Source organism: Pocillopora damicornis, chromosome 13 (assembly GCF_964200805.1).
Source record: "Pocillopora damicornis chromosome 13, jaPocDami1.2, whole genome shotgun sequence".
NCBI lineage: Eukaryota > Metazoa > Cnidaria > Anthozoa > Scleractinia > Pocilloporidae > Pocillopora > Pocillopora damicornis.
This window is the reverse complement of record NC_142682.1, coordinates 6,159,937-6,231,071: the sequence shown is the minus strand read 5'-3', so window position 1 is coordinate 6,231,071 and position 71,135 is coordinate 6,159,937. Positions and strand designations below refer to the sequence as shown.

The following is a 71,135-nucleotide window of genomic DNA, read 5'->3' as shown; positions in this document are numbered from 1 at the left end:
AATGAAATAACTCTCAACTGGTAAAAAATTTAAAACGATTAACTTTTATGTAAAAAGTAAAAGTAAAGTCTTTATACAGGCCCAAGTGGTCCATGGGGCCGGCGCTTAATTCCGGTTTCCCTCAGCATGAAGCGGCTAGGAGTATTGCTACTCCTCCCTGGATGGAATGCTAGTCCATTGCAGGGTTACCCCCAGCATATTTGCTGGTACCCATTTGTACACCTGGGTGAAGAGAAGCACTGTGAGAGTAAAGTGTCTTGTCTAAGAACACAACACAATCCCCCCAGCCAGGTCTCGAACCCGGACCACTAGATCCAGAGTCAAGCGCACGAACCATGAGGCCAGCGCGCCTTCTTGTTTTCTAATATGATTCTACCTTACCTCTGAAACCCCTAAGAGTGACCGGCTTTTAAATTCTCCTTACAGTATCACCATTGAATCAAATGTAAAAGTCATGAGAATAAGATAAATGATCACTAATGTAACAAGCTCCTGATGATCAAAACAAATTCTCCTTGGCATTATTTAGGGAAATATAGTGTGGACAATATAAATGCTCATGTAAGGGCGCCAACGGTTAACTTTTCTATAGAGTACAGAATGTGTCCTAAGTGCAGCATCAAGAAGCCATTTCAACAGTCGGTTATAATCCAACAGAGACTGTTTTTAACTCGTTTGATTTCTTTTTCAGGGAAGTTTTTAAGCATGTACCGAGGCGCCACAATTTCAAACTACAGGATACAGATTGTTTTCATCAATACCGAGGATTTTTGTGAGTTCATTTTGATGATGTTTGTTGTTCTTTAGATTCGATGGTGTAAATATTGGAGACGTTCTAATGAGTGGGAGAGACGGAGCCTATTACTGAGAGGGGAATATGAGAGAAAGAGGCTTATCAGGGTGGGGCACTTTCTAAGGAGGTGAGATAATTAGAGAAAGGGAGCTTGTTAGAGAGGGGGAGCTTGTGAGAAGGAGGGGCTTATAGCCAGAGAGGGTACCTACTGAGGAGGGAGATATTTAGAGAGGGAGAGCTTATTAAAGAGGGAAAGCTTGTAAGGAGAGAAGCTTATAGAGATGGGTGCTTACTTAAGAGAGGACTTTATTGGAGAGGGGGAGAAAAGAGACTTGTTAGAGAGGGGATATGATAGGGAGGAGCTATATTAGAGAGGGGCTGTTTAGATGTGAGGCTTATCAGAAGGGGAGGGTTATTAGAGAAAGAGGCTATTAGGAAAGGGGCTCACTAGACAGGGAGGTTTGCGGAGACGTATATGTTTGAAAAAAAATTTAGCAGAAGAACTTAAAATTTCTCAAACACCCCTTCCAGAAAAATAATGGTTCGACCCATGGCTTGTTTCGCTTGCTGCATCTCAAATCGAGATGGATCGCGGCGACACGTAGCAATAAAGTTGTTTAAAGATTGCAGTTGGTTAACATGCGTGGATTGAAAGTTGTAACCTAAGCGCCATAAAATTACATCGAAATGTGGAAGTAAAATTGCCGATGTCAGCTCAACGGGATTTCGTTTTAATTAAAACCGCGTTCTGGAACTAGCGTACGTGAGAAGTTCGTTCTTTCCACGTGCGCCCCGGGCTTTCTTGTACATAAAATCCTTGTTGTGAAACGAGCGCACGTGGAAAGTTCGTTCATTTCATGTGCGCCCCACAGGACGTTGAAAAGACCAGCCAAGTGGAACTACAAATATAAAACGTAACTCTGGGACTCGGACTGAATGTACTAATATTCCAGTTGTGCATGTTTTCTTTCTTTAGGTCACAACAACCACATTCGCTGCATCACACACTTCCCCACAGGAGCAGTGTTTGTCTCGTGTACCGACGACTTTGGAGCGAGGTTTTGGTACTGGGAGGGAGTACAGAGAATTCCTCCACCGACTGCATTGGAAGTTTAGAATTCGTGTCTTTTACGCCGATCTTTAACAAATATAAAGTTACAGTTACAACCTCAATTTCTCCCTAAATCGTCTCAGAGTTTCAGCCTTTTAGGTGCTTTATCTGTCATTCTATATTGGTTAAACTCGTTTGGCTCTATTTAATCTGTGAGACAAAAAATATAATCTAACGCCTTTTCTCTTTTATTGTTTTATTAATGATTACTCTTAGAGCAATTTTCAATTAAGTGCCGAATGTAATCCGGGATTGTTTTGTTTTCGCATTATTTCACTTTGTGATTGGTCCAGGTCTCCTAACCTCTCAACCAATCAGATGCAAAACTAAAGCCAATTACGACTTGGTCGCTCGTGTTTTCCCGCGCTTTTTGTAAAACCTTTTAAGGAGAAAAGATATCGATCACAAGAACATTTTCTCTTCTTCCGACTGTTCGTTGTTATTAAATTGGTTTTGGTTTTATGACTCTCGATTGAAAAGCGCTCTACGGCTCTTACCATTATTATTGTTAGTATTATATTACTGTTTAGGTTCAATAAATGAACAAATACGTTCATCTTTCGTCCTTTAACGCCTTGATAAGATTTACATATGAATTCTCCATACAAAACTATCTACACGATATCTATCTGATAACAAATCAGAGTACAAAAACTCATCAATCTGGGAGCGATTTCTTTTTTTTATGTTTCCTGACATAATACCGAACTGATTCTCTTTATCAATTTAGAGAGAAAATTATGGAAGCTGGTAACGAGAATTAAGAATCAAATCATAGGAAAATAAAAAGGTCAATCACTTTTTGTGACCTCAAGTGAAAAGAAACAATTCCATAATTTTCGCAACGTGAAAAATTCACCTGATATTTCCTGTTTTCAATTTTTGAATCGTGTGATCATCTTTGTTCCTTCTTGGTAAACATAATACAACTTTTGGGCGAATTGCATCATCTGCTAAGCAGCTGGGCCGTGTTAAAAAAAAGCATGCAAAATAGCGGTGCAGATTTAAAAGTTTTTGCCTAAGGTACCACCAGTTTTCTTCGAGTGGGAGGAAGAGTGTTTGTCCAGGATCAGTTGCCACTCTGTCCCTTGTCTCCTTTATTCTCGTCCTCCGTCGGCTCTTTCTTGCCTAAAACAAACATATTGAGTAGTGATCATAAGTGAGATATGTCCAAAAATGCATGCAGTAACGAAAATGGCGAATATTCGTCAAAATCGTCAAATCCGCCGAGCTGATTTCCGCTTTGACGAAATTGACTAAAATTGGCCAAAATCGTCAAATCCCTGAAAGTTCACTCGCTTTGATGAAATTTCGTTGAGTCTGCCATTTTCGTTATTGCGGGCATTTCTGGACATAAGAGGAAACTTTTTAGGAGAGAGGAAATCAAGTTTCCATCATCAGGTGGCTGTTGTTTTTTGACTTAGCTTGTCCACGGTATTCATACATTTATCAATAAATCGATTAATCTATTTATCTATCAATTAATTTTTCTCAGATAGCAGTTGTTGCACGCATTGACCAATGGCTTAAATGTTAAATTTCTTACAGACTGAAATAATCCTACTGAACCATGATCAGAATGTGCTCTTTGTGCATAAGATTAAATCTTATAGTCACACGATTTTTTCTTCACAAGCAAAGGTGGATAATGTTACTTCTACAAAATCAGTCATCAGAAACAAGCTTACCTTAATTTCTGTAAGTCAAATGTCACGTTGTCTCCCATAAGTACAAATGGAGCCCATTGGCGAGGTTCAGTGAAGCCGTTGCTTCTCAACCATTTGATGGCCTGATGAAGGGACTCACTGGCACTTTCTCCAGCAGCCAGGTGTTCGTAGAAATGATTCATGAGCTGCTCTGTTGCTTCGTCTTGTATGGCCCAAGATGCCACCAACACTGAACGTGCACCAGATGCTAGGAATGCGCGGGCGATTTCAATGACTCCCTCCTGTTTGAAGGTTCCACGCCCACTGTGACAACAACTAAGTACGACCATTTTAGCACGCAGCTTAACCTTTGAAATGTCGGACATTGTCAAAAGGTAGTCTTCTTCTTGTGGAATACCGTTCGTAGCACAATTAGGGGTAAGGGCAATCTCTCCTCTGTCGGCATGACCATGAGCAGCAAGATGTATTAGACTCACTGAATGAAGTGCGTGAAGTACCGCCTGCTTTGTTGCGTGTTCTCCTAACAAAGGCTGAACCCCCAGGAGTCGACCAACCATTTCTGCTTCCTTTCTTGCACCGGACAATGGTCCCAAGTTCAGAGTACGTCCTCTGTATTGCACTTTGCCAGCCTTAGGATCACCCACTACCAGTGCACCGGTCTGACTGTGGTAGTCCGCTGGACATTCCTGGATGATCCCGAGAGTCGTGAGAGAAGGGACGATGCGGATTCTGTGGGTTTCTGATAAATACTTTCCTGCTGGCTCATCCCGTAAGGCAGCAAAAGGGACTCGGTAGGAACACCTCTCAGGTACAATGATGACTTCAGGCTCTGTAAGTAAATCTTTTACAGGAGCGATAATTTGGTCATAGCACAACTGAAGAATACTTTCGTTCCGTTTGATTTGGTCACCTTGCAAAGGTGCTCGGCTCTGTTCTTGAGGAGACAAGGAAGTTTCGTCACCTAGAGATCGATCTTCACAATTCTCATTAAGTAAAATTCCGAAACTGGAGGCACTCTTTTTAAAAATATCCTCCACATCGCAAACGAATACAGCAATGAGGGTGTCGATTTTAATTTCGGGGCTCACTCGATGGTCAATGTGTCCATTTGCTTTTAAGACCCACAGATGAACATGTCGTTCACAATATGAAATGTACAAAACAGCACAATTGCTCTCTTTACTCGCAATGCTCTCGATCCCAGGCCGATATGTTGAATCAGTTGAGATGTGGCTTTCAGTTAAGAGTTTGTCCGCCATTAATTCTGCAAGGCCTCTTGCACGTCTCAGCTCCTCCACATTGAGAGAATCTCGCAGGCGTCCGTTGGCACACAGCATTTTACGCAACAACTTGTAGGGGAAATTACCGTGCTCTTCCAAGAGAGACGTTTTAAATTCATCGTTTCCTTTGAGAAAATTTCGCAACTTTTCATAAATTTCAATACTTTGACGAAGATACTGCATTGCATCCTCTAACTTTGATTGCGACATCTTTACCCGAGTAATACCGAGGAGGCTCTTAAAGTCAATCATATTGTCTCCAATTTTGCTGCTCATCGAGCGCGCTTTGTCAAAGAATTTCTCCGATTGGTCATAATTTCCAAGCGATAGAGAAACAGCTCCAAGTTTTACGTAACTCAATCCTTGTCCTTTCTTATCACCAACGCTCATGCTAATAGTTAGCTTTTTTTCGTATAGTTCTGTAGCCTTCTGGTAGTCATGAAACCAATAAAACACATCTGCAAGGCCTGCGTAGCAACATCCTTCACAATTTCTGTCGCCAGTTTCTGTACTGATGGTAAGGGCTTTGTCAAAATGTTCCTTAGCCGCCTTATTTTTACGAAGTGATAGAAACACAGTTCCAAGGTTCATGTACCATCTCCCTTCTCCTTTCCTGTCGCCAATTTCTGTTGCGATAGCAAGTGCTTTCTCGTAATATTCTTTAGCCTTCTGATATTCACCGAGTGATTCAAACAGAGCTCCTAGGTTCCCGTACTGTCTTCCTTCTTCTTGCCTGTCGCCAATTTGTGTTGCCATAACAAGGGCTTTCTCGTGATATTCTTTAGCCTTCTGATATTCACCGAGTGAACCAAACACACATCCAAGGTTCCCGTAGCATTTGCTTTCTATTTTCCTGTGGCCAATTTCTGTTGCGATAGCAAGTGCTTTCTCGTGACATTCTTTAGCCTTCTGATATTCACCGAGTGATTCAAACAGAACTCCTAGGTTCCCGTACTGTGTTCCTTCTCCTTGCCTGTTGCCAATTTGTGTTGCGATAACAAGTGCTTTCTCGTGATATTCTTTAGCCTTCTGATATTCACCGAGTGATTCAAACACACATCCAAGGTTCCCGTAGCATGCCTCTTCTCCTTCCTGGTCGCCAATTTCTGTTGCGATAGCAAGTGCTTTCTCGTAATATTCTTTAGCCTTCTGATGTTCACGGAGTGAACCAAACAACATCCAAGGTTCCCGTAGCATCTCCCTTCTCCTCCCCTGTCGCCAATTTCTGCTGTGATAGCAAGTGCTTTCTCGCAATATTCTTTAACCTTCTGATATTCACCGAGTGATTTAAACACACGTCCAAGGTTCTCGTACTGTGTTACTTCTCCTTTCCTGTCGCCAATTTGTGTTGTGATAACAAGTGCTTTCTCGTAATACTCTTTAGCCTTCTGATGTTCACCGAGTGATTCAAACAGAGCTCCTAGGTCCCTGTAATGTCTTCCTTCTCCTTGCCTGTCGCCAATTTGTGTTGTGATCACAAGTGCTTTCTCGTGATATTCTTTAGCCTTCTGATATTCACCGAGTGATTCAAACAGAGTTCCTAGGTTCCCGTAGCATATGCTTTCTATTTTCCTGTGGCCAATTTCTGTTGCGATAGCAAGTGCTTTCTCGTGATATTCTTTAGCCTTCTGATATTCACCGAGTGATTCAAACACACATCCAAGGTTCCCGTAGCATGCCTCTTCTCCTTCCTGGTCGCCAATTTCTTTTGTGATAGCAAGTGCTTTCTTGTAATATTCTTTAACCTTCTGATATTCACCGAGTGATTTAAACACACGTCCAAGCTTCTCGTACTGTGTTACTTCTCCTTTCCTGTCGCCAATTTGTGTTGCGATAACAAGTGCTTTCTCGTAATATTCTTTAGCCTTCTGATATTCACCGAGTGATTCAAACAGAGCTCCTAGGTCCCTGTAATGTCTTCCTTCTCCTTGCCTGTCGCCAATTTGTGTTGCGATAACAAGTGCTTTCGCGTGATATTCTTTAGCCTTCTGATATTCACCGAGTGAACCGAATAGAGCTCCTAGGTCCCTGTACTGTCTTCCTTCTCCTTGCCTGTCGCCAATTTGTGTTGCGATAACAAGTGCTTTCTCGTGATATTCTTTAGCCTTCTGATATTCACCGAGTGATTCAAACAGAGTTCCTAGGTTCCCGTAGCATATGCTTTCTATTTTCCTGTGGCCAATTTCTGTTGCGATAGCAAGTGCTTTCTCGTGATATTCTTTAGCCTTCTGATATTCACCGAGTGATTCAAACACACATCCAAGGTTCCCGTAGCATGCCTCTTCTCCTTCCTGGTCGCCAATTTCTTTTGTGATAGCAAGTGCTTTCTTGTAATATTCTTTAGCCTTCTGACGTTCACCGAGTGATTCAAACACACATCCAAGGTTCACGTAGCATCTCCCTTCTCCTCCCCTGTTGCCAATTTCTGTTGCGATAGCAAGTCCTTTCTCGTGATATTCTTTAGCCTTCTGATGTTCACCGAGTGATTCAAACACACATCCACTGTTCATGTACTGTGTTACTTCTCCTTTCCTGTCGCCAATTTGTGTTGCGATAACAAGTGCTTTCTCGTAATATTCTTGAGCCTTCTGATATTCACCGAGTGATTCAAACACACATCCTAGCCTGCCATAAGCAATTGCTTCTTCACTTTTAAGGCGAATTGTTTTATTGATCGCAACTACGCTTTCAAAAAGTTTCTTGGCTTCTGCAAACCTACTTCTTTGTATATATTTGTCTCCAAGTTCTTTCATTGATATTCCAGCATTGTAGAATATGTCAATAAGTTTAATGGTGTAACTTCTTGCATTGTGTAACCAGAGATTGCATAGTACGCATTAAATATTACCTCAGAGACATCAAGGCCATTAATATCAGAGTCTAGGTTGTTGAGTAAGATTACACATTCATCACACAAATCAGAGGCTTGTATACCACGATCAGTCTTCAGAAGATATGTGGCAACATCCAAGCCTATTTTGATCTTCGCTAGGATTTCACGCGTGCTATTCATCGCTCTTTTGTGTCTTACAGAATGCCTTCCTGAAATGAAATAAGTAAAAAATAGAGAAACCTTGAATAACGAAATTAGATGATGACTTTTGGAAGCCATCTTCGTGCATCTATTTTTCAGGCAGAACGCTCACTTTCCATAAAAGCTTGTTGGTTTAAGCGTAACATTCCCGTAACTCCCCCCCCCCCCCCCAGTTTTCGTCGACACCCACCCATATCTCTCGCTCGTAACAGTGTCACATTGGATACCAAGTTCTGGACATAACTTTACTTCGGGAGGGGGGTATGTTGCTTTACGATAACATTCAGTTGACTTCCCACCATGGTTCTGTGAATCATGTGATCCCTTCCAAAATCCTCCGTCCCCCATCCCCCGGCGATCAATAATGACCCGTCTCTTAGATGGAAAAAAGATAATTAAACAACTTCAAACTGGTCCATATTAATAATGATTCCTTCTGCTGATGTTTTACCTACGCGTAAGTAATTCAGGTAAAATTTATTAAAAGTATGTCAGATTTAAAACTTCGTTTTTTGAATTCATTGGGTTGGTAGTTCAATTTCTGTCACAGAACACTATTGTATTATTTTTTTTTCAACCGCCCCATCGCCTCACTTTGGGCAGGCATACAGTGAAATTTATTTTCGACGCCTATAATACTTTGTTGAATATCATTTCCTAAGGAGGCTCTGTAAGGTTTTTTGACCGCGCGAGATCTGGGTACGAACATAGCGAGAGCCTTAAAAGTGTCAACTTGCAAACAAACATGGCGGCTCGATGCAATCGCATGATTGCCATCTGAAATGGTTTTTTAAAAACAGTCTAATACGATACAGTTTTGATGTGATGGAATCAAGGATTTGCAGCAACTGCACCCGTTATGTTCATAGGCCTTCTACGCCTGGAAAAGAGGTCAACGGAACATAAAACACCGTGAGAAAGATTGCCAAAAGGCGACAGATACCGCGACATATTAGAAAGTTTACGCTTGCTCAGATATTGATCTTGGTGAAGTTCTATTCAATTACGTAATGTTTTGCGACAAAGAAAACAGGAATCTTTCGAGCTAGATTTATCGCGTTTCCTTAGGTGGAATTTCCAAAGATCTGCTGAACCGTTAAACATATTTGTGCCTTCCTAGTGACTGTTTATAAATAAATTCTTAGGACCAAATTGGAGATAGAGGAAAAACACAAAATTGCAAATAGCTAGGAAGCTGGCTTTGAAACTCCTATTTTTTCGGCTTTTAAATGATCGGCAGGGCAAATTTCCTAATTTGTGAACATTTTGAGAGATTTGAACGAAGCAAATTGAATAAAATAAGAGGCACAGCCAAACTATCACTGGCGAGCGCCTCCCTTCGTAGAGCCTTAGCTTAATATCGAAAATCACTTTTATAATATTTACTACAGCAAACACTGGTCCGAACCTTATTCACTGCCCTTTTGATGGCTTTTAGTGACCTTGAAGAGCGAAAACATAAACATTTTTTAGAAAAACATTACGCTGGCGCACGCGCCAAAATTAAGCAAAAACCCTATGGAGCCTTCTTCAACGATAAGAAATTTTGTATTGTCTCCACTACACAACAAATAACACAGTAGTGTACACCAAATAAGTTTATTTAGGGAAGCCTACCGAGAACCAACGCGAGGCATATATAGCCTGGGGCATGCATACATACATATATTCGCAACTGATATACCATATACAATCCTGATATACAGTCAATTCCTTACACATTTAAAAAAAAAGGTATACATTACTAACATGCAAACTTCATCAAGTCTGGATTAACAGAGATGGGCAACCGCTTACAAGGACATAACTACGGTTATACAGAGGCCAGAAAAAACCTGCCAGAAAAAACCCCTTTGGGGAAAAAACATGACAGGAAATCTGGGTAGGAACCATGGCCCAAGCTCAGAGCAGTTGGCAGCCCATCCTACGAGGCTTCACAGCTAAAGAAAATATGTTTTCAAACTAAAATAAATTTGTCATCAGCCAGAGGTGAACGGTTGGTTCTGAGGCCTAGATGGACACCACGTGCTATACTTTCCCTTATATACCACTGCATCATTACCCATGATGCTCGGGCCTAAGGCCCAGGCCTTGTCGTATCTCGTGCTGACAAAATATTTATTTCTGCCTTATTCGCAGACTCATTCGTCAGAAATACCATTTTTTCACATGCGACATAACAGGCCACTGAATATCCGAACTACTTTAGTTACAGCCAGAGCTTGATTCTCCCAATATTTATCTGACAGAATGATAATGTAAACTCATTAAAAAAAAAAGAAAATTAACGCGTGGCATCCATAGAACTATACGCAGAGAAAGACAGTGCGTTCACCTTTGAAAACAGTATCCTCGTCGTTTGATAAAAGAAACCAGAAGCAAGAAACTGAAAGAAAACTTAACCTGTCAATGATAAATGCAAATAAATATACGTTCTTGTCCACGCGTGAGGTGATGATGGCTGTATATTCGCCGAGTTATCTTTTCTTTTTTTTTTCGCGTTTTTGTGGATCGTGGAGGTCCATAAAAAACGCTAAAGAGGCTAATATTCAGCCTTCTTGACCGAACATGCTTGGTCAATAAAGGATTTACTGCATGGCAAAAAAATATTTCGCTTGGACAAAACTAAAAAATTACTTATTTATCTAAAAAACTGGTAAAGAAAGCCAACTGTGTCTGTAGCAAGTCAATCTTGACTATTTTCTGCCTTTATGCGACTCCATTGCCGACATTGTCTAAAATTTATCTCAAGAACTGGGAAAGAAAGCACGTCAAAGTTCATTGTGTACTGCCGCTTTTTGCGAATCCTTCGCCGACATTGTCCAAAAATTAGGAACTTGCTTTCTTGCCCGGGATCAAAGAGGGCGATCCCAAGCGGGCAAGATGGGCCCGTGTTGCCTGTTCGGGTAGTATATTAGAAGTAAGGATTCGCTTCGTATTGCCTACGGGCGCTGCCAGCCATATGATAAATAGTGATATTACAAAGTAAGGACTTGACTGATCCAAAAAGGAGAATTGTTTAAAAGTCACGTCTGCAATATCTCCGCTTTTACACTTAGTCTTACAACGAGCATAGAAAAAGATAGGGGTTTGTGCATTTTCGTCATAATTTTTTTGCTCTTAAAATTTTATCTGCCATGTGATGATCGCGTCACATACGTAAACCAAAAACAAGAAACTAAAATAAAACCCGTAGAAGAAAGATGATGCAAATAGCAAGAGTCACGCGGCTGAAAAACAAAATATTGATTTGAGCGATAAAAAATCACTGCTCCTCCAAATCGTCACCAGCTTTGAGAGGGTCTCAATGGGGCGAGCTTTTACGGTCATTGTTTGAAATTTGGGACATTTTACGGCTAAAGCTGAATTTCTTTCCGTTGCGATTAAGAGAAGAATTTTCACGGTTAATTTTTTACGACTCTTGGTTAAAATGTGTCGATTTTTACGCCTAACGGCTAAGTTTTCTGCCATTTTACGTTCAACCCCATTAACCCCACTTAAAAATCTCCTATCACCAAATTTCAGCAAGCTTATTTTAGAAATATATCAGGGTTTAGAGAGATAGAGTATAAATGAATGAGTTTTTTTAAAGTTACTTACCTTTTAAAAAACGCAAAGTTTCCGAGCTAAGTCTCCTGATCGTTTGATGGATGAAACCAAAATCAAGAAACTCCATGCAAAACAAAGATTTATGAAAATAGCTAGTGTAAATAAATTAAAAAAAAAACAATAACAGTAATAGTAGCAATAATTACCAGTTAGACTGAGATGAGATAAATGAAATCTTTCTCTACTTCTGAGATTGTTTGAAAAGCTGGATGCTCTATCATAAAGATTTCACCGAGTTTCGGTCCTAAATATTTCAGTTTTCAGAGACGAGAGAAGAATATTACTCCTGTTCATTCTTCTTCTTACCTTGCAAAAATAAATCGTGTCTCTTTCGGTGTTATTTATTTTTTAGTTATTTCTGATAGTATGACAAACGAAACCAAAATCAAGAATCTGAAAAAAAACAATTCCCGCAAAACAAAGATTGGAGAAAATTAACTCGAGTGAAGACAAATTACGACCTTGTTCTGTAAAATAATGATAATAATAACAATGATAATAGTACTAACAATAATCAAATTACTAAAAATGTTTTAACATATGTGACGTTATTTTTCCTCATTTCTGTTTGTTAAAGAAAAAACCTCTTACAGAAAAGAAGTAATATCACCAATGATGATACAAACACATTTTTCACAGGGTATCATTAAGATCTCATTACTAATTCTCTTTACTGTCTCCCATACAGGTCTTGTGATGATGGTTTGGAAAATTTAGTATTGGATCAACTTAAATCCCCTAATTGATATATTTTTTTTTAATCTCATCGCTTGTCTGCTTGATATTGTATTGATATTGTCAGGAGAAATTCTGTCTTGGTCACTCACGAAAGTTAAAGGGTTAACCTCTTGGAAAAATTGCAAAAGGACTAAAAAGTGATCTTCACCGCTTACACCAGTTTTGAAGACTTCAGAGCTACAACGAAAGTTATTGAGGGGGAAACGAGCATTTTATAATAACAGTTGCGGCATTTTGCAAGAATAAATGCATTTTGTAATACGCATTGCAGAAATTTGTGACAAAATCGAGTCACGCATTTTGTTATCAGCTGGAAACTGAGACTCTTCTTGAAAAATTATTCGTGGTATTATAGAAATACTAGAATTGTTGATTCTCAGAAAAGAACAGAGGATTTCGGGCTATTTCAAATAAAAATAATGCCAAGATTTTGTGCTGTTTTCTCTACCGCTTCATTAAAACCAAATGCTAATTTAAGACTTTCGTTTCACGAGCCGATGACCGCAACATTACCTTACACCTCAGTTCCTTAGGCTTCTTGGGGCCCCAGTCACTCGAATGAAAGGAAAGTGGTTTTTTACACTTTTACTTCTAATTTTTCTCTTTAAAGAGAGGAGGGGGAGGGGAGAGGGCTGACGTTTTGCATTCACTAAACAGATGAAACGATAGAAATTTCTGAATGCCGCGTACAAAAACCAAGGAGTGAGTGCGATTACTTAAATTTGGACTTTGGATAATCCAGAATATACGGAAACATTGAAAGAAATTGATTTCTACTAAACACTTAATTAAGTTTTCTAAAATCTTGATCTTCTAAAGAGCTAGATTTCTTTTTAGAATAGACGAACATTTATACAGATTGCAAAAATTTTGTATTTGTGTATCATCGTCCTTGGCCAGTTTTAGAAAGGTTCTTTGGTGGGTTTTATAATGGTGTTGAAAATCCATCTTCAGGTTTTGTCGTTTTTGAATGAAATAGATAGAAATAGATGAAAACCATTTATTAAACCATTTTGTTCATTTATTTATCGAATTTCGTTTTTGTTGTTTTTATATGATGCACCATACCGTGGTATTTAAAAATAAAAACGTTAAAACAGGTTTTACAACTTGACACACTTGACGCTGCAGTTTAATTCAACGTCATCCAACCTCCGGAATTTATGACTTTATAACTTTTATTCTTAACTCATATGTGCGTCAAGAGAAAGCTTCCCTCAGCATGAAACTAGACACCAAGAAAAAAGTGAATTGAACTATTGAAATGTTTTCCTTCAGTACGCGCATGCGCGAAATGCTGACTACGAAGTTTTTCCCATACAAACTTATCCCATATGAGTTACACTGATTTTTTTCGGTTTTGACATGCATGTACCTTAAAGGGGCTCATTTAAAGTATTCTGGGTACAGTCCCTGGAAGAAATTTCTACAAAACTAGTCGGGTATTTGTAATGACAAAACAAATAATTACCGATCACTAACTCTAATTATGGGGTCTGCACACTTTTTTCTTTCAGTTTTGTTTTAATCTCTATGTTTATCATTAAAACATTTCTGAGATAGGAAGCGAGTTTCACTTATGTTCGCCGTCCTTTGTCTCCTCCGGATTCTTCTGTGATATCTTCACGCTTGCTGTCTTGACGGGATCAATTTGGGCGTATACTGTTTGGGGCTGTTCTTTTACAAGCTTTGCACTGTTTTCGCGGGAAAGGATCAGATCTGCGTACACAAGGCCACGGTATGGGGCGGGCTTCTACATTGAACATGGAACAGAGAATAATACGAGCAGATCGTGAAACAAATAACGATAGCAACACAGTAACGAGGTAAACAAATAAACAAGCAAACAACAACAGCAACAAAAACAACATTAAATGAGAAATAAAACACCAAAGATTGTAAACTAATTTGATAAGATAACCGGGTCAGTATTCCCTTGCTTTGCTTCTGATCAAGGTTTTTTTTATTTCAAATTTATTTTTATCAGTTTAGTCTTGTATTTTTTTTTTCATTTGTTTGTTGCAGAGGATCCTTTAGACACTTAAGCAAAGGTCCAGCTGCCGTGCTCCAGCTGTACGCTTAATTATAATACGTAGACATTATGAATCGAAGAAGTAAATAGACTAAGATTGTTTCCTTAATGAAACAGTGTTGAAAAAGAAACACGTCTTCATGTAAAAAAAATCCAACAAATAAAAACAAAAAAAAAAACAAAAAGAAACAAAAAAGAAACTTTTGTCAGGATTTGTGAGATGTATTACCTGTGGCGGCTTTTTCTTCTTTTTTGTCTTGTCAACAGCTGCGTATAAATATTCAGTGTTCCCGCCAGCCTGAGGTGTCTCGCTCCCTGCAGCCTCTGTGTTGTTGTCGAGCCCTGAATCAGTTTGATGAGACACACCATTCTCTGGTGTCAGAGACGAGGAGTGATCTACACAGGACGCCCATTGTACAGGTAAGCCACTTGTTTCTTCCTGAGGGCGGCCCGTTTCGAGGGCGCTCACTTCAGAACTGGCTCTGGCTTTTCTTTCTTTATGAACAACAGCGTACACATGATCCTTATTTTCTTCTTTTTTATCGCACAAAGCAGGTGGCTGCTGTATTCCTTTCTCACCACTCACCAAAACTGTGTTTTCTGGCGCTCTTTCCTGAATATCTGAACATCCCTCGCTTACTGAACTCAACTTTCGATTAGCCTCAATGTTATCATAGCCGCACTCTCTTTTGCAGTCGCTCACTGTTTCGTAGGTGGCCAGCCCAGATTCCGTTCGTGAAAGGGTTAGGTGAACAGTAAGCTCAGCGGAGCTCTTTGTTTGTTGAACAAGCACAGGGTCGAGTGATGTCAGTTCAGAGCTCGAAGGTTTCTCATAGGTGCATATTACACGATCTTCGTCTAAACGTCATCTATGACGTAACATATTAGGCTTTACTGATATGTTAAAGAATTAAAAACGCGCCGAGTGCATTTTTGACTATAAGCACGCGAGAATTTTTAAGAACACGAGAGAAGTGCGGAGAAGCACGAGCCGCAGGCGAATGCTTCTATCACTTCTCGAGGAACAAGTATTTTTTTTTTTGGGTTCTTTTATGATAATATACATGAAAAAATTACTCAGTTCTGATTGGTTAAGATAAATGCAGTTTTCAAATAATTCAATGCAGAAGAGGGTTAATTCAGTGCAGAGATAGTAACAATCAGACATTCTGATTGTTCAATAATAAAGAAACTCATAGATAGCCAATCAAATGCGAGCTTTGGACTTCTTAACATTTGGCTACTCTGAAAATTTGCGAGCGAAACAATGGCCGGCGTTTGAAGTAGGTCTTCTTTCACCAACGCAACAACAATACAGCAGCTGGAAAACAGCTCTAACAACGAAAACACTGTAAAAAGCACTGCTTTTTGGTTGTAGATTTGTAAAAAGTGATGTTTAGAGAAGGGAATTGCCTAGGCCGAAATGAAAATTACAAGCCGATCCAGCAACAGACACCTCTTTAAGTGTACTTAAATACGTATCAGTAATCTAGTGTATACTTACTCATTGTAACATAATTTCCATAGTTATCCCCAAAATCGTGTCACCAATTAATTTTCACCGTCGTTGTCGTTGTTAGTATTGAAAGACAATTTAAAAAATTTAAAAATTGTTTTAAATAATAGGAAACGTAAGTGTATTCTTTTCAGTGAAGGCTTTAGTCAAGGGTCGAGGGTGAAATGTCAAGGGTTCAAAAATTTCCTAATTTATTGATTGATTTATTTTCTTTGCTTATTTAAAATTTATTATTATATCATTCCTTGTGTCTAGCGGTCGTAAGATTTCCCAACCTTCTCCAAGTGTCAGCAATACCAGGATGTTAGCTCTCGTTTCCTCTCTTTAGCACTTTCTCGCATTCTCCTATTTCACTCGCGCGTGTTTCAGTGAGTTATTGGTAATGGAGGGTTTTTTGACAGCGTTCTTCCTTCTAAATAATGCACAGAGAAAGTTGTTAAAAATCCCCCCAAAGGTAAAACCACGACTTCATGAACCTCTATATAACATGGTTCTTGGTAGGAAGAATGATATTCTTTGCCCCAGTAATACGAAATCTATGATTAAGTACCTTGATATTTTCAGTCCCTTGGGCTCAAAAGAGGAAACGTGCGAATGGCTGAGAGACAAGAGCGGGAAATTTTGCGACCACAAGATACAAAAAATGTTTTTTTCAAATTATAAATACGTGATTCACAGAACTTCGCAAAGTCGATCGGAGGAAACTCAAAGCGTTATAGAGGAAATTTACATCGTATATGTAAAAAGATCGGCGTAAAAATACGACTGCGACGCAGGTAGAGGGGAAGCGGAAGTGAAACACTGATAGCTCGAAATTTGCTCTTGTTTTGAAGCCCATGGTCTAAATCGCTTTTTTTATTTATTTTTTTTCTCTAAAATACTTCAGCCGTCGAAACTTGTCACCAAAGAGGTTTCTTGACCGCTGAAAGAACTGCCATAAATAACCAAGTTTTGTTTTGCGTGATCCAGGCACGGATGTCGACAAATCAATAGACCTCTTGCGCTCGAGGAAATATAAGTAATAATAAACAATTAAACAAATAAAGCGCTGACATATTTTGAACCCTCGACCCTTAACATTTTCCCCTCAACCCTCGGCCCTCGCTAAAAACCTCCACTTTGTTCTTTTCGAATCATTGTCAAAAAGTAAATAATACAGTAATGCATAAACTGCTGCAATCATCATGCAGAAGGACATTTAAAATGGATTTTAAGTACATGCTCTTTTGCACAGTTGACTGATTACGTGGATAACTCAAGGTAAAAAGTAAAGGAGACGAAAGTAATGTAACGCACACGAAAAGGATTGTTCCTCATGATAGACAAAAAGTAAGATACGAAACAAATGAAAACACAGTGAAAGGCACTTACATTGTTTATCGTGGCTCCGACGTCTGCGAAAGAACATAAGTCCGAAAGCCAATACAAGGAGCAGAATGAAAATGGCCAGTAGCACCACAACAATCACAACCAAGTTAGGCTTGCTAGCGTGTACATCGTTTGCCAAAGGATGTTCAGCGACGGTATTCCCTGACGTGACCCCTTAATTGATATATAAAAGAGGAGGCTGTTTCAGATAGGGCATGGAACCAAACGTTTAGATGCAACTTTTTAAAAATAGTAAAATTATTTTGATTAATCAAATCCACGTGTTAGTATTCTCAATACAAATTCAACGTTGCTCTCATCTATAAAAATTATACAAACACTGTAAATTCAATAAAACGATGATGATAATGATGGTGGCAACTAATAACAGAACAGAAGGTTCTTTTCTGTATCTCATACCTGTGCTTTGATGATTGCCCACCCATTTTTAAGGGAAGCGCAAATTAACAGTAACAGTGTGGTACGAATTTATTTTACATGGGGAAATTACATAAATAAATGAATAAATCTTTGCATGAAAAATGGAAATAACTAAAAAAAAGGGTGCATAAGCTGTTACCTGCTGTCGCAGCTGTAGATGATCCTTTGACCCGAGTAGTTGTCGATGCCTGGGATCCATCATTCCGTCCTAAATTAGAGAGGAACACAAAACCAAAGTTAGTGATTCACTATAAGCATTTTCAATACATAAATATCTTGGATCATGACATAGCATGGTTTACAACTCGTGTAAGCCACACAAAAATTGTACAAATACATTTAGGTAAGTATTAAAAACAGTAGTAACCAAAAAAAAAAGGGCAGATAAGCTTTTACCTGCTGTCGCAGTTGTAGATGGTCCTTTGGCCCAAGCAGTTGTCGATGCCTGGGATCCATCATTCCGTCCTAAATTAGAGAGGAACACAAAACCAAAGTTAGTGATTTACTATAAGCATTTTCAATAAAAATGCAACGCTTTTTCTAACGTATAGAAATTGTACACATACCTGTAGGTAATAATAATGATAATGCTCACATGCATGAAAAATGGTAATAACCAAAACAAAAGGGCAGATAAGCTTTTACCCGTTGTCGCAGTTGGAGATGGTCCTTTGACCCGAGCAGATGTCGATGCCTGGGATCCATCATTCATACCTAAATTAAAGAGGAACACAAAACCAAAGTTAGTAATTCACTATTAACATTTTCAATAAAAATTCAACATTTTACCAACATATAAAAATTATACAAATACTTGTAGGTAATAATATTGATAACGCTCACAAAAGTGTTAAATAACAACAAACCAGAACGAAAAACCAAAAGTATGCACAATTTTTTAAAATTTCTACTTGTTTAAGGTTTGTCTGTTCCTTTTCTACTTACATATATGTATAAATTTAAAGTTATACATAAGTTAAAGAAGAGGACGCATCGATTCTCTGTAACTCTGAGTTTCGCGCCGAAGCGCTCGTCAGGCAGAACTTTCTTTCGGAAAGCTCTGTCTGACGAGCGCTTAGGCGCGAAACTCAGAGCTACAAAGAATCGATGCGTCCGCTTCTTTAACTTATGTATACTTAGCTCTTCTACCACAGCATTGAGCACTTTATGCCAAGGTAGACTCTACCCCCACCTTAATAAATTTAAAGTTAACGATTTTCAGGAGTTTCAAGGAGTAAGTCGGGGGAAGTTATGCCACTTAACTTTATATATATTTACATTCAGCGCTGATTCACATCATCGTCAAGCCTCAACAGTTTCAACGCCAGTACTTACCTGTTATGGTGGATGCTGTCGCTTTCGCTGATTTTTTCTCTAGACAAGAATATGGAAATTCACTTATCATTGTAATTATGTGATTTTATATCCTACTTTAAATGGAGCGCAAAGCAATGGTAATAGTGCGGTATCCATATATGAAAAAGAGACAAACAAATATGTACATAAACGAATAAACAGATATATTAAAATAATTGAGCCAATTGTATAACAAGGAGTCCTTAGTGGCTCACCATTGGGATTCAAAGTGACTTCACATTCTATGTAGCATTTATACTATGCTATGTAATCTTTTTAGCTTTCTTCATCGGTGTAACTGACTTTCAAGAGAGGGACCGGGCCGTAACACAATTTACTTATTCTTAATTTCAGTTTCGCGTAATGTGAATTAAGGGTCTATTACTTCCTCCACCTCTAAATTCACATATGAATCCTGCTTCGGCGTTGGATGAAGTACAGCTGACATCATTATAGCGCCCATTGTTATTTTCATACACTCCGTACATTTCCGCGCAATTCTCTTCAGTTTTTTCGCCGTTAGGTTCTCCTCTTGCCCAGGGCCAATGTCCTTGATTGGTCGCATTGACTGTGCTGTTATCACTTAATCATCTCCACACTCCAGTTGATTTATCTTACCTCAAACCTATGAAGTATTTAACGGTATTCTCTTTTTGGATAATTCGATTCAGGAACTCCCATTCCTCACGACTCTCAATAGAAACAAGGTTATATCCATCTTGTTCACAGTTTTTTTTTGCTTCTTTCCCAATTGTACCAGTTACCATTGCTCCTATTGAAAATGTAGCTGGAACCATTGAAGTTATCCACGGGAGCTGAATGCAGAATTGAACAAAGACACATCCTATTCATTAACTGTTGACCTTATCAGTCGATAACACCTTGGGAGCAAGTTTAGAAGCAGAAACAAACTGCTCTAACACTCATATTCTTTGGAGTAAAATAGCATACAAACCAGCGTAGGTGAACGTTTATTCAATTGTATTCGAATTTAAACCACTCTTTTTGGTCGCTATGGGTAAGAATCTAAATCGGAATTAATTTATTTTCCTTGTTTTGTTTTGTAATTCGCTTCTTGTTTTTTGTTTTTATTTGCTGTTGTTGTTGTTGTCTTTTGTTTGGTATGCGATTAGCTTCATGCGAACGATATTTGCCCCATTTTCAAATTTCCACTCTTTACCGATCTTTCGAATAAGTATCCCTCTTAATACATTTTAGGTTTATTTTAATGTTGGATCCTAAGCGCAAATGTGTGGAACAAGCACAATGCTTTTTGTGCACTAATTTTATTGAACTATTTTTTCAACTAGCTCACCTGAACAATACAAAACCTTAATTTCGGTTATTTTTACCAAAAAATGGCTGCATCGATTGTAAATATAAAATGGTTTCGTGGTGTCTGAGTACATTGCGATATCTGAATTGCGGTGGGCATTATTTGTCCGACCAACGCAGTACCATCCTTTTTTCTTTTGACAAGCAAGCATACTTGATAATCAGCTTTCAAAAAGAAAAAAAAAAAAGAACATGTAGATGTTAGTCTAAACATTGTGCTTACCAGCATCACTCTTTGCGTAAACGGTTCTAGTTAGCACAAGAAGAGCAGAATATATCAGAAAACACACTTTCTCCATGTCAACAAACAACTGTCTTCCACAGTGTTCTCAAGATTTAAAAACAAAAATGTTTGCAAATCGCGGTATGATATGTGTATCAGGCCCTTCAATTGCGCAATTGTAATTTCGTCCAAGTCGAGCTAAGACAAGACTGTGAAAACCAAACACACGCACGTGTATCAAGCACGAATGTAGCTTTTCTCTTTCAGCATCTGAACATAATCTTTGTTTTCCTCTATGATTAACTTATAGCAATTGATTTTTCAGTTTTAAAATTAGTTCTCGTAAATCAGCCTTATCTCCTTTTTCTACAAATTCCTTCAGAGCTTATCAGCATAATCCTTGTGTTTAGCCTGAAAAGAGTCTGAGATTTCAGACTACTTTTAGCACTTTCTATTCTATTTCTATTGTTGGACAAAAATGAAAGTTCTGTTTAAGCACTGAATGATAAAAAATGAGAATGATTACGATGTAAACGCTTTAATGACGTTTACGATTATTACTAGACCTTTTTTTATTTTGATATATACATGTATATATCTATTTTTTTTGCTTTTTTAATTTTCAGGGGTAAATGTTCGGGCACTAAATGAAGGGTGGCTGTTAGCTGAAAAACATTGCATTCGCAAGACTGTTTCTCAAATATTCAATTTTACAACTTGCAAAGATAGTAAGTAGATACTAATTATTCAAGGCTTTCAAGTGTAACTTGTATCGCGGGAGACCAATGACTTGATCATTTTGTGTACGATCGAGCCCTTTCTTCATCCAGTATCAAGTAATTCTTTGGATGTTAACAGTTGCGGTTTTACACAATTACCTAACCTGCACTGGGGGCGTCTTACTAGTGCGAGCTAACGTCGTTTTGTGTACGATCGAGCCCTCTCTTTATCCAGTATCAAGTAATTCTTTGGATGTTAACAGTTTTACACAATTACATAGCCTGCAGTGGAGGCGTCTTAGTAGTGCGAGCTAGCGTTATAAGCTCGCGATCGTTTATCCGACTCGTCATGTTTAAATTGGAGTTAGAGTGGACGGTGGGGGTAGATGGGGCAGGGGAAGGGCAAAAAGACGCCTGCACGAAGAGGCTGTTAAAATGCCAAACGTCCCCCTGACTAGTTGAGATTTCACAAACTACTTTCAGCACTTTCTATTCGATTCTACAGTACTCTGCTGGATAAAACTGAAAGTTCCGTTTAAGCACTGACTGATAAAAAATAAGAGTACTTTCGATGTAGACGCTTTAATGACGTTTACGGTTATTACTAGACCTTCAAGGTTTTTTTTTTTTATTTTGATATACACATATATATATTATTTCAATTTTTAGGGGTAAATGAGAGTGGGCAATGAACAGGCAACCATCAAAATGAGTTAGATTAAAAACCGAAAGCACTATCTTCCGACAAAAATAGACACACGTAGAGCTGATGAGTGCAGCAGTGAGGAAGTTTTTTGTTAGCCAGGAAAGAAATGGCTTCGACAAAACCTCCTGCGCGGTCCAAAATACGAGCTGATAATTGCTGCACTCTATATTTTCCAGACGAAAATCCTTGAATATATCTGCCGTTAATCTATTTGAGAATTTTCTTCCATTTGATCGTTAACGATACCTGGAAGCAACAAACAACTGCACTCGAAGATTTACTCGCTATAATGTGTTTGATACAAACCGGCATACCCTGGTGAAATGGTGTGGCTGTTTTTTTCATCAACAAGAAAATGGCTTCACCAAAACGTTCTCTGCTGACGAAAATACAACTTCATATTTGCCGCATTCTATATCCTCCAGATGACAATCTGTGAGCGTAGCTACCATTAATCCGATCGAAGATGCTTCTTCCATTTGATCATAGACAATACGTTGAAGCGGACAAACGACAACTACACTCAAAGCTTGCCCGTCACTATTTCTTTCATAAGAACCAACACCTGAAATATCAGGCTTTTCCAAAAGCTGGTTGGCAACACAACCAGTAAATCCGTTCCCGAAACCAGTATAGAAATTGCCTTTTTTTGTTCCGATTTTAGTGCGCGAGACAATTTATATTCCGTGCTTGCTCGAGAGCAAAATCGAAACTAATAACTTCTCAATCAGAGTTCGCCATCTTTCCCTTTGTGCAGAAAAAGCAAAATGTCAGAATGACGTTCAAATGACACATTTGGCTCGTGATTGACAGCTGGAGCTTAACCGCACCAATCAGGAACTCCGTTCGTGGGCGAACAGAGTTTTGCAAAATAACAATGAGCAGGCGTAATCTTCACTTCCCTAGCCCCAACCCTCTCCTTATTTTTGACCGACGACCGCCCCCTTGACACCAATTTCTTTCTCTCGCTAGCCTTCAGCTGCCATTAAAATCAAAGATGGCGGCCATGATTTTCGTTAAGGAAATACTGAGCAGTCGCCCGCCAAAATTACGCCTGCTCTGCAGGCTACCAATTGCACGATATTGACTTTTGTTCTTTAACTACAAGTAATATATTCCGTTCAGGAAACATCAAATGAAAGTTATATTTCTTAGGATGAATTCAGAATGACACATTTGTTAAGTTAATCGATTGATTACTACAGCTGACAAGTGTCAAGAATTAATTTTGAAGTTACAAAAAAGAGATTTACGAAGGAGTTTAGGGCTCAGCTGGCCATATCTGATTTTGATATTCAATTGACTTGGAAGGATCCTGAAAATTCCACTGGAATTCAAAGCAATTTGATCACCGAATTGACAACCAACTGGTGTTGATATTTTCCTTGGTTTTACAACGTTCCAATGAAATCGGGAAAAAAAGGAAGGATGGACAGTAGTTAACATAGACAAGATCAAACATCTCTCCAAATGATAGAAAATCTGTCCAAAACATCAGTAACGCCAACGAAGGTCATCAGCTGCTTGAAATTACCGCGTTTTGATCGCTCAGCAAGTTGTGAGAACATCATAACCTCGGTTCCAGACCCCGACAGTTTCATACGTCCTGGCAAGCATGGCGACCTGAAGTAAGACTGTGTCAAAGATTTAACATTTCTGTCTTTTTTTTGATCGACAAAAAAGGTCCTTTGATTTGTATCAATACCGTTAGCAGCAGAAATTATGAAAATATCAAAGACAGATATAAACCTAGTTTTGCTACTTTTTTAAATCCATTATTTATCAATTAATTATTTTATACATTTTGTGAGCACGTAACAGATGGTTTTTCACTCTCGTAGATATCTTTTGTCTTTTGAATTTCTGTCTCTTCTCACGACGTCCTTCAGCGTTTCAGCGACATGATGATATGATCACGTTCAGTCTTAATCGTGTCTTTGTTTTCTGAAACTTCCTCTAGCATTTTTTTATCAAAGTGGCTAACTTAATTGTTAGGCTAATGAAGAGAAGTTTCGTTTGAGCAAGGACTGTCAAAAACAGAAAGAAGTTCCATGTAAACATTTATAAAGCATGTAGATATTATTATAAGAATGATTTAAGTTCAGTAAAGTTACCGTATCCCTTGAAATTATTTTATTCGACATGCTTTCTGGAAATATTTGTTTGTTTTCGTTTTCATCGAAGTTAATGTTCGGGTCCAAGTCAAGAAAGCATTTGAGCTGAAGCTTTGTTTTCACATAACTCATTCTTCAGGTAGTCCTTAATTGCTTAATGCTGTGTTCGTGATAAATGATTCATCGAGGAGAATGGACTGACCATGGTACTATTGCTTTGTCAAATAAACTACCCTCTGCGCCCCTACGTTGAATTTATGGCTTACGCAATCGTACATTCTGATACATGCACGTGCGTTTAATATTGAGAGCTGCATCTAATGATTGGAACTAAGGCGCCTGATATCCATGTCATGATGCGATTCACTGGTCAGTGTGGACTAGTCTTGTATTTTTGCAGTATTTCAAGGCATCCTTGTGCTATGGGGAGCTATATATGCAAATAATTATTCTGCTAAGTACACTGCCAAGATTGATAGCTCTATAAGTGGTTTACTATTTAAGTATGTTACCTGGTCATAAAAACCAGATGCCTCGGCATCGGGCAACACGAATTTTACTTTGCTTAATTGATTTGATAACTCTATAAACAGTAGTCCTGAAGGTCCAAATTATTGGTAGGTGTAGAAGGAAAGAATGAAACAGGAATACTGTCCAAATGCTCATTTTTTAATTTTCCTGCACGATTGTCTAACATACACAATTGAAAAGCAAGTCAACTTTTACTTTAAAAATTTTCGTTTTCAGAGTTGTGCGAAATGTCGTCTGTTCTCAGCTTCTTACAGTTTTCATAATTCAGTGTAATGATAAAACATTGTGAAACTGATTTGTCATATTTCTTCGGAAAAACTACGCTAATTATGCGCAAAACAAAACACAGCAGCCTTTGCATTGTGCGCTTTAGCTGATTCTATTGTGTATCAATCAATTACATTTACATTTCAATTTATTCTCATCACTTGCCTGGTTGATATTGTATTGATACCGTAAGGAGAAATTCTGTCTTGGTCACTTGTGGGAGTTAAAGGGTTAAAGACATTCTCCACCGGAGAGGGATATGACATTACAAAATTGTTAATGTTATCTGGGACGCACTCTTTTTTGCAGTCGCTCACTGTTTCGAAGGTGGCCAGCCCAGACTCAGTTCGTAAAAGGGTTAGATGAACTGTAAGCTCAGCGGAGCTCTGTGTATTTTTAACCAAGTGTAGGGTTGAGTGGTGATGTCTTTTCAGAGCTCGGAGGCTTCTAGTGGGTGCATATAACTCGATCTTTGTCTAAACGCGATCCATGACACAAGAAATTAGGCTTCATTGAAATGTTATGTAATAAATTGTTCATTTTAATTTTTTTTTTACTCTGATAATCTCTTTACCTACTGTTTTTAGGGATCAGCAGTTTTCCTTTTATTTACGCTATAGCATCAGTTCATCTTTTCACTTTACACCCTGACTTATTGTTATTTATGATCATACTTCAATCACAAAACCTTGCTTTTGTAAGGAGGACCATGATACACAAAAGATAACTGCCGTGTGTATCTCTAACTTAAGGTCTATCTTTCGCTGTCCTAGAGACAGGCAACAACCTGCCAAAGCGACATACCGAAGGGAATTTTATTGCCTCTCTATTTGATCAATTTGTTGCTTTGCTTATTTTTCTCGTTGGTAACAAATTCTTTAGTAGCTTCCGGGACAGTGGTTTGCCAAATGTAACTGAGAGGCGGAAAGAAAGTCTTTTTCTTCTAATGAACTCAATGATGAGCAAAAATTCTAAAAGTGTATATAAATATATATCAGTAATCCAGTGTATACTTACTTAATGTAACATAATTTCCATAGAAATCCCCAAAATCGTGTCACCAATTAATTTTCATCATTGTCGTCGTTTTTAACTCATTAATATATCATTACTTGTATCTCGTGATCGTAGGACAGAAATGCCAGGATGTTAGCTCTCTCGTTTCCTCTCTTCAGCACTTTCTCTCATTCTCCTATTTCACTTGCGCGTGTTTTGGTGAGTTATTCGTAATGGAGAATTCTTGACAGCGTTCTCCTTTCGTAATAATTTCTGTTGCAAGTCTTTTAATACTTCCATTGAGAAGACTTTGCTCGGAGAAAGTTTCTAAAAATCCTCCCAAAATGAAAACAACGACTTAATGAACCTCTATATAACGTGGTCCTTGGTAGGACGAACGATATTCTTTGTCCTAGTAATACGAAAATCTATGATTAAGTACCTTGATATTTTCAGTCCCTTGGGCTCATAAAAGGAAACGTGCGAATGGCGAAGAGAAAAGAGTAGGAAATTTTGCGACCACAAGATACAAAAAATGTTTATTTAAAACTATAAATATATGATTCACAGAACTTCGCGAAGCCAAACGGAGGAAACATAAGCGTTATAGACGAAATTTACATCATATGTAAAAAAGCGGCGCAAAATTACTACTGCAACGCAGTTAGGGGGAAAAGTGATCCAGGCGCGAATGTTGACAAATTTATAAACTTCGCTGCGCTCGAGGAAAAATAAGTAATAATAAAGATTGAATAAATAAATCGTTGGCATATTTTGAACCGTCGATCCCTAACATTTCCCCTCGACCCTCGGCTCTCGATAAAAACCTACTTTTTGTTCTTTTCGAAGCATTGTCAGAAAGTGAACAATACAATAATACATAAATTGCTTCAATTGTTAGAAAAACATGTAATAAAAATAATAAATTTAATCAATAAACGAAATGAATTGACTGGAAGGGGAATCTTGGTTTCAGGTTTCCGTTTGGGAAACGCATTGAAGGCGTTTGGGGAAGAAATCCTTTTTACTCTAGGCAATCTTTCTTTCTCTATCTCTGAGTGATAATGTCATTTAGTGAGCCACCATTGATTGAAATATCCATAAGTTATATCACAGAAATGGACTATATATATATATATATATATATATATATATATATATTTACAAATCATAAAACAACTTTACAAATATAGTTTCAGCATGAGTATATATTAGTGTGCGAGCAGTTTGTTTCTGCCTCTGAACTCGCTTCCAAGGTATTTAACACAATCCAGTTTTTATGTGATGGAATCAAGGGTTTCTAGAAACTGCACCCGTAATATTCATAGGCCTTCTACGCCTGGAAAAGAGGTCAACTGAAAAGAAAACACCGTGGGAAAGATTGCCAAAAGGCGACAGCTGCCGCGACATATTCGAAAGTTTACACTTGCTCAGATATTGATCTTGGTGAAGTTCTATTCAATTACGTAATTTTTTGCGGCAAAGAAAACAGGGATCTTTCAAGCTAGATTTGCTAGATCTGCCGGGTGAACTTGCTAAGCACGCAGTCAGCTAAAATAAGGAAAGAAGGCTGTTACCAAATACACAGGCACCAAGTGAACGAGGAGTACGATATCTTCTTCAAAACCAATCGACTTAAGTCTTTGTAATTCTGTGATCAACCAATAATAATAATAAAGATCTTTATTAAAAGAAGCACGTCCAGAAACAAAACGTCTGGACTTACAATTTCCTACATATATCTATCTATTATGTATATACAAAACTAAGTAACTACACAAATTCGAAAAGACATCTATTGAAAAAGCAACGTTTAAAGCGTTCGGTTCTGACTGGAGGCAGGATGTAATTATGTCCTCTTTTCCTGAGGCTCCTAGCTCTCTGAGCTGGTAAAAGTTCATGTAATTAATGGATTTGCGCTGTCAGAGGTTATCTCGTCCCAAAGAAGCCTGTCTTTCATTCTAATTACATCCATTATGGGAGTGTATTTGCTAGTGTAGCCATAACGTAAAGCTCTCTCGCTTACAAAACTTGTCAATATGAGAGAGATATTTACTGCAGTGGGCAGAAGCCCACACCTCAATTGCGTAAGTGAAAAATGACATAATTAGACTGTCAAACAGCAGTGTAAGTTCTTGTAGTGAGAAGCCGTAGTATTTGCAGACTCTGAGGATGTACAGTCTAGAACTTGGTTCGTGCGAATGAGTGCGTTGATTTTCTCTTGACGCACAATGTTCTCTGCTTGGTTACCCCGATGCGCTGTTTTGTTTCTGACTTTGCAGAGATGCTTTACCAGGGAGGACATGTAAGGCGGGTCCCTGGACGATACTCTAACCCGGACGAGTGGAAAACTCTCATTGAACGCTTTCTTCAGGATTATCTAGGTTGTTGATAGAATTCCAATCGAAAGCACTAGGCTTAGTCTCCATAGCAATTTTGCGGTGGTCTCTAGTATCGCGGAAACTGACATATTTCCGTTGAGGTTTAGCCGGGATAGAGGGTAGTACGGTGACAGCCAAATGATCAGATCTCACCAGACCCTTGTGCACCTTACCGGGTTTCCAAAGCAGTGGACAGTTAGTCAGAAAAACATCAAGTATTTTGTCCCGCCGAGTAGGTACTTTAACCATCTGATGCAGACCATGTTGTTGCATAAGATCTTTTATTTGCAGCTGATTTATGTCACCTGCAATTACGATCTTGGCGTTCGGATCATCGTGCAGAATTTGATCACAGGTTTCAGATAGGAAATTCAGTAGATCAGCTGGTTCGTAGATGGGGTCAGGCGGATGGTAAACACTGGCAGCGAAAAACTCGGAATTTGGAGTTGTTATTTTGCACCAAAGAGTCTCGAACTCAACTGTCCTTTGGCGTTGATTGCTTTTATTTTCCAGTCCTTCCTACAGATGGCACCAACCCCTCCACCGGCACGTACCCCATTCCGGTCCTTTCTAACCATCACATAGCCGTCAGGGCAGATCAAGTGGGACAGGATTTTCTTGTTTAGCCAAGATTCCGAGACAAAACAAAGATCAATATTATTACTGCTCAGTTCAGCATACAAGGTTGGGGCAGCATCAGCTTTCACTAGAGAGCGAGCATTTATAACCATGCATTTCGGAACAACTTTAGGAGCAGTAGGAGTCTTTTCAATTTTCACTGAAATGAGCGATCGGGATAGATTTGTCGATTTATTTCGCATTGTCGTGTAACGCTTGTTGACGTTGCGTGACGGACGACGCGAAACAACAGTAGGAATATTTGAGAGCGAATTATTCCGCTTTTCCTTGACCCACTTGCCAGCTCTACAACCCCGATAAGCCATTCTTCTGTGCATGTGGTTTAAGGTAGGGCGAAACTGTGGTGTAGATGTTCTATTTGGACGTAACCGGTACAGCTCATCTCTGGAATAAACGTAGCGACGGGTCGAGATGTCACGGGTAAAATTAGTATAATCAACATAACGTAAGTTGCCAACAACATGTTCAAAAGTTCTAGAAAGCTGTGGAACTGTTGCTTGATTTTGACTGTCGAGGCCCTAACATTGTAAAGTAGCGGTATTGGGGCCAGGATTGATTTCGACATCCATTGCCACGGTTAGATCCACTGCAAAGGGACGAAAAAGGCTGACATATCCGTGCTTAGTCCAAACGCTAACTGGGCGAGATGAGAAGCTTGAGTTTCGTAGCTTGTGCGATAGAACATGGCTAACTTTAACCCTACTATGCGCTGAATAGCCTCTTAAATTGTAGAAGAACGGGGTACTTCGAGTTAGTTCGAAAGCCCCAGCGAGAAAGGCAATAAAAAGTGCCGCCTTTCGTAACGTGGCCGCCATATTGAGCGCTAAACAAAGATTCGCCAACCAGTCAACAGATGTTGCTGTTGTTTATTTTGTTGTTAACTCACCCGAGGTTTAAATTATCCCACATCTTAAAGCGGTAGAGATGCTTAAACAAATTGCATTTCAAAGACAATGACTTGACATTTCATTGTAGTCTTGTAAATTGTTGAAATAACTAGCCGTTCCTTGATAAAAGATGTCGACTTTAGATCAAATGATAAGCTTTTGTATTTCGTATCATCTTTGCTTTCACTGTACTTAAAAGAGAAAGGCGCTTCACTTAGAAAATTCTCTGGTAACGTGACCCCAGCTATTGAAATGCATGTCTTACGGCACTCGCTGTGTTGCAGAGTTTGGAACAATGTAACGAAACATGCAGAAATTGTTTGTGTGACTACAAATCGATTTTTTGTTTACAATTGCTGAATATTTATCACAAGGCAATAAAAAGCGAGCGGAGATTCCTTGCCTTCCTTCCGAAAATATCTACTGAAGGTTCAAAGGCGAAAACTTGCTTTCCTTTTGTTAGCTTTCCGGACTCATATTTATCGGGTCATCGTCCAGTGCGAGAGCAAAATTGGAGCCGCACGGGGTGATATCAAATGCGAGCGTAAGGTTTTTGTGGATTGTAAAGCTTTCGTATGTCAGGTAATTTAGTGTTAACAACTGGGTTGAAAACGTAAATTAGCCACCGTAAAGGGTAAAAAAGCTGACGTTTCGAGCGTTAGCCCTTCGTCAGAGCGAGAGAAGAGACGATGCGGATTCTGTGGGTTTCTGATAAATACTTTCCTGCTGTCTCATCCCGTAAGGCAGCAAAAGGGACTCGGTAGGAACACTTCTCAGGCACAATGATGACTTCAGGCTCTGTAAGTAAATCTTTTACAGGAGCGATAATTTGGTCATAGCACAACTGAAGAATACTTTCGTTCCGTTTGATTTGGTCACCTTGCAAAGGTGCTCGGCTCTGTTCTTGAGGAGACAAGGAAGTTTCGTCACCTAGAGATCGATCTTCACAATTCTCATTAAGTAAAATTCCGAAACTGGAAGCACTCTTTTTAAAAATATCCTCCACATCGCAAACGAATGCAGCAATGAGGGTGTCGATTTTTATTTCGGGGCTCACTCGATGGTCAATGTGTCCATTTGCTTTTAAGACCCACAGATGAACATGTCGTTCACAATATGAAATGTACAAAACAGCACAATTGCTCTCTTTACTCACAATGCTCTCGATCCCAGGACGATATGTTGAATCAGTTGAGATGTGGCTTTCAGTTAAGAGTTTGTCCGCCATTAATTCTGCAAGGCCTCTTGCACGTCTCAGCTCCTCCACGTTGAGAGAATCTCGCAGGCGTCCGTTGGCACACAGCATTTTACGCAACAACTTGTAGGGGAAATTACCGTGCTCTTCCAAGAGAGACGTTTTAAATTCATCGTTTCCTTTGAGAAAATTTCGCAACTTTTCATAAATTTCAATACTTTGACGAAGATACTGCATTGCATCCTCTAACTTTGATTGCGACATCTTTACTCGAGTAATACCGAGGAGGCTCTCAAAGTAAATCATATTGCCTCTAATTTTGCTGCTCATCGAGCGCGCTTTGTTAAAGAATTTCTCCGATTGGTCATAATTTCCAAGCGATAGAGAAACATGTCCAAGTCTTAGGTAACTCAATCCCTGTCCTCTCTTATCACCAACGTTCATGCTGATAGTTAGCAGTTTTTCGTATAGTTCTGTAGCCTTCTGGTAGTCATGAAACGAATAAAACACATCTGCAAGGCCTGCGTAGCACCATCCTTCACAATTTCTGTCGCCAGTTTCTGTACTGATGGTAAGGGCTTTGTCAAAATGTTCCTTAGCCGCCTTATTTTTACGAAGTGATAGAAACACACCTCCAAGGTTCACGTAGCATCTCCCTTCTCCTTTCCTGTCGCCAATTTCTGTAACGATAGCAAGTGCTTTCTCGTAATATTCTTTAGCCTTCTGATGTTCACCGAGTGATTCAAACAGAGCTCCTAGGTTCCCGTATTGTGTTCCTTCTCCTTTCCTGTCACCAATTTGTGTTGCGATAACAAGTGCTTTCTCGTGATATTCTTCAGCCTTCTGATATTCACCGAATGATTGAAACACACATCCAAGGTTTCCGTACTGTGTTCCTTCTCCTTTCCTGTCGCCAATTTGTGTTGCGATAACAATTGCTTTCTCGCAATATTCTTTAGCCTTCTGATATTCACCGAATGATTGAAACACACATCCAAGGTTTCCGTACTGTGTTCCTTCTCCTTTCCTGTCGCCAATTTGTGTTGCGATAACAATTGCTTTCTCGCAATATTCTTTAGCCTTCTGATATTCACCGAGAGATAGAAACACATCTCCAAGGTTCCCGTAGCATACTCTTTCTCCTCCCCTGTTGCCAATTTCTGTTGCGATAGCAAGTGCTTTCTCGTGATATTCTTTAGCCTTCTGATATTCACCGAGTGATCGAAACAGAACTCCTAGGTTCCCGTACTGTGTCCCTTCTCCTTTCCTGTCGCCAATTTCTGTTGCGATAGCAAGTGCATTCTCATGATATTCTTTAGCCTTCTGATATTCACCGAGAGATAGAAACACATTTCCAAGGTTCCTGTAGCATACTCTTTCTCCTCCCCTGTCGCCAAATTCTGTTGCGATAGCAAGTGCTTTCTCGTTATATTCTTTAGCCTTCTGATATTCACGGAGTGATTGAAACACACATCCAAGGTTCCCGTAGCATGTCCCTTCTCCTTCCCTGGCGCCAATTTCTGTTGCGATAGCAAGTGCATTCTCATGATATTCTTTAGCCTTCTGATATTCACCGAGTGATCGAAACACACATCCAAGGTTCCCGTAGCATACTCTTTCTCCTCCCCTGTCGCCAAATTCTGTTGCGATAGCAAGTGCTTTCTCGTGATATTCTTTAGCCTTCTGATATTCACCGAGAGATAGAAACACATTTCCAAGGTTCCCGTAGCATACTCTTTCTCCTCCCCTGTCGCCAAATTCTGTTGCGATAGCAAGTGCTTTCTCGTGATATTCTTTAGCCTTCTGATATTCACCGAGTGATTCAAACACACATCCAATGTTCCCGTAGCATGTCCCTTCTTTTTCCCTGGCGCCAATTTCTGTTGCGATAGCAAGTGCATTCTCATGATATTCTTTAGCCTTCTGATATTCACCGAGTGATTCAAACACACATCCAATGTTCCCGTAGCATGTCCCTTTTCCTTCCCTGGCGCCAATTTCTGTTGCGATAGCAAGTGCATTCTCATGATATTCTTTAGGCTTCTGATATTCACCGAAAGATAGAAACACATTTCCAAGGTTGCCGTAGCATACTCTTTCTCCTCGCCTGTCGCCAAATTCTGTTGCGATAGCAAGTGCTTTCTCGTGATATTCTTTAGCCTTCTGATATTCACCGAGTGATTCAAACACATTTCCAAGGTTCCCGTAGCATACTCTTTCTCCTTTCCTGCCGCCAATTTCTGTTGCGATAGCAAGTGCTTTCCCATGATGTTCTTTAGCCTTGTTATATTCACCAAGTAATTCAAACACACATCCTAGCCTGCCATAAGTGATTGCTTCTCCACTTTTAATGCTAATTGTTTTATTGATTACAACTACGCTTTCAAAAAGTTTCTTGGCTTCTGCAAACCTACTTCTTCGTAAATATTTGTCTCCCAGTTCTTTCATTGATATTCCAGCATTGTAGAATATGTCAATAAGTTTAATGGTGTAACTTATTGCATTTGTGTAACCAGAGATTGCATAGTACGCATTAAATATTACCTCAGAGACATCAAGGCCCTTAATACCAAAGTCTAGGTTGTTGAGTAAGATTACACATTCATCACACAAATCAGAGGCTTGTATACCACGATCAGTCTTCAGAAGATATGTGGCAACATCCAAACCTATTTTGATCTTCTCTAGGATTTCACGCGTGTTATTCATCGCTCTTTTGTGTCTTACAGAATGCCTTCCTGAAATGAAATAAGCAAAAAATAGAGAAAACTTGAATAACTAAATTAGATGATGACTTTTGGAAGCCATCCTCGTGCAACTATTTTTCATGCAGAACGCTCACTTTCCATGAAAGCTTGTTGGTTTAAGCGTAACATTCCCTTTTTCGTTTTTCCCCATAATTTATTATCTGTGCATGGAAACAATAATTGTTGAAAAATTGTGAAAAAAATTGTGTAAAAATGCGTAAAAACATCCAATTTTGAGACCCAGCCTATCGCGGGGGAGGGCAGGGGTGCCTCTCAGAACCTTTACCAGATTTTTACCTCAAAATCCCAAAAGTATGCGACCCATCCTGGTAACTATATTGAAAATTCATCTCCATAATAGTCAATCCAGTCCTAAAAATGCCATCTTATCCTGATGCACATCCCCACTAGCCGGGGACACCCACCCATATCTCTCGCTCGTAACAGTGTCACATTGGATACCAAGTTCTGGACATAACTTTACTTCGGGGGGGGGGGGTATGTTGCTGTACGATAAAATTCGGTTGACTTCCCATTATGGTTCTGAAAATCATGTGATCTCTTCCAAAATCCTCCGTCGCCCATCCCCCGGCGGTCAATAATGACCCGTCTCTTAGATGGGAAAACGATAATTAAACAACTTCAAACTGGTCCATATTAACAATGATTCCTTCTGCTGATGTTTTATCAGCGCGTAAGTAATTCAGGTAAAATTTATCAAAAGTATGTCAGATTTAAAACTTCGTTTTTTGAATTCAATGGGTTGGTAGTTTAATTTCTGTCACAGAACACTATTGTATTATTTTTTTCAACCGCCCCATCGCCTCACTCTGGGCAGGCATACAGCGAAATTTATTTTCGGCGCCTAGAATACTTTGTTGAATATCATTTCCTAAGGAGGCTCTTTAAGATTTTTTGACCGGACGAGATCTGGGTACGAACATAGCGAGAGTGTCAACTTACAAACAAACATGGTGGCTCGATACAATCGCACGATTGTCATCTGAAATGGTTTGTTAAAAACATTCTAATGCGATACAGTTTTGATGTGATGGAATCAAGGGTTTGCAGCAACTGCACCCGTTATGTTCATAGGCCTTCTACGCCTGGAAAAGAGGTCAAGAGAACAGAAAACACCGTGAGAAAGATTGCCAAAAGGCTACAGATATCGCGACATATTCGAAAGTTTACGCTTGCTCAGATATTGATCTTGGTGAAGTTCTATTCAATTACGTAATGTTTTGCGGCAAAGAAAACAGGGATCTTTCGAGCTAGATTTATCGCGTTTCCTTCGGTGGAATTTCCAAGATTTGCTGAACCGTTAAACATATTTGTGCCTTCCTAATGACTGTTGATATAATAAATTCATAGGACCAAATTGGAGATAGAGGAAAAAAACAAAAAATTGCAAAAAGCTAGGAAACTGGCTTTGAAACTCCTATTTTTTTCGGCTTTTAATGATCGGCATGGCAAATTTTCCTATTTTGTGAAAATTTTTAGATTTCAACGAAGCAAATTGAATAAAATAAGAGGCACAGCCAAACTATCACTGGCGAGCGCCTCCCTTCGTGGAGCCTTAGCTTAATATCGAAAATCCTTTTTACAATATTTACTACAGCAGACACTAGTCCGAACCTTATTCACTGCCCTTTTGATGGCTTTTAGTGACCTTGAAGAGCGAAAACATAAACATTTTTTTAGAAAAACATTACGCTGGCGCACGCGCCAAAATTAAGCAAAAACCCTATGGAGCCTTCTTAAACGATAGGCAATTTTGTTTTTTCACATGCGACGTAACAGGCCACTGAATATTCGAACTACTTTAGTTACGCCTAGAGCTTGATTCTCCCAATATTTGTCTGACAGAATGATAATATACACTCATTAATAAAAATGAAAATTAACGCGTGGCACCCATAGAACTATACGCAGAGAAAGACAGTTCGTTCACCTTTGAAAACAGTATCCTTGTCGTTTGATAAAAGAAACCAGAAGCAAGAAACTGAAAGAAAACTTAGCCTGTCAATGATAAATGCAAATAAATATACGTTCTTGTCCACGCGTGAGGTGATGATGGCTGTATATTCGCCGAGTTATCTTTTTTTTTTTTTTTTTTTTTTCGCGTTTTTGAAGATCGTGGAGGTCCATAAAAAACGCTAAAGAAGCTAATATTCAGCCTTCTTGACCGAACATGCTTGGTCAATAAAGGATTTACTGCATGGCAAAAATATATTTCGCTTGGACAAAACTAAAAAATTACTTATTTATCTAAAAAACTGGGAAAGAAAGCCAACTGTGTTTGTAGCAAGTCAAACTTGACTGTTTTCTGCCTTTATGCGACTCCATCGCTGACATTGTCCAAAATTCATTTCAAGAACTGGGAAAGAAAGCACGTCAAAGTTCACTGTGTACTGCCGCTTTTTGCGAATCCATCGCCGACATTGTCCAAAAATTAAGAACTTGCTTTCTCGCCCGGGATCAAAGAGGGTGATCCCAAGCGGGCAAGATGGGCCCGTGTTGCCTGTTCGGGTAGTATATTAGAAGTAAGGATTCGCTTCGTATTGCCTACGGGTGCTGCCAGCCATATGATAAATAGTGATATTACAAAGTAAGGACTTGACTGATCCAAAAAGGAGAATTGTTTAAAAGTCATGTCTGCAATATCTCCGCTTTTACACTTAGTCTTACAACGTGCATAGAAAAAGATAGAGGTTTGTGCATTTTCATCATAATTTTTTTGCTCTTAAAATTTTATCTGCCATGTGATGATCGCGTGACATACGTAACCAAAAACAAGAAACTGAAATAAAACCCGTAGAAGAAAGATTAATGCAAATAGCAAGAGTCACGCGTGTGAAAAACAAAATATTGATTTGAACGATAAAAAAATCACTGCGCCTCCAAATCGTCACCAGCTTTAAGAGGGTCTCGATGAGCTTTTACGGTCATTGTTTGAAATTTGCGACATTTTACGGCTTAAGCTGAATTTCTTTCCGTTGCGATTAAGAGAAAAATTTTCACGGTTAATTTTTTACGACTCTTGGTTGAAATTTGTCGATTTTTACGTCTAACGGCTAAGTTTTCTGTCATTTTACGTTTAACTCCATTTACCCCACTTAAATATCTCCAAATTTCAGCAAGCTTATTTTAGAAATATGTCAGGGTTTAGAGAGATAGAGTATAAATGAATTAGTTTTTTTAAGCTACTTACCTTTTGAAAAATGCAAAGTTTCCGAGTTCAGTATCCTGATCGTTTGATGGATGAAACCAAAATCAAGAAACTCACTGCAAAACAAAGATTTATGAAAATAGCTAGTGTAAATATATTTTAAAAAACAATAAAAGTAATAGTAGCAATAATTACCAGTGTAGACTGAGATGAGATAAATGGAATCTTTCTCTACTTCTGAGATTGTTTGAAAAGCTGGATGCTCTATCATAGAGATTTCACCGAATTTCGGTCCTAAATATTTCAGTTTTCAGAGACGAGAGAAGATTATTACTCCTGTTCATTCTTCTTCTTACCTTGCAAAAATAAATCGTGTCTCTTTCGGTGTTATTTCTGATAGCGTGACAAACGAAACCAAAATCAAGAATCTGAAAAAAAAACAATTCCCGCAAAACAAAGATTGGAGAAAATTAACTCGGGTGAAGACAAATAATAACAATACTAAGTACTAACAATAATCAAATTACTAAAAAATTTTTTAACATATGTGGTGTTCTTTTTCCTCGTTTCTGTTTGTTAAAAAAAAAACCTCCAACAGAAAAGAGAAGTAATATCACCAATGATGATACGAACACATTTTTCACAGGTTATCATTAAGATCTCATTACTAATTCTATTTACTGTCTCCCATACAGTTCTTGTGATGATGGTTTGGAAAATTTAGTATTGGATCAACTTATAATCCCCTAATTGATATTTCTTTTTATTCTCATCGCTTGTCTGCTTGATATTGTATTGATATTGTAAGGAGAAATTCTGTCTTGGTCACTCATGGGAGTTAAAGGGTTAACCTCTTGGAAAAATTGCAAAAGGACTAAAAAGTGATCTTCACCGCTCACACCAGTTTTAAGGACTTCAGAGCTACAACGAAAGTTATTGAGGGGGAAACGAGCATTTTATAATAACAGTTGCGGCATTTTGCAAGAATAAATGCATTTTGTAATACGCATCACAGAAATTTGTGACAAAATCGAGTCACGCATTTTGTTATCATTAATGGCTGCAACATTTTGTAGTAATCGTCGGTCTGTGCAATTTCTAACAACATCCTACGGCAAATTGTAATATGTTGCTCCTGCAAAAAAAGTATCATTCCACAGACTGGGTATTTGCAGTTTTCCTCCTCTGAATAATGATTTGAAAAGCATTAAGATAGGCATCAGACGGCAAAACACATTTGCAATGGCTACAGAAATGTACCCAACCGTAAAGGCACACAGAACCGCGCACTGGTTGTGGGCACAAAGTTGGCAAGATCACATTTTCCGCCTCATATCCTTTGCAAAACAACAATGTAAACATTTGTTTTCTTTTGGAAACAGATAGAGACAATATTATAAAGAATATACCACTTTCGTGACTCGTGCACAAAAGATTGTCACAAGAATATTTAATCTCGCCTAAAACAGGCTCAGAATCAGATCTGTTTCATCGGTGAAGGGTGATTCTCGCTTGATTGCCTGCTGTGGATCAATGGGAACTTTGTCAAACATTCAAAAGTTTTGTTTTTGTGTTGATGTTACTAAAATCAGGAATGGGGAGCGCAGATCGCAGAACGGAGTACGGGGAACGGGGAACGTTGGGCGGCGAACGAGGAACAAGGAACCGGAAACGGGGAGCCGGGAATGACAGTCTTCTATTCAGACCCTTTTTCCGTGTTGTTATCCGCCATTTTAAACTGTTATGCGGATTACCGCTGTACTTTCGGTCCCAGTTCTTGTTCTTGGTTTCCCGTTCCCCGTTCCTGATTTTAATAATAACATCCATCTCGTGTTGACCCAAATTCAAACTGTTGTTTGTGTTTCAGTGTCTCTACAGATGTGTGATAAGCTTTTATATCATTATTTATGTGAATGTAAAATGAACTGTTTCAGAACGGTTGGACTAATCAACACATCTGTAGTCTACGCAGTCAGCTTCTGCTGTTGTTTGGGATAAGTAAGCGTGAGCTGCTCTGGTCAGTTATCGAATCTTAAACAACGCTGGTCTTCCCCCCGAACAATCCCCGGGCATTCGACTGTCGTCTGTGCCCAAGAAGAAAGTAATTTAAACTTGCCAAGGTGGGATGGAAATCTAAACTGAAAGTAAATTTAAACGAGCCAATCTTCAACAGTTCAAATACTCGGGGGGGGGGGGGGGTCTCCCTGAAAGGGATGTTGAATTTTTTAACTACTCGACTCATAATGAGTTCTTTTGTACAGTGTACATAGAAATGACGTTGAGCTAAGCTGAAACCAGCTAAATAAAAGTTGCACATCTACACTTATGAGGCGTTGTAGTTCGAAATGGCATAGCTTTGGTTGCGTTTTTGCTTATGAACACGGAGACTTCCGTCAACAGTTTTAAAAGTGGAGCATTTAGAAAACGCTTCTTTTCTCCGAAGACAAGTGAAAACGGAGGCTTTTGAAAACGTTGACCAAAACATTCGTTCCATATATACTCTATATATTTCTCTTTGCGTTTCAGGTGATCAGTTCATGTTGAGGAGAGTCGCAAATGCATCGAAATGTGCGTTTCCAGTTTATACACATTATTCTGCACAATGAAGACCGAAACGAACACTAGTGTGGCAAAAAATATCTTCTTTCTTTTTGTTGGACACAAGAACTTACTCTTTTGAAACCGCTTAGTGTGTTCGGGGCCAAATGGGCAAGGTATTTTTTTCGTCTTCGATATCCATTAGATTTCTTAAAAGTGGATCCGAAATTGTCAAAGTGTCATAAGTGATAACTTCGTTGCTAGCTCGGATCGGAATCCACCAATCACAACATTATGTTGACCTGGTAATCTTTGGATTTCAACTTCCACAAGTGAATAATCAGAGAACAAGGATTTTGATCTCGAGTTAAAATATTATACATCGTCAGTGCATGCCCTGAAAATTGGCGCCAGAGCCAGTTTTATGTTGCATGCTTGCGATGTTACAGTGTCATTCCAAAGTTCGAAGGTTATCGAATAGTGTGGTGTAGCAGAGGGGGAATATTTGTAGAGTTATGGCGAAATCACATAAACCTTCTCGTGATATTACAGCGGAGAAGAAAGCTGGTACATTGAAATCTGGTGTTGCAGTCGATAAGAAGAAAAATAAAGTGAAGAGAAAGGAAAGTTTTTCACTGTACATCCACAAAGTGTTGAAGCAAGGTCATCAAGATACTGGAATTACAACCAAAGCCATGGGTATCACGAACTCTTTCGTTAGCGACATTTTCGAGCGCATAGCTATGGAGGCATATCGCCTGACAGAGTACGGTAAGAAGTCGACAATGAGTTCCCTTGAAATCCAAACTGCTGTACGGCTGCTTCTGCCAGGTAAAGTTGCAAAGCATGCAGTTAGCGAAGGCACGAAGGCTGTCACTAAATACACATACAGCAAGTGAACGAGGAGTACGATATTTTCTTTAAATCCAATTGGGCTTACTTCTGTGTAAATCTGTGATCAACCAGTCAACAGATGCTGTTGTTGTTTATTTTATTGTTAACTTAGTTGAGGTTTAAAGCAGTAGAGATGCTTAAATAAATTGCATTTCAAAGACAAGTTTTCCAACTTTTCTGAAATGACTTGACGTGCGCATATCGCACTTTTCATTGTAGTTTTGTAAGTTGTTGAAATAACTAGCCGTCCATCGAAAAAAGATGTCGAATTTAGATTAAGTGATTAGCTTCTGTATTTCGCAATATCTTTGCCTTCACTGAAATTAAAAGAGAAAGCGTTTCACTCGGAGAATTCTCTGATAGCTTGTCCCTAACTATTGACATGGAGACCTTACAGCACTCGCCGTGTTGTAGAGTTTGAAACAATATTACGAAAGACACACAAATTGGTCGTGCGATGGGCTGCAAATAAGTTTTTGTTGAGTTATTTTTTTTTATAAAAAAATAAATAACTCTATGTTAACGAGTAGAGTGGTATGTTGTTTGCACCAATCAGATCGCCGCATTAGGTTATGTATCTCGCACCGATCAGATTGCCACATTAGGTTATGTATCTCGCACCAATCGGATTGCCGCATTAGGGTATGTATCTCGCACCAATCATATCACAGCATTTAGATGTCTTGCACCAATCACGGCCTTTGGGTATTGTTTTGTTATAAATTATGTCATGGAATCAGGTTGCCGTGCACAGAGAACGAAGTTAAACAGAACATTTGGGCCCATTTGATGAGTGTAATGGCCTTCGCGAGAGCCTCGTCGATTGAGGTCGAGATTTATTAGGATATGAAAGGTTTGTATTTAACTTGTTGCATCATTTTTTTTTAGTTAAAAAGGGGTTTTTTTTTCGCTCCTTTATCTCACAACGCATACGCCAGACAACTAACATTCCATCGCGTTCTATGAAAACAACGTCTAAAGTCCGATCAGAACATACCCAATCATTGCACTACATGCACATTACACCATTTTTCACGTGCTTGAATTTTATTCCACCAATCAAATTCCACTTGTCCATATTAGACTATGCTCTATCACGTGCCATCTCCTGGTGAACAACTTACATTTTATCACATATTCTAACCGTATTATCCAACCCCACTGAAAAAAAATTCACATGAAACTCAATGCTACTGATAGCGGCTTTTTCACGCAATTCTCCCGCGTTTTGACTTTTTCTACAAATAAAATGCGCTTTTAGCTACGTTGGACCTAACCCCTGGCGTGTTAATTCCTTCTAGACAACTTGCCTTTTTTTTACGTTTTTCACGCCCTGGGGGCAAAGTCCAGAAAGGCAACGATCAATCAAGGAGACCACTTTGAATTATTATCCTTTTTTCTCGTTCAGTGAATCTTCACTTATTCGAGATCGCAATATATTCTTGGTTAGGGTCTATTGGAGATACAAAAGAGTTTCAGGTTGCTTTTCGTTGTAAAATTACGTGGAATGATATTTTTGTTGAAAGCGTAGTCTCTTCCGCAACCGTCACGCAAAGTGCTCTCTCTCTAACGAGGAATATAGGGCGTTATGTGACGAGACCAAACAATGGCCACGAAGGAGACTACAGTGAGCGTGGCACCGATGTATTTTATTTTTGCTCAAAATTATTAAGACAATAGAGAAAATAGACCCCAATATACCTGTGTGAGTCTGGATTAATTAGGTTTTTTTCTTTCTCTTAAAGTGAAATAATGCGATATTTTCGTTCTTTTGAAAGTTATGAAAATACTAGGAACAGAAAGCGTCCCATCTCGACCTACCCAGCTTAAACAAATAACCCTTTTATGCTACGCATGCCTATGTTTTACAACTGCGGAATATTTATTACAAGGCAATGAAAAGCGATCGAATATTGCCTGCCTTCCCATCAAAACGATCTGCCATAGACTCATACGCGAAAACCTCCTTTCCTTTTCCTTAGTTTTCTAGACTCATATTTTGTCGGATCATCGTCCAGTGTGAGAGCAAAACTAGAGCTGCATGGGGTAATATCGAATGCGAATGTAAGGGGTTTGTTTCTTTGGAGCTTTCGTGCGTCGACCTACGTTTCCCCGCGGGGGAAAAGCAGCTGGAAACTGAGACTCTTCTTGAAAAATTATTTGTGGTATTATAGAAATACCAGAATTGTTGATTCTCAGAAAACAACAGAGGATTTCGGGCTATTGAATTGAAACCATATGCTAATTTAAGACTTTCGTTTCGCGAGCCGATGACAGCAACATTACCTTACAGCTCAGTTCCTTAGGCTTCTTGGGGTCCTAGTCACTCGAATGAAATGAAAGTGGTTCTTTACACTTTTACTTCTAATTTTTCTCTTTAAAGAGAGGAGGGGGAGGGTAGAGGGCTGACGTTTTGCATTCATTAAACAGGTGAAACGATAGATATTTCTGAATGCCGCGTACAAAAACCAAGGAGTGAGTGCGAATACTTAAATTTGGATCGGCTTATAATTCAGAATATACGGAAACATTGAAAGAAATTGATTTCTACTTAACGCTTGATTAAGTTTTCTAAAATCTTGATCTTCTAAAGAGCTAGCTTTCCTTTTAGAAGTGCCGAACATTTATACAGATTGCAATAATTTTGTATTTGTATATCATCGTCCTTAGCCAGTTTCAGAAAGGTTCTTTGGTGGGCTTTATAATGGTGTTGAAAAGCCATCGTTAGGTTTTGTCGTTTTTGAATGAAATAGATAGAAATAGATGAAAACCATTTATTAAACCATTTTGTTCATTTATTTATCGAATTTCGTTTTTGTTGTTTTTATATGATACACCATACCTTGTTATTTGAAAATAAAAACGTTAAAACAGGTTTTACAACTTGATACATTTGACGCTGCAGTTTAATTCAACGTCATCCAACCTCCGGAATTTATGACTTTTTAACTTTTATTCTTAACTCATTATTTCGACTGTGCGTGAACAAAGTGAATTGAACCATTGAAATGCTTTCCTTCAGTACGCGCATGCGCGAAATGCTGACTACGAACTTTTTCCCATACAAACTTATCCCATATGAGTTATACTGATTTTTTTCAGGTTTGACATGCATGTACCTTAAAGGAGCTTATTTAAAGTATTCTGGGTACGGTCCTAAGAAGAAATTTCTGGAAAACTATTCGGGTATTTGTGATGACAAAACAATTAATTACCGATCTCTAACCCTAATTTTGGGGTCTGCATACTTGTTTCTTTCAGTTTTGTTTTCATCTCTATGTTTATCATTAAAACATTCCTGAGATAGGAAGCAAGTTTTAATTATGTTCGCCGTCCTTTGTCTCCTCCAGATTCTGCTGTGATATCTTCACGCTTGCTGTCTTGACGGGATCATTTTGGGCGTATACTGTTTGGGGCTGTTCTTTGACAAGCTTTGCACTGTTTTCGCGGGAAAGGATCAGATCTGCGTACACAAGGCCACGGTATGGAGCGGGCTTCTACATTGAACATGGAACATAGAATAATACCTTATGAGCAGATCGTAAAACAAGAGACATTAAAATAACGATAGCAACAGAATAATGAGGTAAACAAACAAACAAACAAGCAAACAACAACAGCAACAAAAACAACATTAAATGAGAAATAAAACACTAAAGATTGTAAACGAATTTGATAAGATAACCGGGTCAGTATTCCCTTATTTTGCTTCTGATCAAGGTTTTTTTTAATTTCAAATTTATTTTTATCAGTTTAGTCTTGTATTTTTTTGTTTATTTGTTTGTTGCAGAGGATCCTTTAGACACTTAAACAGAAGCCAGCTGCCGTGCTCCAGCTGTACGCTTAATTATCATACGTGGATATTATGAATCGAAGAAGTAAATACATTAAGATAGTTTCCTTAATGAAACAGTGCTGGAAAAGAGACACGTCTTCATGTAAAAAAAATCCAAACAAATAAAAGCAAAACAAAACAAAACAAAACAAATTGTTGTCAAGATTTGTAAGATGTATTACCTGTGGCGGCTTCTTCTTCTTTTTTGTCATGTCAACAGCTGCGTACAAATATTCAGTGTTCCCGCCAGCCTGAGGTGTCTCACTCCCTGCAGCCTCTGTGTTGTTGTCGAGTCCTGAATTAGTTTGATAAGACGAACTATTCTCTGGTGTCAGAGACGGGGACTGATCCACATAAGACGCCCATTGTAAAGGTAAACCACTTGTTTCTTCCTGAGGGCGGCCCGTAGTCTTTTCGAGGGCGCTCACTTCAGAACTGGCTCTGCCTTTTCTTTCTTTATGAAGAACAGCGTACACATATTCCATATTTTTTGTCATGTCAACAGCTGCGTACAAATATTCAGTGTTCCCGCCAGCCTGAGGTGTCTCACTCCCTGCAGCCTCTGTGTTGTTGTCGAGCCCTGAATTAGTTTGATGAGACGAACCATTCTCTGGTGTCAGAGACGGGACCTGATCCACACAAGACGCCCATTGTACAGGTAAACCACTTGTTTCTTACTGAGGGCGGCCCGTAGTCTTTTCGAGGGCGCTCACTTCAGAACTGGCTCTGCCTTTTCTTTCTTTATGAAGAACAGCGTACACATGATCCTTATTTTTTGTCATGTCAACAGCTGCGTACAAATATTCAGTGTTCCCGCCAGCCTGAGGTGTCTCGCTCCCTGCAGCCTCTGTGTTGTTGTCGAGCCCTGAATTAGTTTGATAAGACGAACCATTCTCTGGTGTCAGAGACGGGGCCTGATCCACACAAGACGCCCATTGTACAGTTAAACCACCTGTTTCTTCCTGAGGGCGGCCCGTAGTCTTTTCGAGGGCGCTCACTTCAGAACTGGCTCTGCCTTTTCTTTCTTTATGAACAACAGCGTATACATGATCCTTATTTTCTTCTTTTTTATCGCACAAAGCAGGTTGCTGCTGTATTCCTTTCTCACAGCTCACCAACACTGTGTTTTCTGGCGCTCTTTCTTGAATATCTAAATATCCCTCGCTTACTGAACTCAACGTTCGATTAGTCTCAATATTATCATAGCCGGACTCTTTTTTGCAGTCGCTCACTGTTTCGTAGGTGGCCAGCCCAGATTCCGTTCGTGAAAGGGTTAGGTGAACAGTGAGCTCAGCGGAGCTCTGTGTTTGTTGAACAAGCACAGGGTCGAGTGATGTCAGTTCAGAGCTCGAAGGCTTCTCGTAGGTGCACATGACACGATCTTCGTCTAAACATTATCTATGACGCAAGAAATTAGGCTTTACTGATATGTTAAAGAAATAAAAACGCGCTGAGTGCATTTTTGAGTTCTATAGGTACGCGGGAATTTTAAGAACACGAGAGAAGTGCGGAGAAGCACGAGCCGCAGGCGAGTGCTTCTCTCGCTTCTCGAAGAACAAGTTTTTTTTTAGTTCTTTTATAATAATATACATGAAAAAATTACTCAGTTCTGATTGGTTAAGATAAATGCAGTTTTCAAATAATTCAATGCAGAAGAGGATTAATTCAGTGCAAAGAAAGTAACAACCAAACATTCTGATCGTTCAATAAGCAAAGAAACTCACAGATAGCTAATCAAATGCAAGCAAACTCTTTAATTGTACTTAAATACATATCAGTAATCTAGTGTATAATTACTCATTGTAACATAATTTCCATAGTTATTCCCAAAATCGTGTCACCAATTAATTTTCACCGTTGTCGCCGTTGTTAGTGTTGAAAGAAAAAAAAAATTAAAAATTAAAAAAAAATAGGAAAATTAAGTACGTTCTTTCCAGTGAAGGGTCGAGGGTGAAATGTCAAGGGTTCAAATTTTCCAAGGGTCGAGGGTGAACTGTCAAGGGTTCAAATTTTCCAAATTTATTTATTCATTTATTTACTTATTTGAAATTTATTATTATATCATTCCTTGTATCTCGTGGTCGTAAGATTTCCCTCCTTCCTCCAAGTGTCAGAAATACCAGGATGTTAGCTCTCGTTTCCTCTCCGTTCAGCACTTTCTCTCATTCTCCTTTTTCACTTGCGCGTGTTTCAGTGAGTTATTCGTAATGGAGGGTTTTTTGACAGCGTTCTCCCTTCTGAATAATCTTTGTTGGAAGTCTTTTAACATTTCCATTAAAAAAGACTTTCAGCTTTGCTCAGAGAACGTTATTAAACTTTAACTTAAACTTTATTGTTTTCTCTAAAATAATTTTAGCCGTTGAAACTCGTCACCAAAGAGGTTTCTTGACCGCTGAAAGAACCACCATAAATAACCCAAGTTTTGTTTTGCGTGATCCAGACGCTGATGTCGACAAATTTATAAACCTCGCGCGCTTGAGGAAATATAGGAAATAATAAACAATTTGATAAATAAATCGTTGGCATATTTTAAACCCTCGCCCCTTAACATTTTCCCCTCGACCCTCGGCTCTCGACAAAAACCTTTACTTTGTTCTTTTCGAAGCATTGTCAAAAAGTGAACAATACAATAATACATTAACTGATGCAATTATCAGAAGGACATTAAGTATGGATTTTAAGTACATGACTGATTATATGGATAACTCAAGGTAAAAAGTAAAGGAGAGGAAAGTAATGTAAAGACATACGAAAAGGATTGTTCCCCATGTTAGACAAAAAGTTAGATATGAAACAAATGAAAACAAAGTGAAAGGCCCATTACATTGTTTATCGTGGCTCCGACGTCTGCGAAAGAACATAAGTCCGAAATCGACTACAAGGAGCAGAATGAAAATGGCCAGTAGCGCCACAACAATCACAACCAAGTTAGGCTTGCTAGCATGTACATCGTCTGCCAAGGGATGTTCAGTCACGGTATTCCCAGAGGTGACCCCTTAATTGATATATAAAAGAGGAGGCCGTTTCAAATAAGGTATGGAGCCAAACCTTTAGATGCAACTTTTTATAAATAGTAAAATTACTTTGATTAATTAAATCTACGTGTTAGCGTTCTCAATAAAAATTCAACGTTGCTCTCACCTATAAAAATTATGCAAATACTGTAAAGTCAATTAAACGAAGATGATAATGATGGTGGTAACTAATAACAGAACAGACAAAGGAAAAAAACGCATGGAAGTTGAAAAAATGATAGTAGATTTTTGTTTCTATTTTTTTAAAGGTTCTCTTCTGTATCTCATACCTGTGCATTGATGATTGCCCATCCATTTTTAAGGGAAGCGCAAATTAACAGTAACAGTGTAGTACGAATTTATCTTACATGGGAAAATTACATAATTAAATGAATAGATCTTTGCATGAAAAACGGTAATAACCAAAAAAAAGGGTAGATAAGCTTTTACCTGTTGTCGCAATTGTAGATGGTCCTTTGGCCCGAGTAGTTTTCGATGCCTGGGATCCATCATTCAGTCCTTAATTAAAGAGGAACACAAAACCAAAGTTAGTAATTCACTATAAGCATTTTCAATAAAAATTCAACGTTTTTCTAACATATAAAAATTGTACAAATACTTGTAGGTAATAATAATGATAATGTTCACTAAAGTGGTAAATAACAACAAACCTGAACAAAGAACCAAAAGTTTGCACATTTTTATATCCATTTGTTTAAGGTTTGTCTGTTCCTTTTCTACGTACATATATGTATAAATTTAAAGTTAAAGATTTGCAGGAGTTTCAAGGGGTAAGTCGGGGGAAGTTATGCCACTTTGCTTTATTTATACTTACATTCAGCAGTAATTCACATCATCTTCTAGACACATTTGTTGGATAGGTCAAGCCTTCAACAGTAACAACGCCAATACTTACCTGTTATGGTAGATGCTGTCGCTTTCGCTGAAATTTTCTCTGAACAAGAATATGAAAATTCACCTATCATTGTAAAATGTGATTTTATATCCTACTTTAAATAAAGCGCAAAGCAATGGTAACGGTGTGGTATCTATATATGAAAAAGAGACAAACAAATATATAAATAAACGAATAAATAGATATATTGAAATAATTTAGCCAATTGTGTGACAAGAAGTCCTTATAGGCTCACTATTAGGATCCAAAGTGACTTCACGGTCTATCTAGTGTTTATACTATGTTATGTAATCTTTTTAGCTATCTTCCTCGGTGTAACTGACTTTCAAGAGAGGGACCGGCCGTAATACGATTTACTTATTCTTATTTTCAGTTTCGCGTAATGCGAATTAAGGGTCTATTACCTCCTCCACTTGTCAATTCACATATGAATCCTGCTTTTGCGAGGGATAAGTTACAGCGGACATCATTATAGCGCCCAAAGTTACTAGAATAATTTCTGTACATCTGCGCGCAGTTCTCTCCACTTTTATTATTTCCGTCGCTAGGTTCTCCTCCTGCCCAGGGCCAATGTCCTTTATTGGACGCATTGACTGTACTGTTATCACTTAACCATCTCCAAACTCCAGCTGATGCATCTTTCCTCAAACCTATGAAGTATTCAATGGTATCTTCTTTTTGGATGGTTCGATTCAGGAAGTTCCACTCCTCACGACTCTCAACAGAAACAAGTTTATATCCAGACTGTTCATTACATATTTTTTTGCTTTCATCCCAATTGTAATTGTTACCATTGCTGCTATAGAAAATGTAGCTGGAACCACTGAAGTTCTTCTTCACGGAAACTGAATGTAGAATTGAACGAAGAAAACACTATCCATTAACCATTGACTTTATTAGCTGATAACACCTTAGGGGCAAGGTTAGAAGCAGAAACAAACTGTTCTAACAGTAATATTCCTTGAAGTGAAATAGCATCCAAAACCAACTTAGGTGTTTTTCGTTTTTTATTTGTTTTCTTTTGTTTGGTATGCGATTAGCTTCATACGAAGAATGTTTACTCCCTTTTCAAAGTTCCACTCCTTACCGATCTGTCGAATGAGTATTCTTCTTAATACACTTTAGGTTTATTTCAATGTTGGATCCTAAGTGCTAATGTGTGAAACAAGCATAAAGCCTGTCGTGCTTTAATTTTATTGAACTAATGTTTATTGAACTAGCTCTCAAGAACGAGACAAAACCTTAATTTCAGCTTTATTACCAAAAAATGGCTGCATCGATTGTAATTTGAAAAGGTTTCGTGATGTCTGTGTTTCGACGATAAATTCTACAACTACTACCAAATTCGAAAACGAAAACACAGCCACTAAACTTACTGTTTTTTTTGGTCCTAACTGTGCGACTGCTTGACGACAACTAACTGACGCGACCGATTCAAATATTAATTAGACTTAAATTCTAGCATGCAGTATTTTGTTCGGCCGTCCCAACTGACGGCGTTTATGTTAATGACCAAGCATTCGTCGGAACAGTCTGAATACATTCCGATATCTAAAGTGTGGTGAGCACTATTTGTTTTGCCAATTACGGTGCCATCCTTTTTTCTTTTAACAAGCAAGCATACTTAATAGTCAGCTTTCAAAAAGAAAAAGCATGTAGATGTTAGTCTAAACATTGTGCTTACCAGCATCACTCTTTGCGTAAATGGTTCTAGTTAGCACAAGAAGAGCAGGATATATCAGAAAACACACTTTCTCCATTTCAACAAACAACTGTCCCCCACAGTGTGCTCAAGCTTTAGAAACAAAATTGTGTGCAAATCGCGGTATGATATGGGTATCAGGCCCTTCAGTTCCGCACTCGTAAACAGGTAATTTCGTCCAAGTCGAGTTAGAACAAGACGCACGTGTGTCCAGCACGAATGTAGTTTTACTCTTTCAGCATCTGAAACATAATCTTTGTTTTCCTCTATGATTAGCTTATAGCAACTGATTTTTCAGTTTCAAAAATTAGTTCTCGTAAATCAGCTTTATCTCCTTTTTCTACAATTTCCTCCAGAGCTTAACAGCACAAACCTTGTCGTGTTTAGCCTGAAAAGAGTCTGAGATTTGACAGTCTACTTTGAGCACTTTATATTCTATTTCTATTGTTGGATAAAAATGAAAGTTCTGTTAAAGCACTGACTGATAAAAATGAGAATATTTTCGATGTAAACGCTTTAATGACGTCTACGATTATTACCGTGACTAGACCTTTTTTTTTACTTTGATATATACACACACACACACACATATATATATATATATATATATATATATATATATATATATATATAAGTGAAGGAATCAAAGAGGACGCATCGATTCTCTGTTACTCTCAGTTTCGCGCCTAAGCGCTCGTCAGACAGAACTTTCTTCTGACGAAGTTCTGTCTGACGAAGTTCTGTCTGACGAGTTCTGTCTGACGAGCGCTTTTCATAAGAACCAACACTTGAAATATCATGCTTTCCAAAAGCCAGTTAACAAGACGGCCAGTAAATCCATCCCAGAAAGCAATATAGAAATTGCTTTTTTTTGTTCCGATTTTAATGCACGAGACATATTACATTTCTCGTTTGCTCGAGAGCGACATCGGAACTAATAACTTCTCAATCAGAGTTCGCCATCTTTCTCTTTGTCCAGCAAGAGCAAAATGTCAGAATGACGCTCAAATGACACATTTGGCTTGTGATTGACGGCTGGAGCTTAACCGCACCAATCAAGAACTCCGTTCGTGGGCGACCGGAGTTTTGCAAAATAACAATGACTTCGGGCAGGTGTGATCTTAACTTCCCCACCCCCACCCTCCCCTTACTTTTGACCGACGACCGCCCCCTTGGTATAAATTTCTTTCTCTCTCTAGCTTTCAGCTGCCATTAAAATCAAAGATGGCGGCCATAATTTTCGTTAAGAAAATATTGAGCAGTTGCTCGCCAAAATCACGCCTTCTCTGCAGGCTCACAATTTCACGATATTGACTTTTTTTCTTTAACTACAAGTGATATATTCCGTTCAGGAAACACCAAATGAAGGTTGTATTTCTTGGGATAAATTCAGACTGACACATTTATTAAGTTGATCGATTGATTACTACAGCTGACTAATGTCATGAATTAATTTTAAAGTTAGAGAAAAGAGATTTACGAAGGAGTTCAGGGTTAAGCTAGCCATATCTGATTTTGATATTCAATTGACCTGGAAGGATCCTGAAAATTCCAATGGAATTTGAGGCAATTTGAAAAGACAACTCTTAAGCTGAAATTATGAACATACAATAGAAAGATCTAAACCTACTTTTGCTATATTTGTAAACCTATTATTTATCAATTAATTATTTTATATATTTTGTGAGCACGTAACAGATGGTTTTCCATTCTCGAAGACATCTTTTGTCTTTTGAATTTCTGTCTCTTCTCGCGACGTCCTTCAGCGTTTCAGCAGCATAATAATATGATCACGTTCAGTCTCAATCGTGTCTTTGTTTTCTGAAACTTCCTCCGGCATTTTTTTCTTAAAGTGCCTGACTTAATTATTAGGCTACTGAAGAAAAGTTTCGTTCGAGCAAGGACTGACAAAAACAGAAAGATGTTCCATGTAAACATTTGTAAAGCATGTCGATATTATTTTAAGAATGATTTAAGTTCAGTAAAGTTACCGTAACCCTTGAAATTATTTTATTCGACATGTTTTCGGGAAATGTTTGTTTTCGTTTTCATCGAAGTTAATGTCCGGGGCCAAGTCAAGAAAGCATTTTAGCTGAACGCTTTGGTTTTTACAAATTCATTCTTCTGGTAGTCTATGATTGCTTAATGCTGTGTTCGTGATACCCGATTCATCGGGGAGAATGCACTGGCCATGGTGTTATCGCTTTGTCAAAGAAACTACCCTCTACGCCCCTACATTGACTTTATGGCTTACGCAATCGTACATTCTGACACATGCACGTGCGTTTATATTGAGAGCCGCATCTTAGGATTGGAACTAAGGCGCCTGATATCCATATTATGATGCGATTCACTGATCGGTGTGGACAAGTCTTGTATTTTTGAGGTATTTCGAGGTATCCTTGTGCTATGGGAAACTATATATGCAAATAATGATACTGCTAAGTACACTGCCAAGATTGATAGCTATATAAGTGTTTGGTTTTCTATTTAAGTATGCTAGCTCGTCTTAAAGAACAGATACCTCGGCATCGGGTAACTCGAATTTTACTTTACTTAATTGATCTGATAACTCTATAAACAGTCCTGAAAGTTTCAAATTACCGGTAGGTGTAGAAGGAAAGAATGAAACAGGAACACTGTCCAAATGCTTATTTTTTTTCATTTTACTGCACGACTGTCTAACACACACAACTGAAACACAAGTCAACTTTTCCTTTAAAAATCTCCGTTTTCAGTGTTGCACGAAATGTCATCTGTTCTCAGCTTCTTACAGTTTCATAATTCAGGGTAATGGTAAAACTTTGTTTGATTGATTTGTCAAATTTCTTCGGAAAATCTACGCTAATTATTAGCAAAATAAATTTTAATCAAGTATCACAGACACAACAGCCTTTGCATTGTGCGCTTTAGCTGATTCTATTGTGTATCCATCAATTACATTTACATTTCAAGTTGATGCTTCATGGAAAATTCAAAACTTAGCGCATCAACGAAGGTAATGGAGGCAGTAAATTCAAAAGTTGAAATTTTTTAGTTATTCTCATCACTTGAGTGGTTGATATTGTATTGATACCGTAAGGAGAAATTTTGTCTTGGTCACTTGTGGGAGAGGGATATGACATTAGAAATTGTTATTATTATCTCAGACGCACTCTTTTTTGCAGTCGCTCACGAAAGTGGCCAGCCCAGACTCAGTTCGTAAAAGGGTTAGACGAACTGTAAGTTCAGCGGAGCTCTGTGTATTTTTAACCAAGTGCAGGGTTGAGTGGTGATGTCTTTTCAGAGCTCGGAGGCTTCTAGTAGGTGCATATGACTCGATCTTTGTCTAAACGCGATCCATGACACAAGAAATTAGGCTTCATTGAAATGTTATGTAATAAATTGTTCATTTTAATTTGTTTTTTTTTACTCTGATAATATCTCTACCTATTGTTTTTAGGGATCAGCTCTTTTCCCTTTATTTACTCAGCCGCTGTAGCATCAGTTCATCTTTTCACTTTATATTATTTATGACCATACTTAAATCTCAGAACCTCGCTTTTGTAAGGAGGACCATGATACGTAAAAGATAACTGCTGTATGTATCTCTAGCTTAAGGACTATTTTCGCTGTCCTGGAGACAGGCGACAACCAGCTAAAGCGACATGCCGAAGGGAATTTTATTGCCTCTCTATTTGATCAATTTGTTGCTTTGCTTATTTTTCTCGTTGGTAACAAATTCTTTAATAGCTTCCGGGACAGTGGTTTGCCAAATGTAACTGAGAGGCGAAAAGAAAATCTTTTTCTTCTAATATACTCGATGATGAGCAACAATTCTAAAAGTGTATATAAATATATATCAGTAATCCAGTGTATACTTACTTAATGTAACATAGTTTCCATAGAAAGCCCCAAAATCGTGTCACCAATTAATTTTCATCATTGTGGTCGTTTTTAACTCATTAATATATCATTACTTGTATCTCGTGATCGTAGGACAGAAATGCCAGGATGTTAGCTTTTTCGTTTCCTCTCTTCAGCACTTTCTCTCATTCTCCTATTTCACTTGCGCGTGTTTTGGTGAGTTATTCGTAATGGAGAATTCTTGACAGCGTTCTCCTTTCGTAATAATTTCTGTTGCAAGTCTTTTAGTACTTTCATTGAGAAGACTGCTCGGAGAAAGTTTCTAAAAATCCTCCCAAAATTAAAACAACGACTTCATGAACCTCAATATAACGTGGTCCTTGGTAGGACGAACGATATTCTTTGTCCTTGTAATACGAAAATCTATGATTAAGTACCTTGATATTTTCAGTCCCTTGGGCTCATAAAAGGAAACGTGCGAATGGCGAAGAGAAAAGAGCGGGGAATTTTGCGACCACAAGATACAAAAAATGTTTATTTAAAACTATAAATTTATGATTCACAGAACTTCGCGAAGCCAAACGGAGGAAACATAAAGCGTCATAGACGAAATTTACATCATATATAAAAAAGCGGCGCAAAATTACTACTGCAACGCAGTTAGGGGAGAAGGGGAAGTGAGACACTGATAACTCACTGGTAGCTCGATATTTGCTCTTGTTTTGAAGTTTTAATTTTTTTCTCTTAAAAGCTTCAGCCGTCGAAGCCCATAACCATAAGGATCTCTTGACCGCTGAAACAGCCACCATAAATAACAAAGTTTTGTTTTGCGTGATCCAGGCGCGAATGTTGACAAATTTATAAACTTCGCTGCGCTCGAGGAAAAATAAGTAATAATAAAGATTGAATAAATAAATCATTGGCATATTTTGAACCGTAGACCCTTAACATTTCCCCTCGACCCTCGGCTCTCGACAAAAAACTACACTTTGTTCTTTTCGAAGCATTGTCAGAAAGTGAAAAATACAATAATACATAAATTGCTTCAATTGTTAGAGAGACATGTAATAAAAATAATAAATTTAATCAATAAACGAAGTTAATTGACTGGAAGGGGAATCTTGGTTTCAGGTTTCCGTTTGGGAAACGCATTGAAGGCGTTTGGGGAAGAAATCCTTTTTACTCAAGGCAATCATTATTTCTATATCTCTGAGTGATAATGTCATTTAGTGAGCCACCATTGATTGAAATATTCATAAGTTATATTACAGAGATGGACTATATATATATAGATATATATATATATACACAAATCATGAAACAACTTTACAAATATAGTTTCAGCATGAGTATATATTAGTGTCCGAGCAGTTTGTTTCTGCCTCTAGACTCGCTCCCAAGGTATTTAACAAATTCAGTTTTTATGTGATAGAATCAAGGGTTTCTAGAAAGCGCACCCGTAATATTCATAGGCCTTCTACGCCTGGAAAAGAGGTCAACTGAAAAGAAAACGCCGTGGGAAAGATTGCCAAAAGGCGACAGCTGCCGCGACATATTCGAAAGTTTACACTTGCTCAGATATTGATCTTGGTGAAGTTCTATTCAATTACGTAATTTTTTTGCGGCAAAGAAAACAGGGATCTTTCGAGCTAGATTTATCGCGTTTCCTTAGGTGGAATTTCCAAAGATCTGCTGAACCGTTAAACATATTTGTGCCTTCCTAGTGACTGTTTATAAAATAAATTCTTAGGACCAAATTGGAGATAGAGGAAAAAACAGAAAATTGCAAATAGCTAGGAAACTGGCTTTGAAACTCCTATTTTTTTCGGCTTTTAATGATCGGCATGGCAAATTTTCCTATTTTGTGAAAATTTTTAGATTTCAACGAAGCAAATTGAATAAAATAAGAGGCACAGCCAAACTATCACTGGCGAGCGCCTCCCTTCGTGGAGCCTTAGCTTAATATCGAAAATCACTTTTATAATATTTACTACAGCAAACACTGGTCCGAACCTTATTCACTGCCCTTTTGATGGCTTTTAGTGACCTTGATGAGCGAAAACTTAAACATTATTTTAGAAAAACATTACGCTGGCGCACGCGCCAAAATTGAGCAAAAACCCTATTGAGCCTTCTTAAACGATAGGAATTTCTTTTTTTCACATGAGACGTAACAGGTCACTAAATATCCGAAGTACTTTAGTTTAATTTAGTTACGTCTATAGCTTGATTCTCCCAATATTTGTCTGACAGAATGATCATGTAAACTCATCAAAAAAAAATGAAAAGTAACTAGTGGCAGCCATAGAACGATATCAGAAACCAGAAACAAGAAACTGAAAGAAAACTTAACCTGTCAATGATAAATGCAAATAAATATTCGTTCTTGTCCGAACGTGAGGTGAAGATGGCTGTGTATTCGCCGAGTTGCTTTTTTTTTTTTTTTCTCGCGTTTTTGTGGATCGTGGAGGTCCATAAAAATGCTAAAGAGGCTAATATTCAGCCTTCTCGACCGAACATGCTTGGTCAATAAAGGATTTACTGCATAGCAAAAATAGTTCGCTAGGAAAAAACTAAAAAATTACTTATTTATCTAAAGAGCTGGTAAAGAAAGCCAACTGTGTTTGTAGCAAGTCAATCTTGACTATTTTCTTCCTTTATGCGACTCCATAGCCGACATTGTCTAAAATTTATCTCAAGAACTGGGAAAGAAAGCACGTCAAAGTTCACTGTGTACTGCCGCTTTTTGCGAATCCATCGCTGACATTGTCCAAAAATTAAGAACTTGTTTTCTTGCCCGGGATCAAAGAGGGCGATTCCAAGCGGGCAAGATGGGCCCTAGTTGCCTGTTCGGGTAGTATATTAGAAGTAAGGATTCGCTTCATATTGCCTACGGGCGCTGCCAGCCATATTATAAATAGTAATATTACAAAGTAAGGACTTGACTGATCCAAAAAGGAGAATTGTTTAAAAGTCATGTCTGCAATATCTCCGCTTTTACACTTAGTCTTACAACGTGCATAGAAAAAGATAGAGGTTTGTGCGTTTTCATCATAATTTTTTTGCTCTTAAAATTTTATCTGCCATGTGATGATCGCGTGACATACGTAACCAAAAACAAGAAACTGAAATAAAACCCGTAGAAGAAAGATTAATGCAAATAGCAAGAGTCACGCGTGTGAAAAACAAAATATTGATTTGAACGATAAAAAAATCACTGCGCCTCCAAATCGTCATCAGCTTTAAGAGGGTCTCGATGAGCTTTTACGGTCATTGTTTGAAATTTGGGACATTTTACGGCTAAAGCTGAATTTCTTTCCGTTGTGGTTAAGAGAAAAATTTTCACGGTTAATTTTTTACGACTCTTGGTTGAAATTTGTCGATTTTTACGTCTAACGGCTAAGTTTTCTGTCATTTTACGTTCAACCCCATTTACCCCACTTAAAAATCTCCAAATTTCAGCAAGCTTATTTTAGAAATATGTCAGGGTTTAGAGAGATGGAGTATAAATGAATTAGCTTTTTAAGCTACTTACCTTTTTAAAAAAACGCAAAGTTTCCGAGTTCAGTATCCTGATCGTTTGATGGATGAAACCAAAATCAAGAAACTCCCTGCAAAACAAAGATTTATTAAAATAGCTAGTGTAAATAAATTTAAAAAAAACAATAACAGTAATAGTAGCAATAATTACCAGTGTAGACTGAGATGAGATAAATGGAATCTTTATCTAATTCTGCGATTGTTTGAAAAGCTGGATGCTCTATCATAGAGATTTCACTGAGTTTCGGTCCTAAATATTTCAGTTTTCAGTGAAGAGAGAAGAATATTACTCCTGTTCATTCTCCTTCTTACCTTGCAAAAATAAATCGTGTCTCTTTCGGTGTTGTTTCTGTTAGTATGACAAACGAAACCAAAATCAAGAATCTGGAAATAACAATTCCCGCAAGACAAAGATTGGAGAAAATTAACTCTGGTGAAGACAAATTACGACCTTCTTCAATAAAATAATGATAATAATAACAATGATAATAGTGCTAAGAATAATCAAATTACTAAAAAATGTTTTAACATATGTGGCGTTCTTTTTCCTCATTTCTGTTTGTTAAAGAAAAAACCTCTTACAGAAAAGAAGTAATATCACCAATGATGATACGAACACATTTTTCACAGGGTATCATTAAGATCTCATTACTAATTCTCTTTACTGTCTCCCATACAGTTCTTGTGATGATGGTTTGGAAAATTTAGTATTGGATCAACTTATAATCCCGTAATTGATATTTTTTTTTTATTCTCATCACTTGTCTGCTTGATATTGTATTGATATTGTAAGGAGAAATTCTGTTTTGGTCACTCATGGAAGTTAAAGGGTTAAACTCTTGGAAAAATTGCAAAAGGACTAAAAAGTGATCTTCACCGCTCACACCAGTTTTGAAGACTTCAGAGCTACAACGAAAGTTATTGAGGGGGAAACGAGCATTTTACAATAACAGTTGCGGCATTTTGCAAGAATAAATGCATTTTGTAATACGCATTGCAGAAATTTGTGACAAAATCGAGTCACGCATTTTGTTATCATTAATGGCTGCAACATTTTGTAGTAATCGTCGGTCTGTGCAATTTCTAACAACATCCTACGGCAAATTGTAATATGTTGCTCTTGCAAAAAAAGTATCATTCCACAGACTGGGTATTTGCGGTTTTCCTCCTCTGAATAATGATTTTAAAAGCATTAAGATAGGCATCAGACGGCAAAACACATTTGCAATGGCTACAGAAATATACCCAACCATAAAGGCACACAGAACCGCGCACTGGTTGTGGACACAAAGTTAGCAAGATCACATTTTCCGCCTCATATCCTTTGCAAAACAACAATGTAAACATTTTTTTTCTTTTGGAACCAGATAGAGACAATATCATAAAGAATATACCACTTTCGTGACTCGTGCACAGAAGATTGTCACAAGAATATTTAATCTCACCTCAAACAGGCTCAGAATCAGGTCTGTTTCATCGGTGAAGGGTGATTCTCGCTTGATTGCCTGCTGTGGATCAATGGGAACTTTGTCAAGCATTCAAAAGTTTTGTTTTTGTGTGGATGTTACTAAAAACAGGAACGGGGAGCGCAGATAGCAGAACGGAGTACGGGGAACGGGGGACGCTGAGCGGCGAACGTTGAACGAGAAACCGGAAACGGGGAGCCGGGAATGACAGTCTTCTATTCAGACCCTTTTTCCGTGTTGTTGTCCGCCATTTTAAAATGTTATGCGGATTACCACTGTACTTTCGGTCCCAGTTCTTGTTCTTGGTTTCCCGTTCCCCGTTCCTGATTTTAAAAACATCCATCTCGTGTTGACCCAAATTCAAACTGTTAATTGTGTTTCAGTGTCTCTACAGATGTGTGATAATATTTTATCTCATTATTTATGCGGATGTAAAATGAACTTTTTCAGAACGGTTGGACTAATCAATACATCTATAGTCTACGCAGTCACCTTCTGCTGTTGTTTGGGATAAGTAAGCGTAAGTTGCTCTGGTCAGTTATCAAATCTTCAACAACCCCGGTCTTCCCCCCGAACAATCCCTGGGCATTCGACTGTCGTCTGTGCCCAAGGAAAAAGTAATTTAAACGTGCGAAGGTGGGATGGAAATCTAAACTGAAAGTAAATTTAAACGAGCCAATCTTCAACAGTTCAAATACCCGGGGGGGGGGGGGTCTCCCTGAGAGGGATGTTGAATTTTTTAACTACTCGACTCATGATGAGTTCTTTTGTAGAGTGTACATAGAAATGACGTTGAGCTAAACCAGCTAAATAAAAGTTGCACATCTACACTAATGAGGCGTTGTAGTTCGAAATGGCATAGTTTTGGTTGCGTTTTTGCTTATGAACACGGAGACTTCCGTCAACAGTTTTAAAAGTGGAGCATTTTGAAAACAATCCTTTTCTCCGAAGACAAGTGAAAACGAAGGCTTTTGAAAACGTTGACCAAAACATTCGTTCCATATATACTCTATATATTTCTCTTTGCGTTTCAGGTGATCAGTTCATGTTGAGGAGAGTCGCAAATGCATCGAAATGTGCGTTTCCAGTTTAAACACATTATTCTGCACAATGAAGACCGAAACGAACACTAGTGTGGCAAAAAATATCTTCTTTCTTTTTGTTGGACACAAGAACTTACTCTTTTGAAGCCGCTTAGTGTGTTCGGGGCCAAATGGGCAAGGTATTTTTTTCGTCTTCAATATCCATTAGATTTCTTAAAAGTGGATCCGAAATTGTCAAAGTGTCATAAGTGATAACTTCGTTGCTAGCTCGGATCGGAATCCACCAATCACAACATTATGTTGACCTGGTAATCTTTGGATTTCAACTTCCACAAGTGAATAATCAGAGAACAAGGATTTTGATCTCGAGTTAAAATATTATACATCGTCAGTGCATGCCCTGAAAATTGGCGCCAGAGCCAGTTTTATGTTGCATGCTTGCGATGTTACAGTGTGATTCCAAAGTTCGAAGGTTATCGAATAGTGTCGTGTAGCAGAGGGGGAATCTTTGAAGAGTTATGGCGAAATCACATAAACCTTCTCGTGATATTACAGCGGAGAAGAAAGCTGGTACATTGAAATCTGGTGTTGCAGTCGATAAGAAGAAAAATAAACTGAAGAGAAAAGAAAATTTTTCACTGTACATCCACAAAGTGTTGAAGGAAGGTCATCAAGATACTGGAATTACAACCAAAGCCATGGGTATCACGAACTCTTTCGTTAGCGACATTTTCGAGCGCATAGCTATGGAGGCATATCGCCTGACAAAGTAAGGTAAGAAGTCGACAATGAGTTCCCGCGAAATCCAAACTGCTGTACGGCTGCTTCTGCCAGGTGAAGTTGCAAAGCATGCAGTTAGCGAAGGCACGAAGGCTGTCACCAAATACACAAGCAGCAAGTGAACGAGGAGTACGATATTTTCTTTAAATCCAATGGGCTTGATCTGTGATCAACCAGTCAACAGATGTTGTTGTTGTTTATTTTATTGTTAACTTAGTCGAGGTTTAAAGCGGTAGAGATGCTTAAATAAATTGCATTTCAAAGACAAGTTTTTCTAACTTTTCTGAAATGACTTGACGTGCGCATATCGCACTTTTCATTGTAGTTTTGTAAGTTGTTGAAATAACTAGCCGTCCATCGAAAAAAGATGTCGAATTTAGATTAAGTGATTAGCTTCTGTATTTCGCAATATCTTTGCCTTCACTGAAATTAAAAGAGAAGGCGTTTCACTCGGAGAATTCTATGATAGCTTGTCCCTAACTATTCACATGCAGACCTTACAGCACTCGCCGTGTTGTAGAGTTTGAAACAATATTACGAAAGACACAAATTGGTCGTGCGATGGGCTGCAAATAAGTTTTTGTTGAGTTTTTTTTTTTTTTTTATAAAAAAATAAATAAGTCTATGTGAACGAGTAGAGTGGTATGTTGTTTGCACCAATCAGATCGCCGCATTAGGTTATGTATCTCGCACCGATCAGATTGCCACATTAGGTTATGTATCTCGCACCAATCGGATTGCCGCATTAGGGTATGTATCTCGCACCACGCCGGGCTGGCGCGTGCCATGAAGTGGAACTTTGTCGCCCGCTGTTGTTTGAGATTGTACAGCAGAAATGCGAATAAAAGTACAAAGCAGTTTTCAAAATGGCGGATGAAAATAGCATTTTGAATGCTATTGTGGCTCTTCGTCCTTTACGTGATGAAGTCGATAATTTCTTTTTGTTTGAAGAAGAAGTAAAAACAGCTCTCACTTCAATTTTTGAAAAAAACCGTGTGGGCCAAAGCTCTTTGAAACGAGCTAAAATGTCACAAATTCCAGCGACAGCACTCCTGGAAGGAGAAGTGAAGATGTGGCTTAAGATGCTCCATAGGCGCCTCAGTCCAAGAATGAAGGCCCGAAGCGCTTGGACTGTAGAGTTTAAAAGGGCGATGTCCTCGGAAATATTTTCCTTAATTTTACAGATGGTTAAAAAGGCCCGTTCCGCTTATGGTGTTGTGCACAACGAAGAAAAACACACAGATATAATCTACTATAACAGAGAGAACAGACTGATTCGAGATTTTGCCCAGTTATCTGAGCTAAGCAGAGACTCAGTCCGAGAATTCCTTATTAAGCAGAGTAAAGGAACAAGAAAAGGAACTTCAAAAGTTTCCATAACTTCTGAAACGCCTTTCACCATCACATTTATTAAGAGGACACAGCAAGTGGTGGGTATTGTCTCAAGTCTCTATATGCACCATTGACTTGGTTTTCAGTTTCTAAGCCCTCTAGATAGTCTGGGTCAATTTCATGAACAGTCCCAATGTCAAACTTTTTTAACTGTTCTACAAGGTTACTATAAGTTAGAAGCTTTGGAACCTTACAGCCTTTACAAATTGAAATACTTGTTCTTTTCCCTGGTTTGCCTTCATTTGATTTCATTGAAAGCACCAGTCTTACACTTTTGTACTTTCGTTTCCCATTACACCACTTGCATAATATGTTGCAATACTTCGAACAATGTTGTCATCTGACTTTTCAAATTCTAACACACTCTTCTTATACTCTTTACAAACTATTCTATTGGTCAACTGCTTGTTCTCTGTCACATATTTTGTTAACTTATCTAACTTGCATCTCTTTTGCAGAGTGTCAAACATTCCCTCGAACAGGCTGAGGAATGTTCATTTGAGCTCCCATGAATTTTGGCAGCAGCTTCAATGGTTTCATGCCTCCTTTTTCTTGGGGTCCTTGGTCCCAGTATTGATTCTCCATTGACAAGTGCAGTAGGGCTTCTTGTTCGTGCCTGAGATACCTGTCCCTGTGACTAAAATATTGCTAAATTAGACACTGGGTAGTAACACAATTATTTAAATTAGATGTTGTTGGATGATAACAAAATAGATATTTAGCCAAATCTTACATTCAATATGTTGATGTTTACAATTTAGAGACACTGTCATTTATGACAGTCTTTACTGACCAAATGAACACAGGCACTCGCTCAGGTTTCTTGCATAGGTACCGGCATAGAAGCCTGACCATGGCTGTCATTCTGGCACTGGCTCTGTGTTAAGTGGTTAGTTCACCGAAATTGAACTTGCAAAATATATTTTTTTTATTTTTACAAAATTGAATATTTTTCTGTTCACATTATTAATAAAATTTGGCATAAAATTAAACCTCATCCAACCACTAATCAATGCAAACCTACAGACTTAGTTGGAGGTTGCACCCAGCAGTTTTTTGCTGCATACTTACTGGTACTGGTAAAACAACCACAATAAAGAATCAAGAGTATACTCACAGGAATATTTTCTAATTCATTTGTTATGTCTTTGAAGTGTTCCCTGACTGTGGCCAACTGAAAGCAATTATTATACAAGTGATTTCATAAGCACTGATTGTTTAATTTCAAGTGTCATTTAGAGTTTAAACACATAAAAAGCTTTTACCCTGTCAAAATTGAAATTCAAGCCTCCCTACACATGGACCTCCACCACTTTCCTATAATCCTTTGTTACAATATTCTCTGATATTGAAAATAAAAATCTTCCCAAAACATTAATACTGGACAAATTTATCTCACCTTTTCTTGGGCTCGCTGGACTTTTTTGTACTCTGCCGATAGCTTGCGATTTTCATCAACAGCTTTCTCCCTTGCAACCTTGCGAGCTTTCATGAATTGAGCCAAGTGAAAGCGCGTGTTCTTTGTGTGCGGCATCCTAGAAATTAACTCATAAAAAACTAAGGAAAGAAGGCAAAATTAGGAAAACAAAAATCATAGAGCTTTTGTCAAGGCTTTGAAGTTTCGGTTCGTAGCACAAATTCTCGGATAAGTAGAGAAACTTAAAAAACTATCCTAGCCAAAAATACGATAGAAACGACAAATAAACCTTACCTTTTCTTTTACTATTTCCTCTACTGTCTCTTGCCAAGCGAACATCGAAGAAACCATGGCATATTTAGTATCAAAATGACGGGAAAACTGTGTACTTTCAGCACATTTGAGTTTTGGCGCCTTCGGACTAACTCCAGGACCGCTCGGAGGCAGTTTTCAATAGGCGTTAACTCAGTTCCAGGCTTCTCTAAAAACCACACGGTCACAAACGCCATATTTGTGGACGCTGATTGTTCCGCTTCAGAGCGCTCACCAACCCGGCGTGCACCAATCATATCACAGCATTTAGATGTCTTGCACCAATCACGGCCTTTAGGTATTGTTTTGTTATAAATTATGTCATGGAATCAGGGTGCCGTGCACAGAGAACGAAGTTAAACAGAACATTTGGGCCCATTTGATAAGTGTAATGGCCTTCGCGAGAGCCTCGTTGATTGAGGTCGAGATTTATTAGGATATGAAAGGTTTGTATTTAACTTGTTGCGTCATTTTTTTTTAGTTAAAACGTGTTTTTTTTTCGCTCCTTTTTCTCACAACGCATACGCCAAACAACTAACATTCCATCGCGTTCTATGAAAACAACGTCTAAAGTCCGATCAGAACATACTCAATCATTGCAATACATGCACATTACACCATTTTTCACGTGTTTGAATTTTATTCCACCAATCAAATTCCACTTGTCCATATTACACTATGCTCTATCACGTGCCATCTCCTGGTGAACAACTTACATTTTATCACATATTCTAACCGTATTATCCAACCCCACTGAAAAAAAATTTACATGAAACTTAATGCTACTGATAGCGGCTATTTCACGCAATTCTCCCGCGTTTTGACTTTTCCACAAATAAAATTCGCTTTTAGCTGCGTTGGACCTAACCCCTTGCGTGTTAATTCCTTCTAGACAACCTGCCTTTTTTTACGTTTTTCACGCCCTGAGGGCAAAGTTCAGAAAGGTAACGATCAATCAAGGAGACCTCTTTGAATTATTATCCTTTTTTCTCGTTCAGTAAATCTTCACTTATTCGAGATCGCAATATATTCTTGGTTAGGGTCTATTGGAGATACAAAAGAGTTTCAGGTTGCTTTTCGTTGTAAAATTACGTGGAGTGATTTTTTTGTGGAAAGCATAGTCTCTTCCGCAACCGTCACGCAAAGTGCTCTCTCTCCAACGGGGAATATAGGGTGTTATGTGATGAGACCAAACAATGGCTACGAAGGAGACTACAGTGAGCGTGGCACCGATGTATTTTATTTTTGCTCAAAATTATTAAGACAATAGAGAAAATAGACCCCAATATACCTGCGTGAGTCTGGATTAATTAGGTTTTTGTCTTTCTCTTAAAATGAAATAATGCGATATTTTCGTTCTTTTGAAAGTTATGAAAATACTAGGAACAGAAAGCGTCCCATCTCGACCTACCCAGCTTAAACAAATAACCCTTGCATGCTACGCATGCCTATGTTTTACAACTGCGGAATATTTATTACAAGGCAATGAAAAGCGATCGAATATTGCCTGCCTTCCCTTCGAAACGATCTGCCATAGACTCATACGCGAAAACCTCCTTTCCTTTTTCTTAGTTTTCCAGACTCGTATTTTGTCGGATCATCGTCCAGTGTGAGAGCAAAACTAGAGCTGCATGGGGTGATATCGAATGCGAATGTAAGGGGTTTGTTTCTTTGGAGCTTTCGTGCGTCGACCTACGTTTCCCCGCGGGGGAAAAGCAGCTGGAAACTGAGACTCTTCTTGAAAAATTATTTGTGGTATTATAGAAATACCAGAATTGTTGATTCTCAGAAAACAACGGAGGATTTCGGGCTATTTCAAATAAAAATAATGCCGAGATTTTGTGCTGTTTTCTCTACCGCTTCATTAAAACCATATGCTAATTTAAGACTTTCGTTTCGCGAGCTGATGACCGCAACATTACCTTACCGCTCAGTTCCTTAGGCTTCTTGGGGTCCTAGTCACTCGGATGAAAGAAAAGTGGTTCTTTACACTTTTACTTCTAATTTTTCTCTTTAAAGAGAGGAGGGGGAGGGGAGTGGGCTGACGTTTTGCATTCATTAAACAGGTGAGACGATAGATATTTCTGAATGCCGCGTACAAAAACCAAGGAGTGAGTGCGAATACTTAAATTTGGATCGGCTTATAATTCAGAATATACGGAAACATTGAAAGAAATTGATTTCTACTAAACACTTAATTAAGTTTTCTGAAATCTTGATCTTCTAAAGAGCTAGCTTTCTTTTTAGAAGTGCCGAACATTTATACAGATTGCAATAATTTTGTATTTGTATATCATCGTCCTTAGCCAGTTTCAGAAAGGTTCTTTGGTGGGCTTAATAATGGTGTTGAAAAGCCATCGTTAGGTTTTGTCGCTTTTGAATGAAATAGAAAGAAATAGATGAAAACCATTTATTAAACCATTTTGTTCATTTATTTATCGAATTTCGTTTTTGTTGTTTTTATATGATGCACCATACCGTGGTATTTGAAAATAAAAACGTTAAAACAAGTTTTACAACTTGACACATTGACGCTGCAGTTTAATTCAACGTCATCCAACCTCGGGAATTTATGACTTTATAACTGAATTTTTATTCTTAACTCATCATTTCGACAATGCGTGAAGAGAAAGCTTCCCTCTAGCATGAAACTAAACACCGAGAACATAGTGAATTGAACTATTGAAATGTTTTCCTTCAGTCCGCGCATGCGCGGGACGCTGACTACAAACTTATTCCAACACAAACTTATCCCATATAAGTAATACTGATTTTTTTCGGTTTTGACATGCAAGTGCCTTAAAGGGGCTCATCTAAAGTATTCTGGGTACAGTCCTAGGAAGAAATTTCTGGAAAACTAGTCGGGTATTTATAATGACAAAGCAATTAATTACCGATCACTAACTCTAATTATGGGGTCTGCATACTTGTTTCGTTCAGTTTTGTTTTCATCTCCATGTTTATCATTAAAACATTCCTGAGATAGGAAGCGAGTTTCACTTATGTTCGCCGTCCTTTGTCTCCTCCGGATTCTTCTGTGATATCTTAACACTTGCTGTCTTGACGGGATCAATTTGGGAGTATACTGTTTGGGGCTGTTCTTTGACAAGCTTTGCACTGTTTTCGCGGGAAATGATCAGATCTGCGTACACAAGGCCACGGTATGGAGCGGGCTTCTACATTGAACATGGAAAAGAGAATAATAACTTATGAGCAGATCGTGAAACAAGAGACATTAAATAACGATAGCAACACAGTAACGAGGTTAACAAATAAACAAACAAACAACAACAGCAACAAAAACAACATTAAATGAGAAATAAAACACCAAAGATTGTAAACGAATTTGATAAGATAACTGGGTCAGTGTTCCCTTATTTTGCTTCTTATCAAGGTTTTTTTTTAATTTCAAATTTATTTTTATCAGTTTAGTCTTGTATTTTTCTTTACTTGTTTGTTGCAGAGGATCTTTTAGACATTTAAGCAAAGGTCCAGCTGCTGTGCTCCAGCTGTACGCTTAATTATCATACGTAGACATTATGAATCGAAGAAGTAAATAGACTAAGACTGTTTCCTTAATGAAACAGTGTTGAAAAAGAAACACGTCTTCATCTAAAAAAAAATCCAACAAATAAAAGCAAAACAAAAGAAACGAAACAAAAAAGAAACTGTTGTCAGGATTTGTAAGATGTATTACCTGTGGCGGCTTCTTCTTCTTTTTTGTCATGTCAACAGCTGCGTACAAATAATCAGTGTTCCCACCAGCCTGAGGTGTCTCGCTCCCTGCAGCCTCTATGTTGTTATCGAGCCCTGAATCAGTTTGATGAGACGAACGATTCTCTGGTGTCAGAGACGGGGACTGATCTACACGGGACGCCCATTGCACAGGTAAACCACTTGTTTCTTCCTGAGGGTGGCCCGCAGTCTTTTCGAGGGCGCTCGCTTCAGAACTGGCTCTGCCTTTTCTTTCTTTATGAACAACAGCGTATACATGATCCTTATTTTCTTCTTTTTTATCGCACAAAGCAGGTGGCTGATGTATTCCTTTCTTACCACTCACCAACACTGTGTTTTCTGGCGCTGTTTCCTGAATATCTGAACATCCCTCACTTACTGAACTCAACTTTTGATTAGTCTCAATGTTATCATAGCCGCACTCTTTTTTGCAGTCGCTCACTGTTTCGTAGGTGGACAGCCCAGATTCCGTTCGTGAAAGGGTTAGGTGAACAGTAAGCTCAGCGGAGCTCTGTGTTTGTTGAACAAGCACAGGGTCGAGTGATGTCAGTTCAGAGCTCGAAGGCTTCTCGTAGGTGCATATGACACGATCTTCGTCTAAACGTCATCTATGACGCAAGAAATTAGGCTTTACTGATATGTTAAAGAAATAAAAACGCCCCGAGTGCATTGTTGAGTTATATAAGCACGCGGGAATTTTTAAGAACACGGGTAAAGTGCGGAGAAGTACAAGCCGCAGGCGAGTGCTTCTCTTACTTCTCGAGGAACAAGTTTTTTTTGGTTCTTTTATAATAATATATATGAAAAAATTACTCAGTTCTGATTGTTTAAGATAAATGCAGTTTTCAAATAATTCAATGCAGAAGAGGGTTAACTGAGTGCAAAGAGAGTAACAACCAGACATTCTGATTGTTTAATAATCGAAGAAACTCACAGATAGCCAATCAAGTGCGAGCCTTGGACGTCTTAACATTTGGCTACACTGAAAATTTGCGAGCGAAACAATGGCCGGCGTTTGAAGTAGGTCTTCTTTCACCACCGCAACAACAATACAGCAGCTGGAAAACAGCTCTAACAACGAAAACACTGTAAAAAGCACAGCTTTTTGGTTGTCGATTTGGAAAAAGTGGTGTTTAGAGAGGGGAATTGCCAAGGCCGAAATGAAAATTACGAGCCGATCCAGCTTAACACTTTGCTCGAGCGATTCTACGCCGAAATTAAAACAAACATGGTTAAACCTTGCAAACGACGATTACATTCCATCGAAAGTGATTAGGACTCAGACCGAATAATTTCTTGACATGTTTTGCTGGACTTCGAACTTTTTTGTGCCTTATAGATGTGAAAATATCATTGAATATTACTATTATTATTAATATAGTTTGGACCCTACGCGGTTATTTTGACCGAATGCACAGGTTTGAATAAATTATTTTTGCACTTGATGCGCGCTTTGCTTCTGCGTAATTATGATAAGCTATCTCATATTTTTTCATATATATTATTAATACGTAATCACATGATTTTTCTGGTGCAGTTTGGAATAAATAAGCACTTGTTAATTTTTTCAAAGACCACAAATTGCACTGGCCCTACGGGCTCGTGAAATTTTTTAAAAAAAATTAACTCGTGCTTATTTATTCCAGATTGCACTAGAAATCATGTGATTACCTATACTTAAATGTATCATGAATTGCGCACGCTCGTACCGATGACGTTGGCTGCGTGCATTATATCTCAACAGTGCACTTGTGTGACGTAAGGCGCGTGCTCTATCTCTCAACTTGGAATCTATTTGTTAAATAATGAACTCGTTCTGACCAATCACGGCGCGTGCATTTCTCTGAACATTTTATAATGTGCAGTAAATTGCTTATCAAACAAATTTGTTTTTGACTCTGATAATTTCTCTAAGTAATGTTTTTAGGGTCAGCAGTTTTATATTAAATGACTCAGTTGTTGTAACATCAGTTCATAGTGTCACTGTACGCCCTGGTACTGCTTATCTTACTTCCGAACTTGTCACGCTTTTGTAAGAAGGACCATGGTACGCAAAAGACAACTGCCGTGTGTATCTCTAACTTAAGGACTATTTTTCGCTGTCCTGGAGACAGGCGACAACCAGCCAAAGCGACATGCTGAAGGGCATTTCATTGCCTCTATATTTGATCAATTTGTTGCATGTCTTATTTTTCTTTTTTTAACAAATGCTTTATTAGCTTCCGGGACAGTGGTTTGCCAAATGTAACTGAGAGGCAGAAAAGAAACCTCCTTTTTATATACTTAATAATAAGCAAAACTCTTTAAGTGTACTTAAATACGTATCAGTAATCTAGTGTATACTTACTCATTGTAACATAATTTCCATAGTTATCCCCAAAATCGTGTCACCAATTAAATTTCACCGTCGTTGTCGTTGTTAGTGTTGAAAGAAAAAAAAAATTAATTTTTTTTTAAAAAAATAGGAAACGTAAGTGCGTTCTTTCCAGTGAAGGTACTAGTCAAGTGTCGAGGGTGAAATGTCAAGGGTTCAAAAATTTCCTAATTTATTGATTGATTTATTTCTTTGCTTATTTAAAATTTATTATTATATCATTCCTTGTATCACGTGGTCGTAAGATTTCCCGCCTTTCTCCAAATGTCAGCAATACCAGGATGTTGGCTCTCGTTTCCTCTCTTTAGCACTTTCTCGCATTCTCCTATTTCACTTGCGCGTGTTTCAGTGAGTTATTCGTAATGAAGGGTTTTTTGTCAGTGTTCTCCCTTCTAAATAATCTTTGTTGGAATACTTTCAGCTTTACTCAGAGAACGTTGTTAAAATCCTCCCAAAAGTAAAACCACAACTTCATGGACCTCTATATAACGTGGTTCTTGGTAGGAAGAACGATATTCTTTGCCCCAGTAATACGAAATCTATGATTAAGTACCTTGATATTTTAAGTCCCTTGGGCTCAAAAGAGAAAACGTGCGAATGGCTAAGAGAAAAGAGCGGGAAATTTTGCGACCACAAGATACAAAAAATGTTTTTTTCAAATTATAAATACGTGATTCACAGAACTTCGCAAAGTCGATCGGTGGAAACTCAAAGCGTTATAGACGAAATTTACATCGTATATATAAAAAGATCGGCGTAAAATACGACTGCGACGCAGATAGATGGGAAGCGGAAGTGAAACATTGATAGCTCGAAATTTGCTCTTGTTTTGAAGCCCATGGTCCAAATCGCTTTTTTTTTTTTTTTTTTTTTTTTCTCTAAAATACTTCAGCCGTCGAAACTCGTCACAAAAAGAGGTTTCTTGACCGTTGAAAGAACCGCCATAAATAACCAAGTTTGTTTTGCGTGATCCAGGCGCGGATGTCGACAAATTAATAAACCTCTTGCGCTCGAGGAAATATAAGTAATAATAAACAATTAAATAAATAAAGCGCTAACATATTTTGAACATTCGACCCTTAACATTTTCCCCTCAACCCTCGGCCCTCGATAAAAACCTTTACTTTGTTCTTTTCGAATCATTGTCAAAAAGTAAATAATACAGTAATGCATAAACTGCTGGAATCATCATGCAGAAGGACATTTAAAATGGATTTTAAGTACATGCTCTTTTGCACAGTTGACTGATTACGTGGATAACTCAAGGTAAAAAGTAAAGGAGACGAAAGTAATGTAACGCACACGAAAAGGATTGTTCATCATGATAGACAAAAAGTTAGATACGAAACAAAAGAAAACACAGTTAAAGGCACTTACATTGTTTATCGTGGCTCCGACGTCTGCGAAAGAACATAAGTCCGAAAGCGACTACAAGAAGCAGAATGAAAATGGCCAGTAGCACCACAACAATCACAAT

At 38.3% G+C, this 71,135-nt stretch overlaps 5 protein-coding genes, 1 long non-coding RNA gene and 1 pseudogene across 6 annotated transcripts in view; 2 read left to right on the top strand and 5 right to left on the bottom strand.

The window, feature by feature from the left end:
• Positions 1–2,103: 2,103 nt before the first annotated feature.
• Positions 2,104–7,361, bottom strand: LOC149035207 (tetratricopeptide repeat protein 28-like). Its single transcript, XM_089192477.1, has 3 exons — positions 7,105–7,361; positions 3,593–5,824; positions 2,104–3,032 (listed from the first exon to the last, which is right to left on the bottom strand). Exons 1-3 carry the CDS (start codon positions 7,359–7,361, stop codon positions 3,002–3,004), a joined length of 2,520 nt encoding a protein of 839 aa, XP_089048603.1. The 3' UTR covers positions 2,104–3,001.
• A 5,870-nt stretch (positions 7,362–13,231) lies between these two features.
• On the bottom strand, positions 13,232–19,078 carry LOC149035206 (uncharacterized). The gene is made up of 7 exons (XM_089192106.1): positions 18,925–19,078; positions 18,235–18,303; positions 17,986–18,054; positions 17,729–17,797; positions 17,152–17,322; positions 14,494–15,122; positions 13,232–13,985 (listed from the first exon to the last, which is right to left on the bottom strand). The coding sequence occupies exons 1-7, from the start codon at positions 18,992–18,994 to the stop codon at positions 13,806–13,808; spliced, it is 1,257 nt and encodes a 418-aa protein (XP_089048232.1). The 5' UTR covers positions 18,995–19,078; the 3' UTR covers positions 13,232–13,805.
• Positions 19,079–39,907: 20,829 nt separating this feature from the next.
• LOC149035205 (late histone H2B.L4 pseudogene) lies at positions 39,908–40,291 on the top strand (annotated as a pseudogene).
• Positions 40,292–43,472: 3,181 nt separating this feature from the next.
• Positions 43,473–49,933, bottom strand: LOC149035204 (uncharacterized). The gene is made up of 8 exons (XM_089192111.1): positions 49,736–49,933; positions 48,456–48,896; positions 48,052–48,090; positions 47,586–47,654; positions 46,946–47,116; positions 44,967–45,508; positions 44,304–44,396; positions 43,473–43,783 (listed from the first exon to the last, which is right to left on the bottom strand). Exons 1-8 carry the CDS (start codon positions 49,809–49,811, stop codon positions 43,604–43,606), a joined length of 1,611 nt encoding a protein of 536 aa, XP_089048237.1. The 5' UTR covers positions 49,812–49,933; the 3' UTR covers positions 43,473–43,603.
• An 11,346-nt stretch (positions 49,934–61,279) lies between these two features.
• On the top strand, positions 61,280–62,942 carry LOC149035203 (uncharacterized). Its single transcript, XM_089191718.1, has 2 exons — positions 61,280–61,858; positions 62,279–62,942. Exons 1-2 carry the CDS (start codon positions 61,295–61,297, stop codon positions 62,330–62,332), a joined length of 618 nt encoding a protein of 205 aa, XP_089047844.1. The 5' UTR covers positions 61,280–61,294; the 3' UTR covers positions 62,333–62,942.
• LOC149035202 (uncharacterized) lies at positions 62,830–63,498 on the bottom strand. Its single transcript, XR_016182334.1, has 2 exons — positions 63,220–63,498; positions 62,830–62,994 (listed from the first exon to the last, which is right to left on the bottom strand). It is a non-coding gene; the product is annotated as an uncharacterized LOC149035202 (long non-coding RNA).
• Positions 63,499–65,964: 2,466 nt separating this feature from the next.
• Positions 65,965–71,135, bottom strand: part of LOC149035201 (uncharacterized) — a 7,762-nt gene continuing 2,591 nt past the window's right edge. The window contains exons 5-7 of the mRNA XM_089192476.1: positions 71,036–71,135; positions 67,247–67,881; positions 65,965–66,725 (exon numbers count right to left, since the gene is read on the bottom strand). The exon at positions 71,036–71,135 is cut by the window's right edge and continues 74 nt beyond it. Of these exons, the coding sequence (XP_089048602.1) occupies positions 66,546–66,725; positions 67,247–67,881; positions 71,036–71,135 (915 nt within the window). The 3' untranslated portion in view covers positions 65,965–66,545. The remainder of the gene's footprint in view (positions 66,726–67,246; positions 67,882–71,035) is intronic.

What these genes read in the sequence shown, in the direction of transcription:
- LOC149035207 (XM_089192477.1), bottom strand. Translation starts at nt 7,361, where the DNA reads ATGAACAGTGGATGTGTGTTTGAATCACTCGGTGAACATCAGAAGGCT. An exon ending in TACGGGAACCTTGGATGTGT is followed by an intron (nt 5,825 to 7,104) that starts GTTTGAATCACT and finishes AATTGGCAACAG; the next exon opens with GCAAGGAGAAGGAACACAGT. An exon ending in TTTGACTTACAGAAATTAAG is followed by an intron (nt 3,033 to 3,592) that starts GTAAGCTTGTTT and finishes TGTTTGTTTTAG; the next exon opens with GCAAGAAAGAGCCGACGGAG.
- LOC149035206 (XM_089192106.1), bottom strand. Translation starts at nt 18,994, where the DNA reads ATGATAAGTGAATTTCCATATTCTTGTCTAGAGAAAAAATCAGCGAAA. An exon ending in ATCTCCAACTGCGACAACGG is followed by an intron (nt 18,055 to 18,234) that starts GTAAAAGCTTAT and finishes TCTCTAATTTAG; the next exon opens with GACGGAATGATGGATCCCAG. An exon ending in TCGGAGCCACGATAAACAAT is followed by an intron (nt 15,123 to 17,151) that starts GTAAGTGCCTTT and finishes GATGACGTTTAG; the next exon opens with ACGAAGATCGTGTAATATGC.
- LOC149035204 (XM_089192111.1), bottom strand. Translation starts at nt 49,811, where the DNA reads ATGGAGAAAGTGTGTTTTCTGATATATCCTGCTCTTCTTGTGCTAACT. An exon ending in GGCTCGACAACAACACAGAG is followed by an intron (nt 44,397 to 44,966) that starts GCTGCAGGGAGC and finishes AACAACACAGAG; the next exon opens with GCTGCAGGGAGTGAGACACC. An exon ending in AGAAGAAGAAGCCGCCACAG is followed by an intron (nt 43,784 to 44,303) that starts GTAATACATCTT and finishes TGTTCAATGTAG; the next exon opens with AAGCCCGCTCCATACCGTGG.
- LOC149035203 (XM_089191718.1), top strand. Translation starts at nt 61,295, where the DNA reads ATGGCGGATGAAAATAGCATTTTGAATGCTATTGTGGCTCTTCGTCCT. An exon ending in TTAAGAGGACACAGCAAGTG is followed by an intron (nt 61,859 to 62,278) that starts GTGGGTATTGTC and finishes TCTCTTTTGCAG; the next exon opens with AGTGTCAAACATTCCCTCGA.